Genomic DNA, 71849 nt, shown 5'->3' with positions numbered 1-71849 from the left:
TAAATTGGAATTTATGCAACCCGGCCCGAGTGGTTGTCAATTTGTCGCGTTTACCTATAACAACCCTTTCAAAACTAGGCATTAAACTTATTGTATATTTCACTTATATATTATTGATATTAAAACTACATCTGCAAGWTCTAGTCTAAACCCAATCTAGTTAACAAAAATATATCTTCCTGGCTTTTTCTGAGCTTCTCCTCAATCAACCTCCAAACCTCCTGGCAACATCTCCATTTCTGTCTTCTAAAGTGTGGTAAAAGCTCATAGCTGTGAAAGACAGACAGGCCTAGTGCTGCGGCAGGAGTGTTTGCAGATACTTGGCTCCGTGCTCCGTTCTCTGGTATATCCTGACCGAAGATGAGGGAGTAAAGTGTATGGTCAGAAGACTTGGTCCAGCATTTCTGTTCTGAGGCTTGTCCACTTCGTATGATCCCTTTCCTTCTCTGTGTCCTAAGAGCTGAGTTGAAATATCCCATTAAAATCAACACTTTCTACTGTGCTTCCTCCCCATGCTGTTCCTTGTTAATGGCTGAGAAAGTCGTGGAGAGTGATGGGAGCAGGAGAGTGAGTAATCTGAAGAAAACTCATTTTGTTCCAGGAATTTTCTCCCTACCTTTCCAAATAAYGGAGTGGTAGAGTTTGCATTTCTAAGGAACTTCTGCCAGGAGAAAGCTCTTTTCTTTCGGTGTTGCCCTGGAAGGCGAAGTCTGGCACTTCAGGGCCAATCTAGGGAGCTCCTTGACCAGGGGTCACCACAACCGGGGCTGTTGTGGAGAGGCCATGGGGAGAGATGGGGAGCTCCCTTCCTGTGACAGCTCCATCCCCTGCGGGCACTGCTGGAGCACCTGAGTGGCCTCGGGGTCAGGGCCCCAGGGGAACATCACTGCCTGAAAACCCCGGGGCTCTGGGTGTCCTGACACTGCCCTGTCTCTGGTCAGGATTCCTCTTGGTGTTGGCCTCAGTCCCATTTTCTGTGGTTTCTTCCTGGGCAAAGCACCAGCTACCCCAAAGTCACATTTCAGCTGCTGACCACCCCAGTACAGTTGTCTGTTGTGTAATAAAGATCTTTGAAGCCAGGACAAAACTTATCTAAGCAGGGAACAAAGCAGTTAGAGGAAAGCAGTTTGTTTAGAAGAACTCAGTTAGAAAATAAACTTTGGAGAAGAATAATTCAAATCCGTCTATAAGAGGAAATGCTGCCAAAAATTCAATCTTTGATGAAACATCTATTTCTGCAAAACTGACATTGAAAAATTAATATTTCCTCTTACTCCTCCTACTTTTACACTCTGCTTGAAACAAGATGAAATCTGCTTAGACTTTATTCTTGCTAATTCATTTCACTGGGAAGGCATTCAAAGCCTATGGTGGATGGTGGCATTATAATTTCCAGCATAGCACAGTAATGAATCTGGTAGTGCCTCTCTGGAAGGGGAAATTTAAATTTGTACCTTTTGAGCTAAACTTCTTCTTTAGATTTCTTAGTTGTTATGAAAATTATCATTCTACTAATACATGAATGGTTTTGTTTTTAACCTTGGGAAACTTAGAATATGAAAATTCTTCAAAATGCAGGAGTGAGGAACTTTTAGAATTATGATTTTGATTTGGGAAATACAGATTTGGCCTTCAGGGGTGTGAATGTGTGTGTGTGTTTGTGTATGAAATGTGTTATCTTCAGGACTAAGGGACTGCATTCTAGGAAGTAGAATGACTCCAGATTTATATACTTGCTGTCCATAGTGAGATTAATTCAGCACATCAGGAGAACAGGCTGAAAAAATGATAGCGGATATTAGTGAGGGGACCTTTTGAAACTTTTCATTTGATCTTTAGACAAACCACAGCAATAACAATGTAGCTTCTTTTTTCAATTTGTGAAATACATAGTGCACTACTTCTGTGTGTTTTTGAGGAGCATTTAGCACAGTGGATTTCAAGTTTTTTTTCTATTGTTATATGAGTATAAGCAGAAATTGTCAGGTAGAAAAATGAAATCTGAAGCAGTATTTTTCTTAGCTTTGCCTGTGTTGTCTTCAAGGAAAATTTTTGCCCTACACAGCATACATTTGGGGAATTCTGAGCCTTTCCTCATCATGAAGTAACCAGACAGGGACACTCACATTGGCAGTCCATCATTTTGCCAAGGATAAAAATTTCACTTAGGTCTTTGCATACTGTTTCATATGTTAGATCTTACTAAGTCATTGACATTGTATGGAATAAAGCAACTTCAATGATGATTTCCCTGTTACATGCATCACTGAGCAAAAGTAGCTTCAGTGCTATACTGGTTGACTCATGTTTATTTAAGATATCCAATTTTGCCAGTCAGAACTGCCAACTCCTCCACACAGGTATGAGTTCAGGGGGGCGTTTGTGCTATGCTTTGTTGAGTTTGGTGTAGCAGCATTTTTTTTTTTTAATGTCTTTACAGTTGCAACACTTAACAGGCTAACAGCCCTACTCACTTCAGAGATTTGATTATAAAGAAAAGGAAAAAAATGTCACCAGTTACTATTTCTTCAAGTTTTAAAAGATTCAGGTTTGGACGATGCACTTTGGATTGTTTCACATTGTCTTCATGTAAGGTCTTCATCTTATGGCAGATGCTTTCATCTCCTGAGGGTCTTCTTAACCACTGCTGGATTTTCCAAAAATATGTACTACAATTTGAACAGAAATTATAGAATGGTAAATCAGATTCTGCAGTCTGTCTCATGTAAGGATTCAAACTAGCTGATTGTTATGGCTTGTGCCTCATGGTCTTAAAAAGACACAAATCAGTGAGTAGACACAGATTTTCTTTCTGGGAATCTGCCCTCCTGTGCAAAAGAAAGCCTGTAGTTTTTATTGTTGTCAGAGTATCAAAAATTTAAATTGTGGCATTAGACAGCAAGAAGCAAAGAAGCAAATCTGCTCAATTAGATTAAAAAAACAAAACAAAACAAAAAAGCCCAGATCTCTCTAGACAGGTTACAGGGGAATGACTTCTCATTGCAATATTGAACAGAATAACTGAACTGAGCTGCTGCAAAATGAAGTGTTGCACCATGCAGGTAAGTTCTAAAACTGACTTACTACCTCTGACGCGTCCAGAAGACTTTGCTGTTCTCATGTTAAATCCAAAGTGTTTTTCACCTGTGCAATTGTAGAGAGAAATGTTCACAATATTACTGAATGAGATGCAGTCTGAATGAATAAGGAGCTAAAGAGGAAGGAGAAATGATCTGGGACTAGGCCATACTGCAACTCCTTCAAACCATTTCTCTTCTGAATGGTGCTTTGTCTTGTCATTTCCTTTAAATTGATATTTTAAGCAATAAAGATATAAACATGTCTTCCACTTCAGAAGTGCAGAAGACCTTAAATACAGAACTCTCACAGTTCTTTAACTTGTGGGAGAGTGGGAGGAAATGGGGCCATCCAAGGTGTCTTCCAACCACTATGTTCCCTCTTTCCACAGCAGAGAAGATGCACTAGTGGTACACTGGGGGATGAGCATGGCAGTGGTAAGAAACTTGCTGTTGTACCTCTCCCTTATGCAGGCTAGAGGGAACACAAGGAAATCCTGCAACAACCAAAGGCCAGTGGCTGTACTAGGAGTAGGAGACTGTCTGTGCAATTACTGCAATCTAGTCTGCACTAGATTTCTGGGCTAGCATTTCATCCCTAGATCCCTCTTTATTAATCCCAAAGCCCTTTAATTAGGTCTTGCATGGAAAGTAGCAGAAACTGGATAGAGAAGTCATTTATCTTGCTTTTCATCCAAGCCACTCTTAGGAGAATAATTTTCATCTTAAGCAGGAAGCTCTTTGAACCAGGCTATTATTTTACCACAGCTGTCTATAAGCCTACTATATGTACACCACCTTCTCCACATTATTCAATACATTTCTCACGGACAACTCTGCTGCCCTATTTTATCCAAAACCCACTGAAATCAGCAGCCACCTTCCCAGGGGGCTTTGTATCTTCACCTTAAATAGACAGATGGATAGATTATTTCAATGTCACAAGTTCCTATAGACCTAATTACAACTTTCCAGATCACCTGTTCCTGATATGTTAATGTTAATGTTATTGTGAAGTTTATTAGCTCACTGGAATATATATTTAGCATCCTCTGAAGTTTCCTAGTAGAGCTTAATGGGACCATTAGATTTCAGAAGGACTGAAGAAGGTTATTTCTCAGTAGGCTACCTATCTCCTGGGTAAATGTTACTAGGAAAGAGAAAAGAAAACATTCTATTATGAATTCCTAGCACTTTGTTTTGTAAAATACAGAATAATAGTTTCCTATTATGGACTAATACAATTTTATTTTCTGTGTGTTTTGCGATGCAAGTCTAAATGTCCCAGGTTACTGATGTTATGAAATGTCACGATACCAACAGCTGAGTATAGGAATAGCTCCCTTGCTTTCAAGGGAGGTAATCAGTTTACACCAGCTGAGGGTTTGGCCCATTATTTGTAAATTTTACATCTGGAAGTCAAGACCGGTTCCAGATATAACTTGTACAATTCACTGATCATACAGAGATGAATGTGCAGGATGTGTTCCTTCAAGTAAGGCGTAAAATGCACACGGTGATTTTGTTGCCTTTAACAGATCTGCCAGATACCAACTGGAGAAGCAAGAATCAACATGTTCACAACTCATCTCACAACTCATGCATTCAAGGATAAACAAAGGCCTTCTCTCCATCCTCCACCAAAAATACACAACTGAAGAAAATTCACCCTGTGGAGGCAGGCCCATTTCTAGTGAAATCTTCAGTGAATATTGATTCTAAGCTGCTCTCTTCTTTAAAATGCAGATGTTCTGGCTGTGAAACTGCTCTAAATAACTCAGGGAAGGTGTGTACCTTTAYGCACATTAATCACTCAGATGCATTATAACTACTTGGATCATGGAAGAAAATGACTCATCTGATGATGACACTGGATAAAAGAAAGAGGSAGAAAAATCCCCAATTCTCACACCTCCTCCCTCTGTACATAACAGAGAAACACTTAAGGGAATAATACAAACACAGACCTGGAAGGGAAGCTGTGTGTCAGAGTCCAGCTCTGCTATGGTGGGCAGTCATATCATGTAATCCCTTCCAGAAACTGCTCAAGCTCTGAGTTAGTTTTCCACATTGATCTATTTACAGGTGCAGTCCTTTCCCCATACAGACTTTCTTTTGCTAGGCAACAGAGTCCCTGATAATTCTAAAAAATGCTCATATGCTCAGTTGGAAACTTACTGATTGACTTTTATGCTGCCAATAACTCCCTAGTCAAGGTGTTCCCCAGATCATCAGACCAGTAAATTATGGATATGTGGAGAAAACATTCTCAAATAATAACCATATTCCAGTGGTAAAATGGTCTCAATAAGGTGACTACAGTCACCTAAGCAATACTGGAGAGAAGCACTTTGGTCCATTAAAGCTGCCAAAACTTCAAGATAAACAAAGATCTGAAAGTTTACTAAATGGAAAAAAATGACTGAGGAAACATGACAAACCTGAGTTTGCTTCCATTTTTTCTGGGTCAAGCGGAAGGTTGTTTTGAGTTGCAGTTACAGCCTGATGAAAGGAGGCTGGTGCAGTAACTGCCAGCACCAGTAACAAAGGAAAAAGCATATTATCAGTATCATGAGATGGCACACTGAACCATCTGTGTCCACAGGGGTCAGTTCAAACTTTCTTCTTCCTGGMAGGAGTAGGTCACAGATGCTTCGGTCAGAAGTAATTAATTCAAAGCATTGTCTCTCTGCTTTTGTTTCATAGAAGTTGATCTTAGTCATTTGTACAGTGGAGAAAAAGATAAACTTTCAGATTAATGTGTCAAGGTTTTTTGTATTTTTAACATATATGGATTTTCCTTAATGTTTTGATTTYCTAGTTATATTAGGAGGCTATTTCCACAGGTTCTTCCAAATAGTCTGTCATGTCTATGTCCTTTCTTAAGCTGATTTATTTGTATTTCACCAAGCATTAGGGAAAATGGTCAGATCATAAATGAGCTGATTCCAGCACATGGCATCATTCACTTCCTTCTTGCCACATTAAAGGCTTTGCTCTGATTGAAAGTTGTCAGCTGTTTGGCTGTCTGTTTCAGTTTTTTTCTGATGAAACGTATGCCCCAATCCAAAACAGCCTTACTAGGAAAACCAAACGATGATGTTAGCAAATGAAAGTATGAAAAAATAATTTCCTATCTGTTGTTAGAAGTAATTACTGGTGAGCAATACTTCTACGTCAGTAGACACATTAGAAAACTGAATTGCTACCATACATTTTGCATTGGTGTGTTGCTGTCTGACACCATCCTTTATGCATATCAATGCAAATGCTGTGGGAAGAAAGGGAAAAAAGAGAGGGCTAGATTGTTACTGTTCAGTTTGTGTCTCTTTCAATGGAACCATAGAATAACACTTTCCTATTGTAGGTGTTATTTTAATTGCAAATTAAATTTTGTGGTTTATAACTGTCAGTCTGATCTTTATTAGTGTTAATAAAATGGAAAATATTTTTGACTGTGTTTATTCCTATTGCTAAATAGTAACTTAGACCCATGTTACATGAGGAATACAAGAAGTTCTGTTGTGTATACATATTTAAAGACATTGCAATTTTACTCTCTGAGTTTTTCTAGTTTTGTTAAAAATGAAGGTTGTTAAATCAAACTAAAGGCATAAAAAATGACCTCCTATTATTGACTTCCTTGCAAGATCCAGAGCTTACTATGAAAGCTCCAACTAGATTTAAAGATGCTGTACCTCTCAGGAGTGGATGGGATAAAAAATATGCACCAGTTTATTCTATTCAGTCCACTTTGTAGGTGATTTCCAATGATGTGCTCTCCAGAGCATGATAGCATTAATTGCAATCAGACATGCCCTGAGCATCAATGAATTAAAAATAAAAAAAAGACTGCAGTAGATGCTTTGAGTCTCTAAAATAGTTCAGGATGCTCTATTAAGCTGCAAGAGTATTCCTTCCCCCCCCCCTCCCCCCCAAATTGAGCTTGTTCAAAGAGTGGAGAGAAGTCTGCTTTCTTTCAGGTATGTGTAGGAACAAAGTTCCTGGGCAGTGTTCAGAGGGAGTGGCAGGGAGAGCCAGGGGATCTAGGGCAGAAAGCTGGCTGAGTAACAGGAAAGTCATCTGGCTGGTCACATCTCTTCCACAATGAAGCGTGTCCAACTTGTTGATTCACAGATGAAGACACATATATTTTATATGTAACTGCTGGATCCTAGTGTCCAGTAAGGCATTAGTTTGTATTTTTCATTGGGCTATTGAAGACTAGAAAATGTTTGTGACCTGGAAAAGGGGACAAAAGCTCAGCTATTGCTTTGTCAATAAACCGTAACTTGTCTGTATTATGAGGCTTCAGTTTTTAATAACCAAACTATTCCACATCACACACCCACTGTTTCTACCTTTTTATTCTCTAACTTGTCTTTTGAGATAATGTCAGAAAGGAGATCTCCAAGTCACAGGAGAGTTAAAATAGTTTTGACTTTATGATGAGGAAAAATCCCATTATTGAAGCTATTCATTTTTAACTTAGTGACAGAACTACTGGTCATAATAGGTGTGCATTGAAAATACTTTGAGGTTAAACTGAACAAGACCACCTTAGTGAAAGGTAAATACAGGAGATGGGGAAGTTGATGCAGCTAAGTGTCATTCAGTCAGAGTGAGAAAGAGCATTCTAGGATGGGAAAGCAAGCTTTCCTTCTTGTCTCCTGCAGACTTCAAGTACCTCAAGTTAAGCATCTTCTGCTTTTCAAGGTAAGATGTTTTGCTTTTGCACTTTTTCCTGGTTGGCCCATATATAAGACCTGGTTAGTTCAGCATTCCCATAAATATTAATACGAAGATATGGGAAAGTCGCTTATTTTAACTCTAGCCTTCATAGCAAATTAACCCAAAATATTAATTTTAAGGGGAGTAGAACTGCCCTTTGAGCCACTCTGTTGTCAGTACCAATGTGCACCCCTTCATTTGAAGGCATCACAATTCCAGTAGTGATTATTAGTTTCATGGCACCACCACCAGAAATAATAAATTTCTCAGTAGCAACTATGTCAGGCTAAGGATTCTGTACAGTTGCACAGTGTCAGATCTCGCTAATCATGGAGAAATAATCTAGTGGAGGGTAAATGATGTTTACATACTTTGGCAAAAGAGAGTTCTTTCACTGTTTCACTGCCCAGACTGTAAACCAAACTGGTGTACCTATACACCTGTATTTCCCACCTATCACTGTCAGGGGAATGAATTTGTTGATTTGTGCTGTCTCTGTAAAGGGAATCTAGCAGTTGCCCACTGTACTTCTTATCTAGAAAGCTCCCAAGTCACTTCACAGTGGGCCATATTTGGTGGCCCTGAGTCTGAAGGAAAGCTTGCCCCTGCAGGGACAGCAATGTTTGGCTTTAGATTACCTACAGACAGCTGAGAAGACTGGTAGCTAACATTATTGTGGATTTTCATCAGAATTTCTGCTCCTGAAGACACAATAAGATACATAATGATGGCCTTCCTGCCCAGATCACACAGTTTACCAAGCTGGCCTGTATCTTCTTCTAATTGCTTAAAAATATCCACACCCTGTGTTTGTTATGAATTCACTTATGCCAAAGCATAAAGCTTTTAATTTCACTGTCTGGTAAATGATTGAAAGGAAGCCCATCTGTATAACAGCAGGGAATAAAATATGATTTTCTTTGGGCAATAAGTGCTTAGGAGCCTTTTGGAAGGAAGCATTTGTAGGATCTAATGAGGAAGCCATGTTGTGGACTGATTTATATTCAACACAAAAAAAGAGTGTGCCATTCCAGAAGGAGGTAACAGCTCTGCAATTCCCACTACCACCACGGAGGCACTGTGTCATTGGGAAGGCACTCTTTGGTTTGCTAGCCCTTTCCTTTAGGTAGCTGGGCATGCCAGCGCTGCAAACCTGAAAGCAAACTGTTATCTTGTATTTACCTTTTCTGCAGTACTCTAGTAGTCTTAGGGTACACAGGGCCGTCTGGTGTGAACCTGAGCTGTGTCTGTGGTGTAGCACACCATTTCCTCATGTGGATTAACCATGTACAGTAGCCATGGCCTCTCAGGAGGTAGTTGCTGATCCCTGCTGCAGGCATCTAGACTTGCTGACAAGAGAAATGGCATGGCGCAGAGGYTGGCTTTTCCTTGGCTTTTACTTGCCATGAACTGAGTACATCTTTCAAATAAAAATAGGCCCGGCAGGCTGCATCTTCACATCTTTCTCTCCTTTTCTTCTTCCCTCCTCCCCTAACATTCATCTGTAGGAATGCAGACAGTAGGACATGAAGCCATGGCTTGTCCTGGCCTGTGGGATCCCATGTTCCCCACTCTGGAGGTTAAAGAGAGGACCAAAGTTTTTTGTTCCCTTCACACTTCTGGGGACAGCTAGCAGAGGGCCAGAAAACTGAGTGGGGAAGTCTGCTCCCGTGTAGAAGAGCCTGGCTTCCTGGTGGAGGAAGCTCTCTCTTTAGACGAACAAGAAGGGCAGATACTTTTCCTTGAGCATTAGCTCCAGTCTGGCCTTGKGCTCTTAAGGCAACCAAATGTGCACATACACCCCTTACAAAGACAAAGTGAGACACTGCCTTAATGCATACACAGATGCAAAGTGCCCAGCCATGAACTCCCACACGTTTTGATTTTCTTCCTGGGCATCTTTTTCACAATTACGATTTTCTACAAATAGCAGCGATTCCAATGTAACCTGGAGCACTGGTTTTGCTCAGAAGATCTTTTAATTGCTCATTCACTCCTATACTCTCTCTTCGGGAGTCTTCATTCTTTTTTGTCTGGTGCCTTTTGTGCTGCACTTGCTGAAGGCAACATACAAAGGCTGCTATTTCTTGCTGGAGCATGTTGTTGTGTTCAGCAGCTGGGCTTGCAAGGACAACTCTGGTGTGAATCATTTTGCTCCTCCAAAGTAGGAGCTGCTGTGAAGAATGAGTAAGCCAAAAAAAAAAAAAAAAGAGAGAGAGTGAGAGAAAGTGTATGTGCACAAATTAAGACTGGGAAAGTGGGAGTGGTGTCAATGAGCAGGCAAGCTAACAGATTCTTCTGCTCGGCAAAGTTTCACCACAAGTAGCTAGTTCTTCGTGCTGTGCCGATTTCATTGATTCGTTTGCAAGGATTATAGCCTTCAAAGTAAGTACAGCTTTTTTTCCCCCCCCCCGATACTTTAATTATTACCTAATGAGTAGTTAACAAATCTCCATCATGAAACATAGTTGTGTAAAGGGAGTGGGATAAAGAAACTTGTACAAAAAGATGCATTTTTTATGCCCTATCTACATATGAGAGGGCATACCAAAGCTCTCCCAAATGGTTTTATAGAACATTTTGGTTTCATCCCAGAATTGCTGCATTTATCATGCTACATTCCTTCCCCCCAAAAGGTTATTTGCAAATGTTGAATAGATTTTGGCAGTTGAGATTGCAAATACATTAGGAATTATTAAAATCTTTACAGTTCCTGTTGTCTATTTCAAATTGCTTGGCCTGTATGACAAAAAGCAGGATGTGTATGATGTTGTGAACATGCTCCATGTGTCTAAGCAGGATTTAGGCTGTTTTAGAAGTCTTTGTTGCAGAGGAATATTCCTTTCATTTTCTGTAGGGGTGTGTATGCTCTGCTCTGCTTGCTTTGACTTATTAATCAAGTGACTAAACCTCACCTGCTTAAAGTGAAGGGCAGAAACTTAGGTCTACTAATGATCAATTTATTTTCATTGTGACCATTTACTTGAAGAATTCATTGGCTATTCAGGTACAACAAAGCATATTCTGGCAGTTAGTTTCTCTCTTTTCTTTCTGGAGTGACTTTCCCTGCTATATTGCTGACAGGGCTTTTTCCACAACCATATAAGATTCACTGAGCCCATGGCAGTAAAACATCAGTCTGGTGTTTTGTGTTTCTTAAAGAAATGTCTGTTCAGAGGAGATTGTGTCCTTGTTAGGTAGATAGTCTGTCTGTCAGAGAGCTGCCATTTGTTTAGAAGTAGAAGAAAAGGCCCACAAAAATCTTCCATTTTCTTTATATTTTGTGTCTTTTATATTTTCCTTCTTTTTTATTCCCTATTTATATTTTTATTTATTTTATATATTTTATTTATTTTCCTATTACTATTTATATTTTCCTATATTTTCATATTTCCTTTATATGTTGTATCCTTTTTATTTTCCTTTATATTTCCAGTAAGAGCTGAACTGGGGGCATGTTAAGCGCATGATCTTGAAGTAGTTTCAAACATTAATGCCTCATTTGTCAAACAGGCAAGTGGGTTGTTTCATATCATTTATCCTCTCAGAGGAAAGTTTGTTTAAACTGAAGTGACTACAGTGCTTTCACTCACAGCTCCTGAGCTGTAAAACCAATGCACACCCCAGATATCAGCTGGCCAACACTTTCCACACTTTGCCTCCAACAGATGTGTTCTCCCAGAAGGACTGCTTAACCTAGACAAGAATATAATACTTGTTCTGCATCATCAGATTATCCCTACCATAAAGCTAACCTGATTTGTCAGGTTTCCACACAGATATTGCTATTTTCCTGATTATTGTTTTAAAGGATAAGCTATATTTAGCTCTTCTCTTAGTAAACAAATACACAAACAAAGCCGCCTGTTTTTTTTTGTTGCTTTCAAGAATGACTAAGCAAAAAATGGTGTCTTATACCAAAAAACAAGCGTAAATCAAGTTTTCCTAAACCGGTTCTATAGCTTCTATGGTATCTGAAGGTGTTCCTATAACACCTTGGCCTAGTCACAGGTTTAAGCAAAGCTGGGTGGATCACAAGCTACCTGTGTTTAGACGATGCCACAGTGCCGCAGGCCTCTGTCAAAATGCTGACATACTTCTTTCCTGGGAAAGGAGGGACTCGGCAAGAATCCATTAGGCAGGCCTTCTTCAAATTTCTTTTTCAACTTTCTGACTCCTCCCTGCCTGAGAGATCCCTGTGATTACTGACTCAGGAGCCCTGTCTGGTTTCTAGGGCTGCTAATGGGCAGCTAATGGGCTTTCTCCTGATGGGAGTCTCAATCCCTCTCACTTAATGGCAGTTTGCTTTAATGGTCTCTCAAGGCTTGGAACTCTCAATGCTTTAAAGAGGTTCAAGATTTCGTAATATTTAATACAGCAAATTCTTTTCTAGAATATGAATATCATGAGCCTCTGAATATCATACATCATTAATAAATGGAGCCTAAAAACTCTGACTGACCAGGTGCAGTTGAAAAAGATGGTGGAATAGAGATTATTCTTTGCTATCCAGCCCAGCATCCAAGAATAAAGGATGAAGCTGAGCTTTTTTCTCCAACAAAATGCCCTGAATCTGCATTATTTCAATTGTAGCACTAAAAGAAAGAAATTATAAGGATGGAGAGCTTTACCACTACCAGAACCAGTTTCACTCAGCACAGAAGAAGCTACAACAATATCAGCAGTTACTGGATGAACAAACAGTAAATGAAAGGTTCATCACAAGATACCTCGGGTTTTCAGCTAAAGTAAAGGATACTCCTTTCTGAAGAAGAACATTAAAACCTAGGAGAATATAATACAAGATAAACAATATTAGAGTTACCAGTGAGGACAGAAGAGAAGAGTTTCTAAGTCATGTTACAGCTTTTCCCTGATGTAAGGAAGAAGAGTTTTGTTTGATTTTGCAAAATTTCCTATTTGATTTCCTTCCTCTTAATTTCTTGCAACCCAAGAGAGCAAAACACAGTTAGCACATACACATTTTTAAATCACAGTAGATCCATTTGCCCGTACAACTGAAAATATTACTGGTAGAATGGCAGCATAGTATTTGTAGTTCAAAGTCAGAGTGGAAGAATAAGTGTTTTCAAAAGATTATGATTACATATTGATTCTTAGCCTGTAAGGATAGGCTAGAAGCCTATATGGAATAATATTAGGCCAGGCAGCACTAGAGTATGATATTATACTCCACTAGTAAGTTCTTCTGTCATTCTGCGTTGTGGGATTATGCGTATTTCAGTCTTTGTGAAGATTGTGTATAATGACAAATTCTTCTTTGTCCCTTGATCTTTTTCCAACACCTTCTTAGTAAGAAATGCCTGGGAAGTTGGTGCTTGCCCCAAATCTATACATTTAAATTATAGCTGAGGTGAGAAGAGAGAGAGAGAGAGGAGACAGAGAAAGTATGCACATGTATTGTGTGTTCATGTGTGAATGACTCTTCAGAGGTCAAGTTAATGGGGAAAAATAAGATAGCCTATGCAAGGTAGTTCATAACAGTATTTAACTCACACACAGGCACAAAGGTGCATGTCTGTGATGAGCAGGGGCAGAGAGGCATTTTAAAGGAAGATTTTACATTTACTCCTTTGTTCCTGTTGTTCCAACTTACTCCCTAAGCAACAGTCTCAGGCCTTCACATTGGTTTTAACTGTTTTTTTGCCACTGTTCTGCCCAAAACTCTCCTTCTTTAAGTGCTGAGCCCAAAGTTTCTAGCAAGTTTCCCTTTTCTAGCAATTAATTGCTCTTGCGCACAAGAAAGTGTGACTGTGGGAATGAGATAGATAGTTGCAGTGTTTCGGTGGCATTTAGTTCTCTGCTTTATACTCCACAAGATATCTGGAGTTTCCTGAATCTCAGTCTGACACCAGCTTGATGCATACTGATACTGGAAAATGGAATCTCATGTGGATAATCTCTCTTTCCGAAGCAGCTGCTGTCAGATTACTAGAACATGTACATGTCCTGCCATTATGACTTAAAAAAAACACATACAAGCATTTTTGCAAAACTTCCAGATGTTGTAAAGCATCCTCTTTTTAAGTGGGAATAACTTTTTTTGGTGATACATATTTTATGTTTTCCCTCCTCAAAATGAATTACTTTTTCGCAATGGAAGGGGATTTATTAGCAAATAGTTTGTTGCTAATACTAACAAAGAGAGTGCTTTGCAAGAATGCAGTGCCAGTTAGGTGTTCTTTTCAAACACGGATCTGAAAAGCCTTGATTTTATGCCAGTACAGTTTTTACTTAATTAAATTGTGCAGTGCATTTCAGTAACCTTTTATACAGCATCTTTTAGACCAAAATAAACCAAATGTTTATCCAAGAATAAATAGAGAAGTGAATTACAATAAAACTAAGGACATCTATTTTGTAAAAAGCCCTCTCTAATCAAACAAGCCCTACCAGTAAATGAAAGAGTTCTTTCAACTGTGTTGCAGGCAAAATATGCACCCATTCTGTTACTCCCATAAAAATATATAAATACCACAGATTATTTTGGAAGTCACTACTGTCAAGTACCACAGCTTCAAAGGGACTGTTCCACAGCTTCTCTGTACATTCATACTGGATGTTTAGCTAAGCTGGGCAGTAGGGCACATGCACTCAAATGGGAGAATTTTCCCATTAAAAATGACTTTCCAAAAAGGGTTGAGAGTGAATGGTCAAGAAAGATATCCTGCTGGAAACAGTTCGCTGTCCATATATTCTTTTTTCCCCTCTTCTGTCTTCTATATTTTGCATCACCCACCCAGAGAGATCTTTTCTGGCTGGTATGCAAATGATATGAACCAGGTAAGTAAATTGTTGCAGCTGCAGTGTTAAGTAGTCAGTTGTTTGAGAGACCCTCTATTCTTAAGGTGTTTTTCAAAGGCTAAGTAAATCTCTTACCAGTGCAATGCTTTAGAGAAATAGCTGACTTTCCGTTTCATAGTAGAAAGGTAAATAGAACCCCTAGATCTTCAGTACCAGAGCCTGAAATGTAAGTGTAAATAGGCATGTGTTGGGATAAAACCACACATCTTTATATCACCCCCTCCACACTATATTTATTCCAATATATTGCCAATTTTCCTGGAGAGAGCAAATGCTAAAGACACCATTAAGGGTTTGTGTAAAATCTTGGCTCTTTTGAAGTTTCTCCCAGTATTCATCTTTTCCATTTCATTTCTGGCTCTGTCAATAGCTTTGAAGAACCTGTTTAACCCAAATTTTAACACATTGCCTTCTTTTCAGAACACATGATATTGGGTGGCAGGTTAGTGGTAAATTCACTATACCAAAAAGATCACCTTCTGTGTGCTTGCTGGTCTAATGTCAGATTTATGCTATTGACTTAAATCCTATTGTTCACTCATTAGCTTGAATCTACGCAAATGTGCTTACACCAGAGTGCAATCTGACCCATATGAAAGTGGTATGGAAGATGAAAATATTCCCTAGCTTTCCCAGAACATGGACTGCAACAACTGTCCCTTGAGCACCACCCTTTCCATTCCTGACTTCACAGATCATCTTACTACCCTGCGGCAATTGCAGTTATTAGGAACTGCTAGGAAAATATTTGCAGTTAAAACCTTAGAAACAATGAGTGGGTACACAACAGTATTTACTTAGGAGACTTTAAGTTTCTACAACAATCTCAACCAACAGGACCAGACAGCTTTCTGCAGAATTCTAGCAAGACTAGAGAGAATAGGGAATCCTGCCTTAGAGGAAGGACATGTACCAAAGCTAAAGCTTTTACAGACAATTAGTCATGAAGCAGGAGACAGGAAAGATTATGAGACCATTAAAGGGATGTTTGAGTGTCAGGGGAGCCCAGAGCATAGGCAAAGTACCTTATAGGTTGGCATGTTTTAAGAGAATCAATTCAAAACAGATTAGATTCCAATTTGATCCAGTTTGACTCAATATGCATGGGTCACTCTGACCTGCCCAGATTTCCTCAAGTTCTTCTGGTAATACTGTCTCCATGTAACACGTGGCATTGCCAGCTGTCACTGAAGACGATGAGTCTTACTGAATCACCCTCATTTACCTTGCTCAGACATGGACGAGACCTTCTCTGCTCCTCAGAAGCTGCTGGTGTGCTCTGAAGCTGAGCAGGCTCAGTCAGGCTCTTGCCTTCTCTCCTTGTAGGTTCTAGCTGCCCTGTTCTCATACTGGCATCCAGCCTCTTTCTTTACTAAATAAATCAGTGCTCTGCCCAGAGACCACTGCAACAGGAGCTAGAATTATGCTGTTGGTCATATCCCTCTTTCCTTTTCTGTTTCAGGATGACGATGGACGCTCTGCAACTAGCAAACACTGCCTTTGCAGTTGATATGTTCAAAAAACTCTGTGAGAAGGACAAAACAGCCAATATCATTTTTGCTCCACTGTGTACCTCAACTTCTCTGGCTCTGGCATATAAAGCAACAAAAGGTGACACTGCAAACCAAATGAAACAGGTGGGCTGTCAGCATCCTCTGTGTGCGTGCAAAATTATGTGCCTGTTGCAGGTGTCTTTCTTATTTATTCTTTTTAGTACCCTGCTGGCTGCAATAGCATTATAACAGTGGTTTGCTTATATGCCAGACTGCAAACTGTCCATCTGAAGTTCTTAAGAGGCTAGACTTCAGGGCCCCACATATCAAAAGAGGTTGAAAATCACTGGCATAAAGAAAAAGCTTTCTAAAACATGTATAAGGTGGTAGGTGTCATGGGGTAGGCCGAGTTCTCAACAGTTGCATAAAAACCTTTTCTCCTTTGAGCAACCAGGGTTGATTGTGGTTCCAAGTTGCAATCCAGATCACTGCATTTTCTGGATAACAGTTTTTCACTGTTCAAGAAGGCCTAAACTTTATAGAATTAGAAATAACTTAGCCATTATCTGTCAGCAGTAAGTGTTCTTGGTGGCCCTACTGTTAAAGTTTCCCCTTTCTCCTGGGATACAATGAAGAGAAGACCAATGCAGTAGAAGAGGGCCCAGCTTGAACCACGTCCCTCCCTACAAGCAGCTCGTGGTGTTAGAGGGGTTTACAACACCATGGTGCATCACCACACCATCATGATGTGATCAGTATACCAACTCTATGCTGTGGGGCAGAGAGGCTGCCTCACAGCCTCTTTTGCTGCCTCTGGATGAACGAAGATTTACATAGTTTTTTTTTATCTCACTGAGGGTGCCCTCATTTTCTGCAGTTATCTAATGGTGAATGAGAAGCAAATTCAGTACACATGTATATGTTAATTATCACTTCACTCTGAGGGACATTCTGCATATTCAAATTCATTTTCCCTTCTTTAGGAGTTCCTCCCTGTGCATCCTCATTCACTGAAGGTATGCCAGAGCACATCCTTCTACACTCATGCCACAGATTACACTGATTCTTGTGCTATTGACAGTGCTATACAGAAACACATCCAAGAAGATCTTCTAGGCATCACAGAATTTTCCAAACAAGATTGTTTTTTCAAAAAAAATTAAAAATTAAATCTAAACTTTTTCTTAATTTAAATGACATGCTTCACATTCCTCACTCTCTGAAAATTCAAGCATTGGCCTTCCAGTGGGAGAGTTCAAAATATTAATCTGGGCTTAATTTCATTTTCACTTGTGTCTGCAATTTGCTTTGAACCTTCCCATAATAAGTTAACACACATTCACAAATAGAGTTCTGTTACACAAATGCATTTATGGTCCACATTTTTCAAATGGTATACAAATGTGCTGACCACAGATACTAAGGAGGAACTTGATATGTTTTCAAAAGTAGTATCTCCTATTTTCCGTGTGTATTCTAGTTTCTGCCTGTCCCTGAGTTTATGCTTGGTAAGCTTGGGTTTTAAATTCTAGATACAAAGGAAGTGAGACTGGCAATCTTACTGTGGAATATCATTTAACAAAGTTGTGCTAAAAGCTCTCCCAGATAGACAAGTAGAGAAAGTGTAGCTTTCTCCCCAGCTGTAATTTACAGACAGAAGAGCTTTCTGCCCTTAATGTAGTGGAAAATAAAAGAGTTGGAGGAGAAAATGAGTTGAGAAAGTTGTTTCTGAGGAAAAAATGATCATGGAGTTTGGCTGTGACAAGTGTGCTGTTGCTATGTACTTGRGAGGTTATTTCATTCTGATCCCACTGAGCAAGGTGAGGGGAGGACACTGAGAGGAGCTGAGGCAGTACAGGAATTTAATGTGTCTGAAAAGGTATGAAGTGTTCAGGGAGAAAGAGCAGGACTGGGGGATGAAGGCAATGCTAATGCCTGATATGCCTCATGCAGGAATATGAGAAAGGTGAGGAGGRTTGGGTGGGCCGCCTTTAAATAAAACAGCCACCATCAAAAGCCTTGTGACAAGTAGACATAGATGTTTGATTCCTAAAAAAATAACAAGGTTATTTTTGAATAAAAACAGCAGGAACCTTTCCTCTCTGATGCCTAGAAGCAGCAAGTTTTAGGTCATCCCAGAACTCCCTAGAACTAGATTTGTAATTCCCAAGAGCTGTGATGTGGTGTGTGGGGGTCAGCAGCCCTACCCTCAGCTCATACTTTGGCTGTCCGTGCAAACATAGTTATCTGATCAATTTTTGCTGAAATTTCATGTGATGTCATGTATCAATCACAGCAACCAAAAAAACTGATGATCAGTTAAGCATTTTTAAAGCTTCAGCCCAATTATAGAGAGGAGACTAACTGGGACCCTCATTTATTGGGCCTAAAAACTCCGTATTTTTGGTTAGGAATGTGAATTTGCTGAAAACCTTATAACTCCATACTGCAGAGATTTAGTCAACTAAGTTACATTACCAGTACGAACAGCTCTATTGATTTCTGTGGATTCCTTACAGGAAAGAAATACATTTGGTTAAAGTTCTGATGGGATCTGATCTTTAGATTTATGTGAGGCTGTCAAATAAAGAAATGCTTTTTGAGTAAAGAGCAAGAACCAGCTTAAATACAAGAAGTCACAGCTCTGGTCACAAACAAGCAGTATTTATTATTAAGTTATTAGGGATGTTTAAATAAAAAAATGATGCTAAGTATTTTACTGTGTTCCTTAACAGGTACTCCATTTACAAGATGTCAAAGATGTTTCTTTTGGGTTCCAAACAGTAACTTCAGATGTTTCCAAACTCACCTCTTTCTTTGCACTGAAAATGGTCAAAAGGCTCTTTGTAGAAAAGTCTCTTAATCCTACGACAGTAAGTACTGCAGAAAAGTCTTGTGCTATGAATTGCTTGGCCAGCAAGTTGACARGTTATGGTGTGAGACCTCAACATTATTCCAAAATAAAGCATCTCAGTTTGGCTGTTAGTTGGCAGTTTGGCTGGACTCAGATGATGAAAAAAATAATCTCTGCTACTGTAAATGTTTATAGAAGGATGAGTGTGCTGCCTGTCCCCAGGCTGTACATCTATTACAATGTTTGTAATTCTTTCATTAAAATGCATTAGGTCAGTAGGTTTAGTAGGTTTTGAATGCAATATTACTTCTATGCCACATCAAGGTCTTTGCATTGTAAGTATGAGTGAAAAGGAGTGGAAAAAAAAGAAGGTGCAAATGTGTGTCCAGTTCACACACCCAAGTAATTACTGCACAAGCTGTATTTTTTTTAACATATGTAAGGAGGCACAATCTTGGCCTTATTACTTACAGACCTGGCAAATGACTGAGAAAAAAATATTTGTTTTTMTTCCAAAGGGCCACAAGCAAGGACAATTTCAGCCTAAAAAGTGATGTTTTGGAAAACTTACAGCATGCTTAAATGCTTCTAAAATCAGACTGCCTGCTGTTCAGCCTCTGTTACAGCAAATGTCAATACCCTTCCACAACAATAAACTCCCCAACTGCACTGCTGTAAAGAGCAGGTGGTGAAGACAGACATGATGTGAACTGACTGTTATCTCAGTCCTTTCTCTTACCTGGATTTTGACTGGGGGTTGCTTTATCCCTTCAGACTGTGGTAACATGCTCACTCTTGCAATACCARCAGTACTTTAGTTGATGATGTAAAGCCACTGGACTGAAGATAGTCTTGCAAGCAATCTGTTGAATGCACCTGTGCAGCCTGGTTGTCACCTTCTGTTACTTCATAGCCATCCACAATAACAAACTCTCTAGCTATCCTGTGGTAAAGGATGACTTTGGTTCCTTGTGTCTTTCAGGACTTTGTCAACTCCACAAAGAGGCCTTTTCCATCTGAACTGGAATTAGTGGAGTTCAAAGAAAAAACTGAGGAGACCCGACAGAAGATCAACAAATCTCTTTCAGAGCTAACTGATGGTGAGTACAGTTTAACATAGGAGATGCTATTTAGGTCTTTGAAGAAAGAGATCTTTGTCCTCATCTCTTTAGTAATGCTTTCATAAATAAATACATAGTGAAAGTAATGGGACTACACCTATTATTTAGATTAACGAGGATTAGCAATATTAGCATATTTTGCAAACATTAAATTTACTACTGCAGCTTTTCTGAAGACAGAAATGGGAGACTTGGCATAAACCTTGTGGAAAGTTGTTCACATTTTACTTCAGCAGGCCAGTCTGGGAGAACAACAGCTCCTGGCTGTGGAGCTTCAAACATATCTGACATCAGCACATTGAACCAAGGCCCTATTTCCTTTAAAAGTTTTATTCTAATGGCAAGTATTTGCTAGATTCTGAATTTGGGGCTATTAATTCCTCAGCTGCTTTGCTGATTTTGCCAGCAAGCATGCCACATGTGGACGTGTTTCTTATTTAGAGACACCTTTCTGTGCCAGTTGGGCTGAGAACACTTACCCGAAGCTACCGCTGAGCCACTAACTGCTAGGCTGAGTCACAAGAGATGCACATCAGTGACCACGAGGGTCCCCAGGCACAGCCTGCGCAGTCTGTGGGGGACAGAGGTTCGGCCCCAGCCAGTGTGTGCATGCAGTGCCCAAAAGAGAGCTTGTTTACAGCCTGCTTACATGTAGCTCTGGGGTTGGTTGCTGTCTATTGCCCTCGTGTGGTACAAATATGAAAATATAGGTGTGTGAGTCATGTCTGGTCCTTCCCAAGCTGGTGCAGGTGGCCTTGTGGAAGTACCTTGCATTGCTTATACAGTCTGCGCCACTTCCATGCATGAAGGGAGAACTTTCATCCTCAGTGCTCTTAATTCAGTGTCTTTTATGTCTGTGCTTGAATAGGTCTAAAACAGGGGGAGAGGGGAGAAGAATTCCATACTCTCTTTGAAGGCTATAGCAATATTTGGTTATGAACTATAATCAGAACAACATTTCCTGTTATTCTGGTTATTTTATTCTCATGTATCACTCTAGAAGCGAGCAGGAGCTAATCTGGAACTTCCCTTCAAGTTTTGCTCCCCAAAGGTCAAATGATGTCTTTCCTATTGAATTTCACTGAAAATTCAGTACCTTCTTTAAGGTACTAAACAAAAACAGTAGACATGTTTTGGATTTCATGCTATATAAGCCAAGAAAAAAAAAAGTCATTCAGAAGATCAATCTGGATCCCAAATTCCACTTCAAATATTAAACTACAATTAGGAAAGTAAGTGCTTCTTTTTGGATTTTTCCCTTAGAGTTAAAATCTTCCACCTGTGAAGTGCAGGACACAAATATTTTAATTCAGCATAGTGGTTCCATATTCAGCTGAAGCAATTGATATATTGATAATGTATTGTTGTATTGACAACCAGCTTAAATATCTTCACAGGTAAAATGGAGAATATTTTGAATGAGGAGAGTGTAAATGACCGGACTCAGATCCTCCTAGTTAATGCAGCTTATTTTGTCACAAACTGGATGAAGAACTTCCCAGAGGCAGAGATCAAAGAATGTCCTTTTAAAGTTAACAAGGTAAGTTTTGAAAAAAATAGAGTACTGTTTCTACTTAAATAAATGTTTTCTAACTTTGAACTAAACAAATCCCAACAAGAAAAAATGGGAAATGTTTATTATTACCCTGGCATTCTTGGACTCTCTATTGAAACTGTGACCAGCAATGAATATAGTGACCAGAGAATCAGCCTAAAACCAAGATATACAGCTGGACAATATTTCTGAGATAAAGAGTTTACACTCCAGGAATATATTTTTATATATATACGCATGAGAAAAGTTGGAGTCTCAGGWTGACTGAAAAAAATAGTAAATTACCAAATCAGCAAACAACTTCAGCTAAAAAGGTTTTTAAAATGATAAAGTTAACACTATGATTTTTTTCTGAAGTGATATTTTCCTACTGAATTTGAGCTTTAAAAGGAGTTTCCAGATGAACAGAGCAGTTTGTTGATCTTCCCCATCAAATAAAGAGTTTTTGTTTTGTTTTATTTCATTCATGAAAAACAAAAATATCTGACTTTGGGTAAGCCTGAATTTTTTTCTTGTTCTGTTTCAGCTCCTGAACTAAAATGTCAATTACTCCTATTGAATGGCTCGGCCTTCACTGCTGAGATGTGCTCAGTTCTTGACACTTACTGACATTATGATGCCCTTTAGACAGTATAGATTGTAGCCCTCAGTGAAACAGGTATGAAGGCCACTAATATTAGGTAAATTTCTCTTCTAAGGCACAATATGTTGCAATTGTATCAGGTAGAATTCTGTTCCCCTTTTCTTTAGAAGGCCAAGTCCTTTAAGGAGCCAACAGCTATCACTAGAAGGGTCTCTTAACACTGGTTTCACTATTATTTCACTACATACAAAAGCCAACAGATTTCTTGATGGTAGCACAACATACCACACCCACCCAAGCTTACATACTTTTCTCTCTCACTGTCTTAGCTCTGAATTAAAAGGATACTAGATTGTTTCCTCTGTGTTTGCAGACTGAAACTAAGCCAGTGCAAATGATGAATCTTGAAGCTACTTTTTGCCTGGGCTATGTAAAAGAATTCAAAGTTGCAATCCTTGAGCTTCCATGCCTTAACAAACATATWAGCATGCTCATTCTGCTGCCAAAAGAGATCGAAGATGAGACCACTGGCTTGGAACAGGTGAGAGAAAAAAATAGAGTTGATACAATGCTTCCCCTGGAAACAGCCCACTTAAAATGAGCTGATCTTATGGAAGGTCTTTGTTATTTAAAAGCTATTTAGAAGGAAACAAAAAGTAAGTTTCCTGTGACTTTACTTTCTCATTCTGCTTCTCTCTTCCTGATGCCATATTTGTGATGTCAACGTTTCCACTGTGGTTGATTCTGAAGTCATGAACAAGACATTATTTTAGACAGGGTGTGCACAGAGACAGTTATAAAGTGCAGAAAGTGCCCATGATGTATTTTTAGGAATCTATAAACTTTTGAAAATCTGGCACAAAGATTTAATTGTCACATTAAATTTTTTTTCTTGTAAAAACTTTTTTCTAAAGTAAAATATTTAAAGTCATGTTTACTGGGTTTTCAATAGTGCTGACCTTATTTACTTAGGTGTCCTCATTTTTTTTCAGTTGCCATGTACCAGTGATTTATTTTACTGAGATCTTATACTTCTCTAAGTTTTAATTTTGAGCAGAGGTGCCTACAAAGAGTCRTTTTTTTTCAACTGCACAAAAAAAGATAATGAGCCACTACCTAAAGAACAAATATTTCTTATGTCATTTCACTATGAAAATTATAGATCACATTTTCACGTCTACTCAAAGTTTAAAGATTTAAGAGGCAGACGACCTCACTGACTCTTGTGTAACCTACTGCCACTGGCCCTAAATTTCCAAGGCATGAGGAATCTGTCCTTGCAGTTGTGAGGCACTTTTTTTATGTAGGAGGAAATTACAGAGCATACAGATTTTAAAATGCAAGCCAGGCCTTTCCTTCATACCAGTTTGTCATGGCCCCAAGTCCCATAGCCATGGCCCCAAGTCCCATAGCCCCACTCCCCAGTTTTTAAAAATTGTTCAAACAGCTGCATGATTGATCAAGGTCATGCTCTGGATTTGGAGTCTTCTTCTATTCCAGATACCTGTAGTTGTATTACTCAGTAGGGTCAGGAATCAAGACTTTTGGATCTGCCAATCAGCTATATGTAATCTGGGTCAAGAGTGTCTTTCTCTGATTCCTTCCTGTGGTTGTTGAGGTGATTGCACAACATAAACTTGTAAGGTACTAATAGCCAGAGTGTGCACATTCAGTGGAGTTGCTCCAGGAGGCCATATCCTATAAACTAAATCATTCATACATCAATGTAACGGAGAGCATAATTCAAACTGGAATGCTCCAACTGTGAATTCAAAAAGCAAAGGTTGCCTTTTGGACTTTGTTTTTTGGGTGTTGACAGAAGGAATGGTCTTTTTTTTCCCTCTTTCCTTGAACTGACCATTAATTTCCTTCCTTACTTTATGACTGCAGCTGGAAAAAGCACTTACACCTGAGACATTATTACAGTGGACCAATCCCAGCATGATGGCCAACACCAAAGTGAATGTGTTTCTTCCGAAGTTTAACATAGAAGGCAACTATGACCTGAAGCCACTTCTGGAAAGCCTGGGGATGACAAACATCTTTAATGAGAGTGCATCAGATTTTTCTGAAATGTGTGAGACTAAAGGTGTGGTTTTGTCAAAGATCATCCATAAAGTCTCTCTGGAAGTAAATGAACAAGGTGGTGAGTCCCGAGAGGTACCAGGATATCGGATTCTGCAACACAAAGATGAATTTAAAGCTGACCATCCATTTATCTTCTTATTTAGGCACAACAAAACTCGCAATGTGATTCTTTCAGGCAGATTCTGTTCTCCTTAAGTGGGGCATATTAGTTATGAATTAATTATGAAAGCACAATTACATTTATGGAGATGCATGTTCCTGTAAAGCTTGGCGTCCTGACTATCACCTTTGAAAGGAAATCTGAGATATTCATATATCAGCCGTGTAATACAATGTACTCTACATATGCAGCAGAAATAGTTTGTCTCCTTTTGTTTCACTCCCTAAGCTGAAGGATTCCCACTATGGAGAACACATCGTATTTTACCAGGAGGTATCCCAGTCTCAGCAACAAGTAAATTTGGTTCCTCTGTGACACCTCTTCCCCTAAAGCAGAGTGAACTGAGAGCCCATTTTTGATAGACTGGGAACTTGTAAGGAATCTGGGAGGAAGAGCCATAGGAAGACCAACATCCCTGTTCCATAGCCAAACCACTCCCCCTCGTGACCAACACTCTATGGATTCCTACTGCCTAGAAGGGAAAAATGTGGACATGTGGTGTTATAGCCCTCCCCTTGTACCTGGCTACAATCTGGCAGTCCAGGGTGCTTAATGGACCCCTGTTAATGCACAAGGAAACAGAGCTCAAGTTCTGCAGTGCCGCTAAGCTGTTCAGGGTAGAATCAGAATCTGTATCTGTGAAACAGCGGCTGCATTGAGACATGTGGATGCAAGAGGCAAGAGTAACCACTGTCATAATGTACAGCTATATCACTCTTCTGTGTGAGCTACAACAGTTCATAGGCTGGAGGGTCTGATTCCTCTGTGTGGGATTTTTTCACACATTCCCCTTCAAACGTGGAAGAGGGGACCAATTCGCTGCAGCTAAGAGGAGTCCTGTTGTATCTATCCTGAGAAAAAGAAGGTTATGCAATTCTAGGGTAGAAATCAGTTGGCATAATAATAGAAGTGCAACATTTTTCAGGCACAGGTTGTCTGTCATTTCTAATTTTAGTTTGGGTATTAAGGAGGCTCCATACAATTACTTAATGTCTGAGGTATGAGAAAGAAATAAGGACTTCAGTTTGAGAGGAATTAACATTGTAATTACCAGTCTCCAAATTCCATATGCCATCATGGTAATTAGATTTCATTTCTATCTAAAGACTGCCTGCTGCATATGTTCAGTACTGGTTTACTTAATTACTGTTCAAAATAAAGCACTATAAAACCTGTATCAAATGTCTGCAATATCTCCAGTGTCAGTCTGATATCATTCACTCTTGACCTCCAGTAGATGATAAAGAACTGAACAGATTCACTTAGGCCACAGAGTCAAAACATAAGACTAAATCAAGGTCTGGATTGTCCTTATGGATCACATGACAGTAGTTCACAGTAAGGATTATGCTACTAGCAGGTCAAAATATGCAGTGAATTCAATTAACTATCCTCAAAAAAAGGGGGGGGGGGATTTTATCTGAGAATTCTTCTTAGTGCTTCAGATCTGAAGAAAAACAGTAAAAGATTTCTTAATGGGAACATGCAATTTGTAATATGTATACCTCTCTTCTAACACCAGTATATTTGCTGTGCTGAAGGGAGCACAGCATGGTGATTAGTATGAATTTGGAGACAGGAGTTTTGATTTTATTCTTGGTCTTGCCAAACCATAAGTAGCCTTTAGTCACAATGATGAAGTGGTTTTACCAGTTGCTCCTCTGTGTGGGCCTTTAATGGGCTCTAACACATTTTAATATCAGAGGGTTATCTGGAGGCACTGGCCCATGTCTTTGAAGGTAGTGATAGAACTAACTACCACCAAAACAAGTGGGAGGTGGGTTCCCTACAGACCTCTGGGGATCTGAGCTGATATTCATCAGGTGTTCTGTTACATGGATAGAGGGCATGAGAAGAATTCAAAATACAACAATTATTTTTCAGTCCGTCCTGTCTGACAAGGATTGTCTGTGAAGATTTCTACCAGCTCAATAATTTCAGTGACAGCTGTATAACATCACTTAACACAGTGGGACACAGGTGACCAGATAACTTTTTAAATACCCCTGTCTTTGTCTGATCAGTTTTGGAGACTGGAATCAGAGCTATCTGGAGCCGTCATTACTATGGTTTCTAGTGTGGTTCTCCTGTAGCAGGTGGGTCAGGCTATCATACAAGGGGTTGATGGCTGACTAGCAGCTGCATAGCGACTCCATATGTAGGCAGGGTGGACTAGTTTCTTGTATTCTGTACAGTCTGTTTGTGTTTGAGCTCTGACTCTTAGTCCAGTTGTTCCAGATACACAGCAGGCCATATCAGAGCTATTTCTAATATTGTGTTGGTCTGCTGGACTGCTGGAAATCTCTGACAGATGGCCCCATTCCTCTTTTTCCACCTGGATGAGACTTCCTGAAGGAGAAGTGCCCAGACATCGCTCTTTCCATTTTTTTCTGAGTCTGAAAGTATTCCAGTCCACAAGTGAGTTTTCATTCAATGAAGCTCATACTCTTTTTAAATGCTGAAGTTGCACAGCCACACAACTTCATGTGAGCAAGCAGAGTTCCCTGTCAATACCTTTAGAAGGAAAGATTGTTCCATGAAAGCAGAGTAACATTGCCTCAGGGTGGGGCTCATCTTTCTCACCTCCTGACTAATGCCAAAATATCCTAGCCAATGCAAGACAAGCAGATATTACAGATATGAAACTGTCTTAGTCTACAGAAGGCAAACAAACCTATTTATTGGTCATTTATAAGCACAACAGCTTGCCCATGGAAAGTTCTGGTTCATTTTTCACTTCTGCCTCTTCTCTCTGCCAGTATACTTTGTTAATATTTCTTATTTCCTATTAGGAAGCCCAGACTGGCCTAGACTATCTAACATTTAACCGTGCTTTGTTAAACTGCTAACTATAATGAATTAAAGATATTAATTTCTAATGCTATCTTATACTATCTAATACTCTAAGGCCTAGTAAATTAGTTCAGATAAGATATTAGACTTATGCTATAACTTGGTCTTAAGGAGAAAAGTGTGGAAGGAAACCAGATGAGCTAGGACATAAACTGGGGGYCAAATAGCCTGTGGTGGACCAGAACGTGCAGCTGCAGGTGAAGTTGTAATATAATCCATCTACGTGAAGTCCCTGGAACCAGCTGATCACACTCATGTGTTTTTAGTATATTCATATAGCCAGAAAGGGAGGCTATGCTGTAGTCCTCATTTTGTTCAGAAATTGGTCTCAGGTGTACCAGTTCCATTGTCTTTCTGGTCCTGTGGAAATTTAGAAGTTCTAATATGAAACCCATTAATCTTGCAGTGTGTGACAGAAAAGTATCAGTAAGGTTCCTCCTGGTATGAAAAATGCTGTTATAGTCTAATATTGCAGTCCCACCCATTCTGGCCTCTGGGCCTTGAGCAAGAACTATCATGGGAGGACATGGGAAAACGTGTGTGGGAGCCTGTGTGTAGGAACACTTCCATACTGAAAGATGGTGCCTACAATGGAGAAAGTGAGCATAGCTGAGGACTTGCTCAGGTGGCCAAGCTGCTCCACCTCGCCTTCCACCTGGCCTAATGGAAAAAAAGAAAGCCAYGTCTGTTTTTTGTAGACAATTGCAAACTAGTTTTATGTGTCTAGTGAACTAATCACTTGCTCACTGCACAGTCAATGCTCATTTCCTGCTCCCAACATTTTGTAGAACAGAAGTGATATATCTTAGTGTGTTGTGACAGCAAAAATTGTGTATGGGGAAGAAGCAGGTTGGTTCTGAAGCTTGCAAAATACTGTGTACAGCCAATTGGCACCACTGGAAAAGTAATGCAGTTTTGAACTCTGCACACACCATCCTAAAGGCCTAGGAAAGACAGAATTTGCACATACATTGACATTTCCTGAAGGAAAGCATTTATAAAGATAGTAAGGGAGTTCTGAGGGAATGTATTTACACAGCAAGTAAAAAAAATTAATGGARGAACAGTGTTAATAGAGAGTGACAAAACACGACGATTGTAAGAAGGAGGAAAGTCCTGAAGAGCTACTCAAAAATACTTAGGCTGTCACTGAAAAAAAGGCTAGTACTCATAAAGACACATGGAGGAGGGAGGGAGAAGGCAGTGTGAAGAAAGAAATAAAAGTGCTAGATGAAGAATGGAAGCCGAAGAGATGGGAACATAGAAAGAAAATGCAAACAAAATCAGGAAAAATCCAAGATAAAAAGACAAAGGGAATGAGGAAGAAGACTAAGGAACACAGTGTAAATATACAGGAAGGAAAAATAGAAAGAGAGCACTAGAGAAATGAATGGAAAATGGGAGCAAAAAAGTGAGGAAAGGAAAAGGGGTGACAAGAACGCTCATTTTATTATTTTTTTTTCATTGTTTATGAATCTTTTTTAATGGGCACTGGAGCCTTGGCAATTGGCCTGAGRTGCTGGCAGAGAAGCAGGAAAACAACAAAGCTGGTGAGGGCTTGGCTGAAGGGACAGAGTGGGGCCGGCTTCAGCCCTGCATCCGGAAAGGAAGTGTGGGAAGGGCAAGATGGTAGTGGGAGACCTTTTTTCTTTTTTCTCCTTTCTCCCTTCCTCATGAACAATATCGTAAACATCCCATGAACCCGAAGCCAGTTTTATGCTTAACGGTAAGAAAGAAGAGTATAAGAAAAGAAAGACAGACAGTTTTCAAGGCTGTGAAGCCAAATACAGGCCAAGAGGTCTCTATCTTGACCACTGAGTTCAGCTACAATAATCCATTGTTGCACCTGAGTTCAATAGTGCTGATTAGGGGCGTGAAATAATGTGTTGGTGCATCTTCGTGCTTCCAAACTCTTTCCCTCTATCACACTGCATGCTGGTGGCATAACTTATGTGATCAGCTACTCTTGGTCTCCTTTTATTGTTAATTTCAAAGGTTTAAAAGAATACCCCCTGGCTGGGGATTCCTGTTACAGCTCAAGGAAATATTTTTTCCCTCTCTAATTAAAATCCTTCCATACACATAAAGCTCACTCCTTACCCAAGAGAGAGAAAAGGCTGTAGACAACGTAAAAACTCACATGTTCCCATTCATTTCCTCTACCACTGCAAGCAAGCACAGCTTCAAACAAGGCTTCTCTGAATCCTGGGATCAACCCTGCACACCCCTGTGTCCAGGCCAAACCCCCAAGTGCAAAAGGGACTACACAGCAGTACAGCTATGGATCTTCAGAATTAAAGCCCAGTTTTCCAGATGAGAGTAACTTTGCATTACAAGCAGGAGATGTAGTCAATAGCCTGCCAAACTTGTGGGGCAGCTTTGAGAGAAATGCTATTAGCATATTGCTGGATATAGGTTTCCCCGGTCTTCTGCAGGAAACTACATGTTGATGGCATTTGCATTAAATTACAACATAATGCTATCATCAACAGTTTGTTAGAGGCTGAACCTTCCCACAAAAGAGTGGGAGATTTTTATAATACGGTATTCCCGAGAACGTGCTCCAGAGCTTAACTGTCGTGCTCTTCAGTTAGCCTCTTCAGACGAGAAGGTAAACAATTCTTTTTTCAAAAATAACTAGTGATTTTTTTTTTGACAGATCCAAAGGAGTCCGCAGACTGGTAAAGGAAACATTATGTTTACAGATGGGTGAGAGAAGGAGATATTTTATGGGTTGCAGGCAGCAAAAACCACTGTTAAAAATTAGATGACTTAAGAGCTAACATGAAGTGCGCTGGTCTGCAGTGGGACTTGGATGGGAATTTAGGAACACATGCCCAAGGCTATGAATCTAAAGATACCTGCCTAAATTTCACAGAGTTTTGAATCTGAAATTTCCCCAGGGCCTCTCTGCCCATTCAGAAAGCTCTATTTGTCACAGCACAGCTCAGTGGGCTTATACCAGAAAGTCAATGCTTTTCTGCCTATGCCTCCAGAAGGACTGAAGGGCAGGCTGTTTCAGAGCATTCCTACCCATTCTGGCAGCAGTGGGCTTCACATGAAGTGATGGCATGATGACACAGGCAAAGTCATCCAAAAAGTGGGAGATACAGGTTAATTTGCCTTTAACAGGTTTTCACAGTGCAGGAAAAAAAAATAAAAACTTGAAATGTTCACTAGACCAGAGAGAGGGCTTGCGAGTCTTTGACTGGATACTTGGGCTTTTCCTGTGTRTCCTGATCCCTGCTGCCAGGATTGTTTATGTTCATAAACAATGACTTTATGAAATAGGGAGGGTGGAGTATACTTCAGAATTTGTTTTGTTAATGGGGAAGCTAGTCTTCACTATCAGCATGTCAGCTCTTGGATTTGGCAGCAATGTTTAAAGCTTGCTAAGAAACCTATACAACTACACAGAGGTATAACAAATAACTTGCTGGTATACAGCCCATAACAGGCCAACGTACATCCCTGGTTATTTATGCAGGAATAACTATCCTAGAAAGAAATAGAAAAGATGCATCCTGAAGGTATTGATGCAAAATAGTAAAAGCTGTCAGAAAAGCCCTTTACATCGTAAAAGTGACCTCCTGAGAGGCTAAGTTTTTTGGAAAACAAACTTGAAAACATTTCTCTTGAAAAATTATTTTGTACCAAAATGTATCATTTTTTAATTTAAAACATTTTACTTTGGAAACATTTTGCATCACATGGGAATTATTAGAATTTCTGTATTGTGGGAAATTATGTTTTGCTTTTGTGCTATTTTCCCTTTTCATTCTAAATCAGCACAGACACATTTGAAAATGTCTTTTTGTATGAATGGCCATGAAAAATAAAAAAGTCACTTCATCCATAATGAAGCCATATGTCATTGCCAATTCCCTCTTCCTTTGTTTATGAGAAATAAAGGTGTGTTAAAGCACCTTAATGGGAGGCAGACTGAATAAATAAAACTTATTCAATGTGAATTATCATGAGGCATCAGAGAAGACAGGTTCCTTCTTGTTTTACTTTTTATTAAATATAAAATTACATTCAAAAACAAGGCTACAGCTCTCCTAGGATTTGCGCATTATTTACTCCATCTTCCTATTGACTGCATAATATAATCTATTACTCCTATTGTTTATGATAGCTTTGAGCACAGCTTTCTATTTTTTGAGAGTTTTTGCCTCAATTTCGTCTACCTCGAGCCTAAAACAAACTGCAAAGATACAACTGAACATGAATAGTTATAGAAAAGGAAAATTCTCTGTTTCACTGAGCCATGGAATAAATTTGTCCCCTTTAAAAGGTTTCTGCTATGTGGTTTCTTCTGAAGGAAGCTCTTTTCCTGGATATCTTCTTCCTCTTCTCACATATACCAGCACCGGCAACTTCCATTCACCAGACTTTGTTAAAGCTACTGAACCATGATGAATCTCACTTCAACAGCTAAAAATCTGTAGCCATCCTTGCTATCTCAGCACTATGGCTAATGGTCTATGCAAATATTTTGGCTAGTGCAAAATGGCCCCTATGACCCTTCATAAACACTTATTTTGATCTTATTTGCTGTTGTTTCCACTCCAAGATCTTTTAAAAGTAATATTTCAATTTGTTCTCTAGCATCTAGGTATTCTCCAAACTCCACTGCCCTCACAGTAACAGTAAGATTCTCCCTGGTGAATGCTTATACAGATTATGCACACAGCTTTATGATACAGCATTATTTATAAATTTCTGGCCCCCAAAGTTAGATTGAGAAAGTTTGCTAAATCCTTTCTCTCTCCAGTAAGAAAGTTCCTCCTCCAACCCACATGTCCCTTCCTTCCACTGTAGCTTTGGATTTCTAAGACAGCCCTCTAACTAGTTCAAACTCACAAGGCCGTAGAGTCGGCCACAAGGTTTGCACCTGGATGTCACTCAGAGGAAAGTCTGCTTCTTTTCTAAAGGAATGACACCTCCGTGCTCCAGACACTCCCTTTTAAAACTTTTTTCAGGTCCTAGGCACTCCCTCAATGCTTGGCAGTCAGTTCTATCCCTGCAGGGTGAGGTGGAGATACCTCCTTCTTGCTGAGGAAGTTTCTTAACTCTTTTTTTCTCCTTGACTCGTTCTGAGATCTGGACACACCTACAGTATGCCTCATGACCTACACTCACAGTAAATGAGCTTCATAGATCCATTTTATATCTTTCACAAGCTGTGAAAGTGGAGCAATACAAATGTCAGCACTAAAGTGGTGCTAAGTTTCGTTTTCAGAAGGTTTATGGAAAACTGTAAATCTTAATGAAGGTGGAAGCTGTGGGGTAATGGTCTGTGATTATCTGTGATTCTCCCTGCCGTGGGGTAAACAGTGGATACAAAGGGTGATTTGCGGTCTGATGCCTATGCTGGTGAGGGGTGAGACAACGCCCAGGGCAAGGTGGAGGTCTCACCACTTGACATTGCTCTACCCAAAACGACACCTGGGGTGAGGAGGGAGTCTTGCAGCCTGGTGTTGTTGATAGGGGCAAAAGAAAATAAAGGCCAGCAGCCATTGACACCCTCTACTGAGCTCGACAAGGACCAAATATCCCACAGTGACTCAGCCCCACCTCGCCAAGAGTAGAAGTTCAGTGCATAAATGATCCTCCATTTCGAGGACGAGAAAACCAACTTACGGACGGGTCGACAGGCCTGGACCTCTCTCCTCTCCAAAACAGGGACACCTTTTTGGTAAGGTTTGCGCCTCCAACAATGTCGGATGTTACCCCGGGAAAAATACCATTGTTGAAAGCGCTTAATTATCAGTTTGAGCTCAGAAAAAGTAGAATTTGTTGCAGTAAGTGCATTTATCACCGGCAATCCTGAACCTGTTGATCTGTCGCTTTAATAAATTGTCTATTTTGATCAACTTTGCAAACCTGATCCAGTGAAAGCCCTTTTGAGGAGGGCTCTGGCAGGCAAAGTTGACTCAACTTTGTGAACCTGACTCAGTGAAAGCCCTTTTGAGGAGGGCTCTGGCAGGCAAACGTTGATTACCCCTTTTCCTCCCTTCACGTGACAGTAACAGAAGCAAAGAAAAATGATTATTTAGTGCAATGTCTTCTTCTTGTGGTAAGGTGATTGCGTTAATAAAAGGAAAATGAAAATAGCATTTCATACAGAGACAAGAACAACAGATCTATTATTATAGAACAGCTGTTTTCAGACTTAATGATATAACTCATCTTTAATTTGTTTTTTCAAATTACCTTTTGAGTATATCTATCTCCTTTGTTTTGTTCATTTATGTTAGGTCTTCATATGAAGTATTTCTGGACTTCAGAGTAAAACAAATGCCTCAGTATGAAACAAATACGAACTTTTGATTTCAACATCACAGGTTCTTTCCACAGACAGATCATCAGCTAGAAAGATGATCAAGCAGCGATTATTGCTGTGCCCTTCAAGCCAGTCAAATGACAAGAAACATCTGCATTTACCACATGTGGCACTTTCATATATTCAGCAACTTGACTTTTCAGCTCTTCCAAGACAGTGGGGTAATCTGACTTAGCCCAAGTCTATTTTCTTGTATGCTGAGTTCATTTCCATTAATTATCAAGCACTTGCTGCAGGCTAAGATGGTTTGCACAGCTGATTGCTGTATCTCAGCTGAGCCACAGTAACTGGTAACTTCTTCTGGTGCCTGTGCCCCAGTTGCAAATGCAAAGTTCATGTTTGGCTCATGGCTGAGCGAGAGGCAGCATGTGCTCTGCATCTTTGAGGAAAACAAAAATCTGTGAAGGGCAGACTCACTGTGAGGGGAGGGCTCCATGACTAGGGTAGACATSCAGGGCCTCAGCAGGAGAGTGGGGGCAGCAGAAAGCATTGGCTGGGAGAGGATGGGAGTCCACGATGCCAGGCAGCCTCCTTCCCAAGAAAGCCTCCAGCTCCTCAGTGGCTCTAGATGCCTCTCAAAAGGATTGCTGGACACCAACCAGCCATACAAGGGCTCTGCTGATGTAAAGTCCTGGAGTTAGGCTTTGATCTACTGTATCCCCCCAGCCTCTCCACTCCCGTAGCCTTCTGATGACACAGACTCCTCACATAACGCTGCCCCGTGGGCTGTAGCTACAGGGCTGCATGGGGCTGAGAAAGGGTGCCTGTTGTGTCATAGCTTTCTGTGGGCAGTGTGAACAGGGACCTGGTCATGCACTCACTCATCTTTTCAGTTGAGATTACTCCTAAATAAATTATCATTCCAGCACACAGGCCAGAGCTCTTTGTTTCAATGTCTACAAGCAGGCAAAACTGTGTGCTTTGCTTTTTTGGCATTTTTCTGGTGTGCTGTCCAAGATACCATTTTTTTGACACAGAAAGTGATTTTTTTTTTCTGGTATAACATTTCCAAAAAGCTCATGCGCTCCCAGTGGCATCTATATAACAGCTTTGTAATCCCTCCCCTAAAGGACAGGTAAGGACTTTCTAAAAACTTTTCTTGAGATGGCTTCCTACTTGCAAGGACTGAACTGGAACTTGGTTTCAAACTGGTCTTTAACAGAGTGGATTTAACATAAATGACCCATGGAAAAGGTATCAGACTGTGATATGTCTAGCATGGCAAAAAAACAGTCACACAGATCTTGCTGTCATATCACCAAACAGGAACCTACAGCCTTTTTTTCAGGGCTGTTGAGATACTGCTTTGCTTGGAAACACAGTTGTTATCCTCCCTCAATCTGTAGCTCCTGGAAGACACAAGAGGAGAGAAGAAGAATATTGCAAACTGTTCATGTTTCCACTTGTAGTACAGTCTCCACAGCTGTTAATGAACCTTTTTCATATACAAAAACATTTAATTGATAGTGATTTTATTTTTTATAAATCTATCATTTGAATCCCTCAGACCAGAGCTCTGGTTACCAGACATGGTTATATGCCCGTGTAGTTTGTTACCCTGTGACTAATCATACTTTGTTATAAGAGGAGAGACTTGGTATAATTGTAAATGTCAAACTACTATGTCCTAATACAATCTGGAGAAGGAAAATGTTAATCCATATTTGTCTGATTTCAATACTGCGACCTCTCTCATACAGAAGAACTAAGACACACTATGGGGTAAGACAGAAAAATAGACCTTTCTGAGGAATTCAACATATGGTGTGAGTGTGGATCCCTTTTCCACACCCTGCTGTGTCCTTGCTCCCTCCATGGAACATGGAATGACAGATGCGTGCACAAGGTTGGCTGCCTTAAACTCTCAGAATTTATCAAATTTATGTAATTTAGCAACCAATTGTGGGACAATCTCAGTGTGACCTTGCTAGGCAATGAGCTGCATGACATTTCTTGTTTTTTCTTTTCTGTTCCCAGTTAACTGCTGTCTTTACAATGGCCTCCATTTCTAGACCGATTACTGAGTTTTGCCTTGACCTTTATAAAGAGTGCAACAAAAATGCAGAGGGCACGAATATTGTCTTCTCTCCAATGAGCATCTCTATCGCCCTGGCCCTGGTCGAGTTGGGTGCAAAACACAACAGTGCTGCTCAGATAGAAAAAGTAAGTATTAATGAAACGTGGAGATGCCTCCACATAGCTTGCTGTTTCCTTAAAGCAAGTGTTGAGCATCATAGCACAACATGTGTGCAACATGTGTAGGAAACAGGCCTGAATACAAAAACAAGTGCTGCCTTTACAGCTTGTCTTGCTGCATTATCCTTTCCATCTGCTTGCGTGAGTTGCCTCATGCCCCCATTCAGACTCAAGAATGTAGAGCAAGAGCTGAGTGACGGTAGGTGATACGCAGGGCACTCTGGCATTCCCCCAGCCTACTGCCAGAATATCAGACTTTGTTTCAAAACGAAAGTCAGTTTTTTCTTCTTATGGTTGCAATGGGAATCCTGAAAGTGTGGGTAGGCAGTGGGGAGAGATGCAGAAAGCTGAAAGGATTGCATCTGGATGGCAGGAAGTGTTAGCTCGTTTATCATCTTATGACATTCAAATGTCAAAATGTCTCACAGGCAGAGCTCCTGGAGACCCAGGGGGAAGGGTGGTGTGCATAAAGCCAGCTCTCTGAACACCAGGCCTGTGTTGCACATTAGTGCAAGTTCTTCTTTCTATGACTTTTTTTTATATTCCCATGAACAGTGAATGACCAAGGATCTTAAGGTATAGGTTCTTGTCAGTAGCTGGGAAACCTTCACTGTCATTGCAGATTGAGAGTGTTCACACATGAAGATTCACTCATAGTGGCTCTGGCTAAGTGCTGGTAACTCTTCATTCGTGATATCCTAACATTGCCACATGCACAGTCTGACTGCTAGGTTACCCTCAGCCATGACTTCCTTATRAGGTTCTCAGTGACCTTTGTGTAGTTTAGGAAAGTGATGGGAATCCAGTCTTGCCAATGAAAAGATTAACACTTTGTATGCTTCAAAATTATTGTTATGGAGAAGCTGCTGGAAATTATTCAGCACAGTGTTTGCTTGTTAGAAACAAGGACTGATTTCCATTAAAAGCACTGTAGTTTTGATCTGTCTCCTGAGCTGAGACAAAGACTAGGAATTATTGCCAAAGGCCAATTTTCATGTTTTCAAAACAAAATATTTATTTCTCTTTGCCTGAGGCAACTTTTCATTTTGAAATTTAAGTTAACTGTAGCAATAAAAATACAAATCAAATATAAGCATTTTGAGTTAGTGAAGACTAGTGTTTTGGGGGATTAAACCTAAGTTCTTCTTGTTTCCGTAATGTATAAATATAAATTTGAACATGAATATATGAATATTTTCAAATTTGACTTTTCAGCCTRACTGAAATTGAAAAAATGTCTTTTAAAGATCTTGGTCATTTTTCCAGGACAGTATATCAAATCTTTTAAATAAGGAAAAGTCTTTTATCCCACTTAAAATTGCCATAATCTGACATCTTCAACTGCAGGTGCTTCACTTGAGGAAAGCTACAGGAAGAACGAGCCTTTTATCCAGTCCTGAGACCACAGTCCCAGAAACCGAGCTGGAACAAAGCCAGGAAAGACAGCCTTACTTCTCACCGGTATGTCCTTGTAATGGGTAGTACAGGAGCCTTTTCTCCCCAGCAAGGCAAGGGTAACATTGGTGTCTTGATATAGAGCTAGGAATTGCTAGTCCTAGAGATCTTATATGCCACTGCTAGTGATGGTAGCTTTCAAAGAAAAAACAGTGTCAACTCCTTATTTTTATGTAGTGGTACAGAAGCCAGGTTTTCTACTTGTTACTTCAGTCTTAAACCATTGTTGAGTCTACTGACAAAATATATCTGCAGACTTCTATCAGTATAGGTGAGATCTGTCTCCTGTTCATTTTACTAAGTACATGTTGCTAAGTTTAGCATTATGATGATTCTTGTTGTATGCTCCCAAGGTGTTGTATGCTCCCAAGGGTTATACAGCACTGGAGACATGGAGCTGCTGGAAGGAGTCATGCTCACACACACAGTCCATCATAATCCATTAGGAAATGCCTGGTATAAAGCATGAGAAGCTTTGGTATTAACTTTGGGGGAGATTTGGCCCTTGTCTGAAGGAGGATCAGGCTACAAAGCTTAGACTAGCTGGATTTAAAAATCAGTAAATGTAATTTAACTAAGATGCAAACTAACAACCAAAGCTATATTGAAGGATCTTTATAATTTTTCTGCTTGTAATATTCATAGTGTAGCACGGATGGAGAAACTCACCATGAAGAGTTCCATGCACTGCTTCTACAACTACAAAACCTTGACAAAAGATATATTTTGAGTCTGGCCAACAATCTGTTTGTGCAACAGGAATTTGAACTCCGGCAGGTAAGTTAGTTGTATCTGGAAACTGCTGTGGCCGTGACCTCAAGCTCCCCTGTGATTGCAAGCCTCACTGTTGCCCCCTCATGCATGTTTTGGAGCACTTGATATCCTTCTTGTAGCCCTCTCTCCTGGGGCTGGTGGGAACAAGACAAGGGTATCAGCTTTCAATTCATTCATTTAAAAATAAACCATTGTGGAGAGCTATGGTTATAGAGCAAAGACAGAGCAAGAGACTTTTCCCTTTTGGCATATGCCTACACTCAGCAAGAGGTGTGACTGCATCCAAATCTGGCCTACTCAAGCTGCCTATGAACTACTTACGGGCTTGCAAGTGGCATGGCTGGGGCAGTGGGAACCCTAGAGKGGGTTTAGCATGCGAGTTATTACATAGCTTCCTGCATAGGACTTCTGGGCTGAACTTCTTATTCCTGCCTTATCAAATGTAAAAGCTGTCTCTAAACTCTAATAGCACGGATATCTTGCCAGTCATACCTTCACTTTGCTGTCAGTAATTTCTGTTGAATGATTTGGATACTTAACAACACTTGCATCTTCTCTATTTTTTTATTTTTATCTGGACCTCAGGTATGCAATTCTCCATGGAAAGACTCTTTCTTGTAGCTTTCTTTTTATTTACCTTTTCTGGCTTATGCAATAGAGTAATTAGCTCTTCTTCAAAGACTCTGAATAAACTGATAGTTGATGTTTCCGATGCCAGATTCTACCTTAAGCAGCCAATAAGACCCTCATCATTTCCAAAATAGTTCTGAATGACTAATTTATTTGAAAGGGAATAATTGTTTTGCAGAATAGACTAATTTCATAATTTTTATTTTACTTTACAGCAATATTTAATGTGCGCTAAGGAACTGTATGGAGCAATACTGCAAACAGTTGACTTTCAAGATGCTCTTGAAGCAGCCAGAGAAAAAATTAACTCTTGGGTTGAAAGTGAGACACAAGGTAAAACAAAACAAAAGAAAACCATAGCCAGACTATCATTGCCTTCTCCCACTGCTTCAACAAAACAAATTCCAGGGTATGAAAAGCAAAGATTTGTTCTCTTTTCTGAGCATTCAATCTTGTATCCTTTAAAGACAGTTTATTTTCCCATCCATAATTGAAATATTAGAGTAAGTTATCAGCTAAACTATTTCTGAATTAAAGATATATTTGTTGTCAAGTACTTTGATATTCCTACCTTTATGTCTGGCATGATACCCACAATAATACCTGTAAGGCCTGAACAGAGTCTCACATGCCCTCATTTGCTTCTGCAAATACCCACTGCTTCCACAAATACCTGGAATGGGACACCAGAGGATGGAAGCTGTGAGCACCACTGTGAGACTGGGAAAAGCCTGTGAGGGAGGGAAGATGACCGAGAGCCTGGTTATATGTAGAGCAATACCCACAAAGATGAGGGACGCGGCAGCTAGTAAGATGCACTATCACAAGTAACAGACAACCAGCTCCTCCCCTTAACAAGCTGGTAGGGGCCATAGGCTCTTGCTGATTAGAGTAAACATGATATAAGCCACTTTCCTCTGGTTTTGCCAAAGCTGAAGCATCAGGTGGATGATTATTTTCTAAACCTTCTGTCTGAACATAAAACGGAACTTACTGGGGGACAGGTAAAGAGATTTTCAGCCTTCTGTAATTTATAAGTTGTCCATTGCCTGAACAAATCTATGCTCATACTGACAGAGCAGCCTGTGACTGGTGTGGAAAAGAGCTGCTAAACCCGGCTGGCTCCTGGTAAGAGGGCCCAGGCTTCAGGAGCCACCTCGCACAGTGCTAGGAGCAATCGTTGCTCTGAGCAGCTGCACAAGGCCTGTGGACCAGCTAACTCCTATTTCAGACTCCGTGATGAAAGTCAAAACCTCCACAGTCTATTAACTGCTGCGCACAGTGTAAGCTGAAAGATGCCCTCACATAAACATAAGGATGTGATTAATGGTTCTGGCTCCTTCCCCAGTGGTGAATGTCATATGTATCATCACTGATGGCCAGTTCAGCAATGCCACCTTCCCCTCTAAAACAGGCTAGTAGCAGTGTAGAGGAATTTACCATTTGGTTGCCTATATTGTCCCTGTCCTTTGAATAAACAAAGAATTGGATTTCTAAGTTTCCCCCAACTAAGTTCAAGGACAGGTAATTGCGATTCAGTCCTGAATCTTAAGAATAGCTGACATATACTTGTGCTTTCTGAAATTTTCCTTTAGGTAAAATCAAGGAACTCTTTGCTCCTGGTGTGATCGATTCACGTGCAGTGCTGGTGCTGGTGAATGTAATCTACTTCAAAGCATCTTGGGAACACAAGTTTGAGGAAAAAAATACAGTAGAGAGAGATTTTAGACTGAATCCGGTACGTCTGCATTCTATAAATCTTAACATTATTTATTCTACATACTGTGAGCATTGCAGCAAGCATAACACAGAGGCACAACGTCCAGGGATTTCACCCATCCTGTGAACAAGGTGTGGGTGCACTGGGAAGCTAACCTATCTCTCCTACTGGATAAAGATTGAAGGTTTTCACAGAAACTCATAATATTTACTGAAAAAATGCACAAGACTTAAAATTTGCAACAATTCAGAGTTTTGCTTTGATGACTGAAAACACATTGGTGTTGGAGTATAGCCTCAGGGTATTTTGGTTTATTTATAGCATTTGAAAGATTGAAAGTTTTTTTAAAATATATTTAATTTTAGCCCTGTTTTTCTGCCATAAGGATATCACCTTCATTGTTTCACTAAGGTGTTATCAATGTGGTTGCAAAGTTAAATCTTTGACAAGCACATTCATCCAAGTATTCTGTGTGTCACTTAAGTCTACCAGATGTTACCAAAAGACAGTCAAGAACATTTGCTTTCATTTAATTTAGTTTTGTCTTCTTTTTATRTGTTGTGCCAATATTCTATTAGTTCTCATCCACAGCAAAAGAAAAAAACAATACAAATTTAGATCTGATCTTAAGTTGCAGAGCCTTGTATGGGAAAAAGTTTCTTTTAAGTGTTCTTCATTTATCAAAGGAAGAAAAAGGCCACAAAAATATATATTTCTAGCTATTGTGTTGCATTGCATTATTAAGAGACTGGTAAGAAACGGTCACATTTGTTAATTATATTTGTGGCTTTGAATACATCTTTGTGTGGAAATTGAAAATGGTCTGTAGTTGAGAACATTCAATGCATTGCTGCAGTAGGAGAAACTACGAGATAGAAGCTGCATATATTTTTCTTCAGGTGCTAATCAGTACTAGGAGGAATTTCTCTGAAAAAATGTCATCTACAAAAATTCTTCTTTCACTGCTTTAGAAGTTAGTTAACTCTAAAATGAAACTTGAGCCTTTAAACAGCCTTTAAACAATCTCATCACAAAAAAGACAAGATAACAAGACCAAGAAGAGCATGTCTAAAAAAACCTGACTATGATTATAYTCTTTATCTGTGTATTGCTTCCTGTCATAACAGTCTGTTTGATAAATGATAGCAAGAAGAAAAACTGAAAGGGAATTCTTCACACACTTTCCTGAAACTACAGTAAGATGATGTGTTGAAATGCCATCTATTGAGTAACTATTGTTATAGGCTGGGATCTTGTAAGAAGGGACACTCACCAATGGCAACAATACTTTATCTTCTGTGAAGAAAGAGGAAGATTAAAGAGAAACATATAACAGCTGACTTTTAAAACATGCTGAAGTATTACCAAACATAGGAGGCTGAGGAGCTCATGACCTAATCTGAAGATAGGCCATGGACTCAGTAAAGGGTGTGAGAAAACAGGAAAGCAGCTTTTGAAATTTTTTTTCAGAAGCCAGCAGCTCTGTCTCCAAATGAGCTATTGCCGAACATCTGTGACAGCTCTCCGTAAAACTGATGAAACTGAAAAAGAAATAGCCCTGCTTCTTCTTTTACAAAAAGTTTGCATTCTCCTGAATAGCATGAACATTTTGCTTCATCCTTAATATAGGCTGGCCTATGGAACATCCCAGCATCATCTCCTTTTCAGTGGTAGTGTTCATATCCAGTAGCTTCAGTGACAGAGATCCCTTGAAAACAAAAGGCAGCATGAGCTAGACCAAATGGCTTATTTAATTTTCTTGTTATTATGTTTAGTTTGAACACTTCATACTGGTTTTGTATTACAGTAAATCCTGGTGATCTCTTACACCATTTTAAATTGGTTTTCTGCTTATTACTGCTTATACTTTGCAAGTCAATGGTGAATTTTTTGGCTAGAGTAGAGGAGGTGGAGAGGAGAGGCTAAGAGGCCATAATCTTCATCCATTGCTTGATTTGGGGTGTTGCATACTTCAGTTTGTGTGCCTGGGAGAACAGCTGTGTGGCTGCATAGCAGCTCTACCATTTATACTGCCATTCCCTTCAAATGAGGAAAGAATCAAGTTTGTTCGATTTCAGGAGTCTCCCTTGCATAGTATTAGAACTGGCTCACACCTGTAATCCCTTGTTCAGATGTTAGAAAACACTGTAGTCTCACAGAAAGCAAAGGAGATTTTCAAGTCTGAACRTCTATATTATTACTGAAAAGTATGACTTAATGTTCTTTAAGTAGCTATATGCTTTTCAACACTTTTGTAGGCTACCACTGCCAAGTGGGCTGTTTGACTTTGGTGAAATCCAAATCCTCTTCTTCAGTACAGCATTATAAAAGTGGAGTCATAGCCTAGAAAGCCATAGAGTTATGTGGGGTTCTGTAAGAGGGAAGAAGTACAGAGTTTGGTCCTACACTGAGACTCAGCAGCCTGATTCTTGCAGTGCCATCTCTTCTTTTATACCAGTCCAAACTAGCCTGCTGGCACCTGCACAGGGGCTTTCAAACCTAGCAAGTAACAGCCTGTTTGGAAGTGCAACACTATTAAGCCACTTCACTAGATATTTAGTTACAGGGAAATTGGATTTTATCAGAGTATTATCCTCTTCATTTATGCATTGTAAAGCCGATGTTTTGTATGTCACTGTAGATAACAAAATAAACAAAAACCAACAAAATAAAAAAGTTTAGCCTAACAATAATTACTACTGCAAACCCTGACTACTGATATTATATATGAAGTTTAAATATAAGATCTGTATTGCTTAGCTGAATATATCATTTTCTTTTAAATAGAATGAGAGCAAACCTGTACAAATGATGTATCAGAAAGGCAAGTTTAAATTAGGCCACATTGAGGAGATTGGCACCCAGATCCTTGAACTCCCTTACRTTCAGAAGTCACTGAGTATGATTATCCTGCTGCCAGATGACATGGCTGATGGATCTACCAATGGGTTGGAACAGGTAAGGCAGTATATCATGGCCTATGGTTGAACTGGTATAAAAGTTGATTAGACAATCAGTCAATTAAAGATGGATAAAGATCATAACTTTTCAAAGTTCTCCACCTAATCTAAGCTCTTTTTTCATCTTCTAGATTGAAAGGGCAATGACCTATGAAAAGTTAGTGCTGTGGACCTCTTCTGAATGCATGTCTGAGGGAACAGTGGAGGTGTATCTCCCACGATTCAAGCTTGAAGGCAGCTTTGACCTCAACTTGTTCTTACAAGCGATGGGGATGACTGATGTCTTCCTTGAATCAAAAGCTGATCTCTCCACAATGTCATTTTCAAAAACTCTGTTTCTGTCAAAGGTTGTCCACAAGACCTATGTGGAAGTCAATGAGGAAGGCACCATAGCAGCAGGTGCTACAGGAGCTGTCATTGTAAGGAGATCTCTTCCCCTCACTGAGGTGTTCATGGTCGACCACCCTTTCTTATTCTTTATTAGGCACAATCCCACCAATACTGTTCTTTTCTTTGGCAAGTTCTCCTCACCTTAAAATCAGGGCTATTTTCTAGCAYTGTAAGAAACACTTGGATGAAAATCCGTAATAGTCCCCAATGCATTCTTAATCCTTTGACAGCCAGCTTGTATTTCAAAGTAATTCACTGCAGACAGTTTAGCTTAGGACCATGAGTTGGACACTCCTTGAATGGCAAATTTTGATCTGGATTGACACTATGAGTAAATTTTGCCTGAATCTTGCTGAATTTGAAGAACATCCTGTTTCTTCAAGTCCCACATATGCTCCTGTATCTCTTCTCCAGCCCAGCCATGAAGTGTAGAACAGCACCTGACTGGCCTTGCAAAGGTGGAGCTGGTACCCTGCTGTCTGAGGAGGATTGTAACAGTTTTCAGTAACTGCCAGTAAAAGCAGAGTAACCCAGCCCCGTATTTTTGATTCCTAGCCATCTGGGTCCTGGTCAACAGAAAGGTGCTTTAAAGACACTTTTTGCTTATCCACATTCTGTAGCTGTAGCAAATCCTTTGCACAGGGGAGATCTGCCTTTGATAATTCCCTTTTCTACAGCAACGGTTGCAGTCAAGCAGGAGATACTCATTTACTGCAAATATACATATGAACTGAAAACTGTACCACTTTCTCTCCAGTGATGTGTACTGGATCTTCCTTTGTGTTATTCTGTGCTACATAAAAGCTTTATGCTAGAAGAAACTTGGGCTTTATTTATTTATTTAGATTTAAACCTAGGTAAGTGTCATCTTACAAACTGGAAATATGATGGAATGTGACTTGTACTCCTTTTGTGAGTCCTGTTTTTTTTTTTTTTTAAGGTGAGTCTTTATTAGTAGCATTGTTCTATATGATAATAGAATAGAAGTAGAAATATTCTCTAAGGGAAAGGCCATATTGTACAAGATGCCTTAGATACACAATACAATAACTGCTGCAGAGAATAACTCCTTGAAGGTAAACAAGATGGAAGAAAGAATTGTCATTATTTTTATCTCTTGGAGGGCCCAAGAAGAGAGAAAGTAATATGCAGGAACACATATAGGAAGCTTATGGTAATGAAGAAGATTAACCTGAATTCTAATCGCACAAGTTAGAAGTTGATCCTGGGATCTAAATTCATGCATCAGAGACAGGAGATCAAAAGTCTAGAAAGGAGGCTGCAGGAAGAGAGAAAAACGAGTGAACATGGACAATTTTTTTATTCAAACAATCAAGGTCTCAGCAGCACCATGTTCTTCCACTCTGCAATAAGATTTCTCCCTGTGCTCCTAAGTGTCACCCAGTTCACCACTATCAGTATAAAGTTCGAGGAGAAGAGGATATTCTCTCACTGATGATGTCACCAGAGACAGTGATTCTTATGAGAGAATATTTCCCCAAGGCAATATTTCTAAGCTGTTCACTGAAATGATCATGTTGAGAATTTTCTTTTACTTAGAATTTTCCCTGAAACAAACTGGTAGCATGATTTTGAAAGACGACTAGTACCGGTGACTGTGGAAGACTCATTCTTCTGTAGCTCAGGATGATCAGTGTTGCAGATCTCAGACCATTGATCACTTCACCTACAGGACAGGATTCTGCCCTCACAGACACCCCTAGAAAGGAAGTTGATTACAACACTAATTACATATGCAGGAGGGCAGGATTTGGGTCCTCTTTTTACAGGAGTTTTTCTGCATTTTTTTTTTTAACCCAACCTCTGCCAACCTCACCATGTTCTCAAATGATTCCAAAGACAATTTTGTATGCACCATGACTGGGGAAACAGTACAGAAAAACACACGTTCCTAAAGAGACTTATTTATTTACATAGTAAATAAGACCACCTTTTATATGGAAATAAATTAACTGATTTCATTCTCAAGAAGTAGTAACCTGATTACTGACGTAGAAGACTATAGCCCTGAACTTCTTCCTTGTATGCAGCTGTCTGCAAGAATTTTAATGAGGTGAGATGCATTAATAAAGACAGGCCTTTCTGCAGGCTCTGGAGAATGAAGAGGGGTTTTATAAAGGGCAGTGTAGATCATGGTAGCCACAGTTAAAACGTAACCTGGGAAGACTTTTAGTTTGTGGGACAACTAAAGAAACATAAAACTTGCTGCTGACTGACAAGGAAACACAACTGTTAATTTGCTGGTTTAACATAAGTAACATCTTCCTCAGTGGCATTCTGTGTGAGGTTTAACTAATTAACATTTGCAAAGTGCTTTAGGACCCATAAAAAGGAAAATGTGTGTTAGCTATTAATCATATAATTGAGTGTAATGCAATCTAATGTCCTGCATTCATGATTACCATAGTTTGTGCCTCATAAAGTACCTGGAAGCCTTTGTGCAAGAAAGTCTAGGAAATAAGGGTGAGTGACGACTGAGCAAGAACAGACAGGAGTAGGACAGTAAAGGAGTCAGATAAACTATGCTTACTGACTAAAGGTGCAGTAAGACTTAAGCAGTCTGTGTCCATGTTTCCATTCTGGAGGCTGACAGCACAGATTCCCTATTAAACTATGCTTTTATTACCTAAAGCTGCAGTCATGCAGTATTTACATTCCCTGGTGAAATTCTTAGCACTGCACTCAAATGTCAACAATGTTTCTGAAAAGTCAGGGGAGGGGATTTCTGTGATGAAGTGGCAAATACCACAGGGAGAAAAATTTCCCTTCATATCAGTCATTTTTCAGAAATGAGAACAGTTCCAATCCCCCCGCATATTGTTTTTCAGCACTTTTGATTTTCAGGGGTTAAAAGTTTCTGAAGACTTCATAAATTAGGAAAGGGAATGGATCTGCACTTACTATGCAGCAAACTAGTTCCAAAAGTGAAAGAGATGAGGAACTTTTGTCACAAAAGGCTGTGTCTAGCACAGACTAGGCTGGACTATTTCTGTGCCATCAGAGCACAGGGGTCTTAAAGCTGTGTAGTGAGCCCTACGCAGCGCAAGGGCCATAGCTGGGCCATAGCTGGTACATGCAATAGCAGTGGTTTAACTTCAGCCACCATCTCCTGAAATATGAAAAGACGACTAATTCTGTGAAGGGGGGGGGGGAAAGGTCAATAGAACATAGATTTTTGATGTTTTAAAAACATTTGTTTGGGATGAGAAAGTCCCCCTGAAATATCCACAGCAGAATCTAACCCTTCTGCATGCCTGGCCTGGCCAACACAAGGAGATCCAGGTCCTGACACAGCAGATAAGACTGTGTATCTGACTGTAGAAAAGGGCTCAGGCCTGGGTGCATAACAGCTGAAAACTGCATCAGAGCTGTATTTCAGCCATGACTTTGGCTTTAGCTGGACAAATTCAAAATCAGATCTGATTTTTTTATTCTTGGCACAAACTCTACAGAAGGGAGCAACTCTCTTTGCCAACCCCCATCTGCACAAACAAGGTCCCATACCTTTGCAAGCCTATTCTGTCTCCATAGCAAGGAACTAACCAGAGGAACGGGTGTCCTATTTGCAAACAGCAAGGCTCAGATACATGCGTAGACTTGCCCCCAAAACACCAAACCCCACATGGCAGTCCTGCCTTTCTCCCCCACAGGCTTCAGCCTTGCACCTGAAGTCAAAATATGCATTTACATGCATATACATTCATTTACATTCATTCATTTAAAACTTCAGCTAACCAAAATCACATGGGAGAGGCTGAGGTGGTCAAAACCAGCAGTTCAATTAAAAGGGTGTTACTAGACAGTGAGACCTTCTGTTACTTGTTTTTGCTGCTTGGCCAAACCAGCATCACCAAAGTAAGGCCTCACTGGCCAAATAACAATTGAGAAAGGCTTAATGACACAGTCACAGCTGTGCCTCCTCCTCCAGCTAGTTTCTTCTGAGAAAAGGAGTGAACTCATGCACATGCACCCTGCCCCTGACCGGCCACATCGTACTCCCTCCCCAACCCCCACTCTGATCCTGACCCATGGGCAACCATCCAGCCTGGCCTTGGCCCATGCCCGTGGTGGTGCCCGATGCCCAGAGCTGGGGCTGCCCCGGCTGTCCTGCTCCCTCACAGGGTGGTGGGACAGGCTCTGGCATCAAAGACCTGTCCTGCCACTGCCAGGAGCCCCTGCTGACATCGGCCCTGGGGAACCCCCAGCCCGCACGGTGTCTGACAGGGAGAATCCAACTGCTTCCCACTCAAGGCCCCCTCTCTGCCCCTGGTCAGGACCACACTCAAAGTGCAGAGGTGTGGGATTCCCCAAACAGATGGCCTCCACATGGGCCTATGCAACCATCCACCCAGCTAGTTTGGAGACACTAACGGTGGTATGATGAGGAAGGTCAGAGGGACTGCAAGAGCAGAGGCTGCAAGAGTAAGAGGAGAATTCAGCTACCCCGTGGACTGAGCAACGTCACAGAAGGATGTGATGTGGAGACTGAAGTGCTTAAAAATCAAGAGTGACTATTTCAAGGTTAAGGAGCCCATGGGAAGAGGTGCAAATCCTGATTTGGTCCTGAGTAGAATAGGAGATACTTTAAAACCTTATAGATGAAAAGTTCTCTGTGATTCTGGCATGGACACATGCTCAGATCTGACATCCTGGTCAGAGAAACAGAAGCTAAAACACCCCACATGCCTGTGCTCATTTCTAACAAGAGAAATCACATAAAAAGAAGGGAGGCAGTGAAAAAGTGCTAAAGAAACTAAACGAGGAGATTAATGAGGCTTCAAGGACAGAGAACACCACAGTAGTAAGAGGGTTAAATTAGTCCCATATAGACTGTGTAAATGTCATGCTAGAAGGGTGATGCCAAAGCTAAATTTTAAGACTCTGTTCACATGCGACTTGCAGAAGTGGTAGTTGGATGTAAAGATTATGCAGTTTTAGAAGCTGRACACTGCCGCGGGGGGCCTTCACAGCTTTCCAAGCTCTGAGAATAGACCTTCCTTGGTCAAATGCCCCATGCTGCATCATGGAGCAGCTAGTCAGGACACCTACCAGAGGAGACACACATTCATAATGTTATTGCTGAAGAGTTACCCCATAACTGTGACCATAAATTTAGATTCCACAGGAGTTCAACAGTTTATGGGAACAAAAGATCTACTACAGTTGTAGCTTCCTATTTCAAAATTAGGCCTGTAACAATGAAGAAGCTTGGTAAGAAGTGTATAAAAGAGGCTGTTAAATATTTACAGTTGCCATGGAGTTTCTTTAAAGAGACTATATTAGACATTAGGAGCAAATGTACACTAACTTTCAAAAAAGACTTGAGAAAGTCTAAAAGGAAGTTTACATGACTGAATAGAGAGATAAGGAATATTACTGGAAATGAAGAGACATCCTTCAGAAAACACTTAAGCATATGTCCCAATTAGGAAAACAGGATGAATTTGAATATCAAGCAAAATATAAAATGCAGTATGGCAGGTCAGAAATACATAGACAATAACTAAATCCTTTTTTCAATCACAAAAGGAACAGGGAGCCCCCAAAAGATCAATAGATCAAGGCAGAAGGAGCATTTAAAAGCAGAAAATGAGCTTTATTGTATTTTGCATCTATTCCTTGTGGAAGAGCTGAGGGAAGTTTCTGCTTGTGGGGCAGTCAAGAGAGGAGCTGAGTTATTAAACTGAATTATCATGAAAAGAGTTCATGGAACAAATAGACAAATTAAAAATACAAAGGCTCTAGGAAGAGACTGTATGTGTCCATGCATTGCAAAGGAACTGAAAGGCAAAGTGGCTGAACCGTCAGCTATCTTGAAACTGCCTCAGCACCAGAGAACTGACAGGGGAAGCCTAATTTAGGAGAGGCATAAGGTATGACTCTGGGGAAATAAAGATAAGTAAGCCTGACAGCTGTACCAGGAATATTACTGGAAACTGTTCTAGAATAAAGAATTAATGTATAAATGGATGAAATATAGAAAAATCAAGGTGGCTTTTGTAAACAGATGTCCTGACTCACAAAAACTGCTGGCTAGAGGTGATCCAATTRTCATATGCCTAAAACAACAGCGTTACATTGTTTCTGCTACAGATCTAAATCTGGCCCAAAGCCACTTATAAAGCTTTATCAGTGTGCCAGAGACAAGGAGATAGGACTGGCAAATCAAAATTCCCAGAAATTTATATCTTTGTTCTGGACTACAGGTAGTTGAGATCATTCTACTTGCCTTCAGCAACCTAGAAAAATATGCATATACATTTTTAGGATGGTTGGCACACTCAGAAAACTAAAAGTGAATGCAGCCTTCTGAACCATTAGACACCAAAAAGGACAGGCAGCACCTCTTAGCTCTTGTGATCATAAAACTGGTGGTGGCTATAGGAAATTTCTGTAGCACCCTACTTGCTCAGCAGTTTTTCAAATGCATCTCCACTAACTTGATTAAAAATATACAACATGCAATCATACTTTGAACAAGACATTGGACTTGATGACCTCCAGGTGTCCCTACCACCCTGAATTATCCTATGTTCCTAATTGGAGACATGCTAAAAAATCTAGATGTAGTTCTAAGCCCTGTTTCTGTCAACCTAGATAAACCATCAATAACATGATTTTCAACACCCTCCCTCCTCTACAAATTAACCAATTTAAATGCTTTTCCGAGCAAAGAGAAGAAAATTCTATATATGTCTTCAGGAAAGTCCTGAGCTTTATTAACAAAAAGCTGCTCTCCAGAAAAGGCTRTCTTTCCACAAGGTAGTTGCTTACTCCCAAACCAGCACAAGTATTTCCTTCTTCCTTTTATCTCTGATTAGGGTAGGGGGGGAGGAAGAGGGCAACCCATGAAGAGCTAACAAGGACCAGCTCCAGCTGAGTTTAACCTTGATGATAATGACTTTATGCAGAGCTTCCCAAGCTAGACTGATTTTCCTAAACTTCAGAGGTCAAGCTCTTGTGTAAAGAATATTTGTCCATACATTAGAAGGAAAAAAATTAATTGGAAAGAACGAGAATATCCCATAAAAAACTGATTATATGAATGATTACATTCATCCAAGGGACTTGTTTAGCAAATAGCACAGAATAATGGAGCAAAGAAAAGGCTCTAGGTTCTTTTAGGGCAGGGGGAGAAAAAGTAGGGCAAGAGACTGTGTCCCTTTGGACTGTACGCAGCACAGGGTCTAAATTAAGCTCAAAGAAAGATATGTAATTCCTGACAAGCATTCAAACCTGTGAMACACATGTAGCATATTGTTAAAATGCAATTGTGACAGTTACAATTTGATTATCTGTGTGGTTGTTTTCCAGCCACTGTGAGAATATCCTGATCAGGAAAAATGTGACTTTTTACATTTCATGTAGTGTTTTTCTATCATTCATTTGGGTTTTCAGAAATTTTTAAAACAATCATTTTAAAAATTGAATTACAATTAGGCATTCATCTTCAAAGAGCAACCAGGGAAAATAAGTAGCTTCTATGAACTATGAGAAGTCATAACACTTCGTCTTTTCTTTGCTGAAGAGCAGAAGTGCTTTTCTTCTAAAAATGTAAGGAGAAGAACTGTAATGCCTGTGGGCAGCTCTTAGTAGAACTGGAGAATCCTGTCAAATCACCATGCATATTTTGCCCTTAGTAATACATGGAAAGTGACAGAAAAATGACAAAACCAATGTCTCTACTTGCCTAGAAGAGGTAACATTTCTTCCTCTGCCCACCTCACCACCGTTCCCTTCACACGAGCAGCAGTGCCAGCCGTATCGAGCTCTTCTAAGGAGGGCTGGTAATACCCTTCACTTCACTCCTGTTCCCCCTCTCCCCCACAATGTCAATACAAAAAGCACATTTCCTAAAATTCTCATCATCTTGGAGCCTCCTGGTGCTTGGTTCTGTTCCTAAAGCTGCAATCCAGACTGACTTTTCCCTCTGGACCTGATCCTGTAACCACCTAATTAGGCTTGAAACCTCCTGACTCAGGGTGCAGGGGGATTCTCAAAACCCTGGGGAGGATGTGCTGCTCGAGGCAGCCCAGGGCTGCCTGTGGTCCCAGGCTTTTGCTGACACAGAAAGAAAAACATGCTGAGAGTCTCTGAGGCAGATAAACTGCCTGTGCTGAAGCAACCCCAACTAAAGAGAGCCATCAGGTAGAAAAGATGCTGGGGCAGAYGAGATGGGATTGTTGCACCTCTCCAGGATGAGCTGGGTTAAAGAAGAAAAAACATGTTGTGTTTATAGGCTCAGCTCTGTAATCTGCAGCAGGAATATCAGGACTTCTCATGAAAAAGAATTTTCCCAGAAATTCCCAGGCAGCACTTCTTCTTCAGAAAAAACTGAGTCAGCCTATGAAGCAATCACCCTGTATTTAAGTGCAAGATGCCACCCTTCATCAGTGAAGAAGCTGTCAGAGTCAACTCCACAGAGTAGAAGGTAACTATTCAGAGCTTTAATTTTCTTCACTGTAGTGTTAGGACTGGCAACAGACATTTTATGAGAGTAAAGTTTGTATTAACTATGTATGCACTAGATGAGACTGAGTGGGAAAAGATGCTGTAATATTTTAGGGTAAGATGTTCATGTGCTCTTAGAGAATTGAAAAGTTCATGATCAGAGTTCTGCTTAAAATAGATGTGTAACATATTTTGAAGAATTAATATGAAAGACCAGTGGGAACTGGAGGATTATGGGGAAAATTGCAAGATGTATATTTCATACTGAGGAGATGTGTATTCCATATCATGCTGAAATCAAAGTTCCACCGATTTCAGAATGGTCATAAGGAATCCATTAAAAAAAAAAAAATAGTGAGCCATTTAATCAGAGGAATGACACTGAAAGTTTGCTCAAGGGACATCATTCTCCTATGTAGGAACAAACATGGAACTCCAGCTGATTGTAATGTGTACACAAAGGCAGGCTGTGGTGTTTATTATTTAAAGGCTAACTTTCACATTTCTTGAATGTGAAAATCCCCAGGTGTAGGAATCATCTAGCCAAATTCTCTGCTTGACTTAACTAGCTACTTCAACACTAGTAGGGAATTTGGTAAGTCCTTTACCTTAGAAAGCAAGTGTAGGTAAATGACAAGATGGCTATCTTAGAATTGCTGGCAACTATATGAAATTTCAGCCTCTAATTCAGAACATAYAGGAAGACCTTTTTACCTCATTATTTGACTACGGCTTTAAAATCCAGCTCTCTGGTCTCTCTGTGTCAGCATTAATTAGCCCAGGGAACTTTTCAGAAATCCAGGCTTTGACTAGAGGTCTGCGAAATGGATGTGTGTGTGTGTAAAAACCAAGGAGATGGTCTGCCAAATGATAACAGCAGTGATCAGAAAAAAATATATACCTCAGGCAGCTTAAGGAAAGAAAAAGTCATTGGCACTTGCTGTTCATTGACAATCTGATTGTGCCCTGAAACTGACTGGTTATACTTCTTTTTTATTTATGAAATGCTAATTTTTATACAGTGCATTCTTTAGAGGAATACAGTGTCAGAAGGCTTACTAATGTTTGTAATAAATCTTGTATGAAAAATACAATGTTGACTGCATAATCATATTTACATAGTACACAGCCTTTAGAAAAAAATTGAGGACAAGAAAGTGGGTGTGGAGCTACCTACAAACAGAAGGAATTAGAAGTCTGTGTGCAGTTACAGGGCTATGATCTCATTGAGATGATGGAAATGTGGTGGGGTAACTCACACAACTGAAATGCTGTGATGGATGGATACAGGCTCTTTAGGAAGGGAAGGTGAGAAGGGGAGTTGCCCATTACGTGAGAGAGCAGTGGAAATGCCTGGAGCTCTGCCTGGCAATGTCTGAGGGGCCAGCTGAGTGTTTATGGGTCAGGATTAGTGGGCAGCCCAACATGGGAAATGTTGTGGTGGGTGTCTGCTATATACTGTGTGATCAGGAAGAACAAATAGAAGAGATCTTCTTCAAACAATTGGAGGAAGCCGCATGTCCACAGTCCCTGGTCCTCGTGGGGGACTTTAATCACCCTGATATCTGCTGGAGGGACAGCACAGCCAGGCACAGGCTGTCCAGAAAGTTTATGGAGTGCACTGATGATAACTTCCTAACACAGGTGATTGAAGAGCTGACAAGGAGAGGTGATCTGCTGGACCTTATACTTACAAACAAGGGAGGAACTTGCTGGAGATGTGAAAGTTGGGGCAGCATTGGCTGCAGCAACCCTGACCAAGATCTTAAGAGGAGGGAGCCAGGCAAACAGTAGGATCACTATCCTTGACCTCAGGAGAGCAGACTTTGGCCTCTTAAGGGACCTGCTTGAAAGAATCCCGCAGGATTGGGGTCCTGGAGGGAAGAGGGGTCCAAGAGAGCTGGTTGATATTTAAGGATCACCTCCTCCAGTCTCAAGAATGGTCTGTCCCAGCAAAAAGGAAATCAAGCAAAGGTGGCAGGAAGCCTGCATGGATCCTGGCTAAACTCAAACATACAAAGGAACAATACAAGAGTTGGAAGCAGGGACGCGTGACACAGTTCCTGAAAACTGAATGAAAAGAAAGCTCTTCAAGGCACAGAATACTTGGGTACCCTGGGAATTGATTGCTTGCCTCCTGTTTGTGCCCTGAAAATCTCTCCTAAAGAGTCACAGTGCATATGTAGCACTATAAAAAYGAAACAAGTATCCAAACACAGAGTTATGACCTAAAAGTTGGTTTCCAGCATTTGGCCCCATATTTTTCCCTTTGGTAGATTATCTCTAATTTCCCTTCTTGAATAGGTAGGCACCAGCAGTACAGTTATGGGCAGAGAAAGGAAGAGTTGAGTGCTACAGAAGGCACTTTCAAAATATACTTCTCTATGGATGGTCTCTATAGAATGTGAGTATCCTCCTCTTTAATTCCTGACTTGCACTTAATCCACTCTCCTGTTGTCCTACAAGAAACTGTAAGAAGACAGCCTGATTACTGTAGTGGTACCCATTTGTCTTCTCTCCGCAAGGGACCTGTACTATGCAGAGCTGGAAGCAGCTGGCTTCAGTAATGCTGCTGAAGAGTCCAGCGGAAAGATTGATTCTTGGATGGAAAAGCAAACCAAAGGTAAAGACAAAGCCTGTGCTTGGCTGCCTGGGGGACTGTGTATCAGAACTTATGAAAATTCAGTAGCTGGTGTCCAAATTTCTTCCCCTTCCTAATTCCAGCAACATTGAAGGTGTTATGGGGTGATTTATTTTGCTTGTTGATATTATTAAATCAGTTTGGGGTACAAGATATACTGAGTTCCTGGGATCTTTGATTCTGCAAAAGTTTAGTATGAATTCTTGCTGTGAACAGCAGATTCTTCAAAGCAAAGAAATAATGGAATTACTGCATTATCTGCAATGAATGGCCAGAACAAAACCATAATTCACCTTTGCTCATTATTTTAAAGGAAAAAATAAAGGATCTGTTTCCTCCTGGCTCTATCGATGGCAAGATGGTGCTAGTCCTGAACAATGCTAAATACTTCAAGGGAAATGGGCTATAAAATTTGAGGAGGAAAAAAAACAAGGAAATGCCTTTTAGGCTGAACAACATACGGTTTGAACAAGGGTTGGAGGGAACAGGGGAGTTCGTGACAGCCTGACAGCAGGGGAAGTCACTGCACAGCTCTGGCCAGGTTGGGGGCCCAGTTTATTCAAGTCAAATTCCTTCACTCTGTGACAGAGTTGGAATGCAGCATCCTCTTTCCATGCAACAGAGGGCATGTTAATGCAAGTTTTGGTGCAATCTTTTTTATAAACTTCTTCCTTGTAGGGTCAAAGACTGAAGTGGAAATTCACATCAGATATATATTTTTTTATGTCTCTGAAACACAAAGCAGGCATTCTGCCACCATGTTGTTTCTCTTCTTAAATAAAATGCTTTCCTGGCCATGCAGGCCAAGCTCGTATCTTTTAATGTTATGTCTTTTTTTACTTTCCATGGGCTAAACATTGTTGCCTGTGTAAAGATTAGATTCACGGCGATATAAATTGCTTCTCCACACAGCTGTTGGGCATTGAGATTTGTCTCTATGTTTGCCCCTCATTCTTCACCTAAGCTATCCTTTCCAGCTCTTACCTCTCGGAAGGACCTTTGGAGTGACAACAGACCTTCCATTGTGGCAGAGAAACAAAAGGTATCCCCATGCAGAAGTCACTGGTCCTCCCATTTGGCACAGGGGAGAGAAATCCTGCTCCTTTCAGCAGGGCCTGAGGGGTTACAGTCCTTGCCTGACTGTGGATGCCTGGGTGTGATTCAGCAGCGTGTGTTCACAGCGCAATTCAACAGCTCCTTAGGGAGCATGGRCACATCGCTAGAGTGCTGTAAGGAGTCCCTAAGGGCACGAGAGCAGTCCAATGTCCCTGTGCAAGTCCTAGCCGTGAATAGAAGCCAGCTGTCTCTCTGGCAAAGACAGCATAGGTTTCAGGAGGAACCCCCAAAACCATGTAGCAATCAGTCCTCTGACCAAAAAAATTCTGTTACATCTCTGTTGTCCTCAGCTGTGCCATGCCTTTATCTCTTCTTATGGGGAAAGGAGTGGAAATTGAAGATTATTTTCTTCCCTTTTTACTCTTCTGTTTCAAGTGTCATATGTAAATGTGTCATATTGCATGGCATGAGCATGTGTGGTTTTTCAAAGCTTGATCTATTTATGACAATAAACTGGAGCTGAGAAGTCATATTAATTATAGTAGTCATATGAGGCTGTAGTAGTTTCTTGGACCGTATAGACCAGGGGGATATTTGTGCCATCTTGAAGCTGTAGCAAGAAAGTTTTGAAAGAATTTCATTGAACTAGCTTCTTGATTCCTAATTTGAAACGTCTTAGGCACTCATGATCCAAAAGTGTGTCAGACCTTTTGAACATCTTGTCATATGTCTTGTATCCTGTTTTTCTATCCTGTTGTATTTCATCCATGAACTAAAAGCACGGCGAGGTGTAATTCACCACCACCAGGGACTTACATGTCCTCCACATTTATTTATCTGATTTGCCATTCTAATAATAATAATAATGGTTACAAAAGGTTTTCTTTTCCGGGCATTGCTGGGAAACATTTCAAGGAAAACTTACTCCTATTGCTCTGTTGTTGGGCATGTGCCCAAAAAACCACATCACTTCAAGACCATAAGATTCTTGACTTTGGAGGAAAGTTCTAAATCTGTAATCTCTCATCCTGTGTTTTCTATACCCCTCTGCCTGCTGAGTGCAAAATTACCTTACTCAGTGACAGAGAGACAATCATTGAGGGGGGAGGCTTTTTCATAATGGAATCTCTCCACAAAGAACTCTATTTCTTGAATAATATTTTCAGAATATATTAATGCAATCATCATCTGATATATGTATGAGGGATTAGCTGCAATTTGACAAATGTGCAAATTTAAAAGGAAGTATTTTAAAATAGCAAGTGCACGGCAATCTTTTGGAATTGATTTTCTTGCTTTGTATTTGTACTTTGTAATGTCCATTTTAAGTACAGCCTAAACAGTGAGTTGAGTATTTTTCATGTCAAAATCCACTTCAGGAATGGCCTTTAATCATTAAATCTGCCTTTACTGATTTTCAGTGATTAGAATTGTTATCTAGGTAGATTTGTGCAGTTTGCTTAGTTTGCTTTTGCATGCAGAAGCTCATTTTCTATCTGTAGAGAAGTGAATGAGGTATTTAATACACATAACTTTTAGTGAATATTACTAACTCCAGAGTTTTGAAACTTGTAATCTTGACTCTTGAGTGTCACAGTCAGGATAGAGAGAATGGAGCTGTACTGCAAAATTAAATTCCTTGGGTCTAATTCTGATCTCTCTTCTGCCTACACACTTTTCCTCACTTAAAAGCTGTGCATTTATAAGCTATGCTAATATCAGTGAACTGATAGCAGGGGAGTTGCAACAGATTTACATCAATGTCAGCCCAGAGTCTACAGCTGAGTTGCTCAGACACCTGTGCATATCAAGAAGAAAAAAGGGACATCATGAAGTTCCAATTTAGAGGTGAACTCACATTGTTATGCCTCTTGATGTGGGAAAAAGGTAGAAAAAGAGAAAGTGTTTATAAGCACATCCTGTAACTGGATTCTAAACAAAGAAAAAAAAACAAAACAGTTTCTTAAAAATATAGGAAACTGCAGCTCTGCAAAGGAAGATACATAATTGTAGGCCTTCATCTTTCTCAAATGAAAGTGCATACTGGCAGGAACAGAGCCTCTGGGGAGTTTTGAAGTCACCCCATAAGCATTTAACGACATTCCAACTCCTGTCTACCTACTGTGGCTTAGCGATAAAGTTTACTTTGTACATAAGGGTCAAATGGCACTTTCCTACCTTCCACCAACACCAGCAGTGGCTGCATGTGCTGCTGTGCCATGGGAACATTGTTCCACTGTCCCACAACCAGAGACAGATTGCTGGCACATGGTACTGGTCATATGTTCCGTATTAGATTATCCTCAGATGTTAGCAACCACATGGGATACAAGTATTTGGTATTCACAAATGGCTGTGGCTCACAGGCCAGAAATGAAAAGGCTCCCAAATTTTATCCAGGATCATATGAAAGCAACAACTTTATCAATTGCAAAGATCAGTTCAACTCAGAAACCAGAAATGGGAAGAGAAGTAAAAACTAGATTTTCAAGGCAGGTCAGTAGTTCTTGGTTACCCCAGGAGTAGGCAGGGAATTTGAATCACAAAGTGATTAAATGATATATTACACACATTCCATGGTAGCATAAGGAAAACATATCGTTTGGACACCCACACCATTCTGTGGCCTGAAGAAGAGCCTCCTTTCACTAAAACAAATTCTCATTTCACATCTCCTGTGGAGCTGCATCCATTTACATCAGCTGAAAATTTGACTACGTGTTTTCAAATTATACACCTGTCAGTTCCTCACAGGGTTGGGCAGCTTGAAAAGGCTGTTTTCGAATTTTATTTTGGTGTCAGCAATTTGGTCGCTAACAATAGCAGCTCAACATTGACTAGCACTCACCTTTCATTTTGGACCACAATACATCTGGTTTTGCTAGCTGTAAGGATTGGCAAGAGTATTCCCACACTAATTATTATGCAAAGAATATATTGACCACCAAGCAAGTGCATAATTTGGCAGCTATGGAAATCATGCTTTGAAGATGGTCAAGGGAATGAGGAAGAACAATTAGTTTCAACAGCCAGGACTGAGACAACTATACAATGCTCTACAGGGCTGGGCAGCCCTGATGGATGTTTCAAGTTTCCAAGTCCATAATTTGTTGAAGTAGCTAACAATACCCACACTGAGAAGAGTAGTGTGATTAGTGTAGTGAAATTTCTTGGTTGTGAGKGCATCTACAGTAATTACATTTTACAATTGGTGAGACACTCCCAAAACTCACATCCTGTGTGAGGAATAAATTGCCTAATAAATATCTGCATGACTTGGCCAGCAGCATATCTCAAAATTTAAAGATGGCTGGGTGTAACTGTTCTAATTTGCAGACAGGATGATTTAGGATAGGGATGAGTTAAAAGTCTGGGAATAATAAAGTGCTGAAATATAACAGAGATTTGGAAACTCCTTGACTAGAAGCTTCTAAAAACAGGTTGAACAAACATCCATTAACTATAATCTAGGCCTCATTGATCCTGCCTTAGGGCAGCAGATGCCCTAGACAATCTCAAGGTCCTTTCCAGACACGTATTTCTGTGATTTCCAAAACTAAGTAATGGCTACATGGAGTTGCAAAAGAACAACAGGGTTTTGCTCACTGTATCTGTTCAGAGTTATTACAAGATTTGTTGATGGGAATAGATTTTTCATCTCTTTACCATCCATGTTACTCTTGGAATCTTCATTTACCAAATGGACAACTGATTTTGCTATCAGCTCCTTCTGTTCTGAAACCATTTCCCATTCATTGTAATTTCCATGATTGGGTACCAGAGCCATGGAACAAGGAGACTGCACAGCATGTAGAATGTATCTGATGACTGAATGTAAAATTTGCCATAAGTCTCTCCCACTTCTTCAGATACAAAATGTTTCCAAGCAGGCCTTTGTCCTTTACAATTCAAACCCAAGAACAATGTGAAAATGAGCATAAATCTGTATCAAATGTGTTGTGTTCTGCAGAATGTTAGGAAAATCATGAAACAATTTCATTTTAACTAGCGTTGTATAAATTTTTGTGGTATTCCCAAATTCTTTGAAGATATACTTTGCTCTATGGCATTACTTATGCCTCTGTTAGTGATGAAACAGTAAGTGCTTGTGATGGAAGTCCATTGTTCTCCAACATCCTTGGTAAAATGTAAAAAAGCTTGAGGATTCTAAGGATAAATGTTTAAGTGATAAGAAATTGCAAGTGAATAAACATGTATAATTTCCATTTCTGTCACTTGAAGTACCCCAAAGTACACTCAGAATTATGATACCTGTTTCACTCGAAACTTTTACTCTGGGTTTTCATCATTTTCTGGGTTGCAGAGTCACTAGTTTGAAGGATTATCATGGCTTCAGCAAAGAAAGTAACAAGAGTTGATGTGCTAAGAGACCACTGAAAGATCAACTATTGACTGTTGTCTGTTTTGGAATGCCAAAATCTTGTCACTGCTCTAGAAAAGCAGTGGTTGGGTACCACGGTCTATTCTCTTGACATCTGAAGTGCTAGTATAGGCATCACCCAAAGCAGAAAGTCAGACCTGATATTTTATCTCAGCAGCATTTCCATTCAGGCATAAATTTCATTATAAAAAAAAATGTAACCAGTCACTACATTTGTAGAAATAAATTTCAAAATGAAAATCAATGTCTTTTGCATTTTCAAAGACCTTTAACAACAGCTCCATTGAACAAAAAACTCTATTCTCTTTTTTGGTGGCTAACCAATATGAAAAGCCAGCCCTCTTTTTAAAAATGCAAAGTCTTTTACTATTATCTTTAACACTGCACTCTCAAAATGTTGTCTGACGTGAAAAGCTATCCATTGAGATGAATAGAAATTTAAACACATGAGCTACAGCTAGGATATGAATAGTTGTCATTGTCTCTATCTCATGTAGTTTTCAAATATGTTGAATTTGTTGTTGAGGTAGAAAGACCTGGCCTAGAAAATGATGTAAATTGCCACAGAGGAATGGATATCCTGTGACACTGTAAATGAGATCAGTCGCTAAGTTCGGATCAGCTGGCAGTATACAGTTGGCATCACCGTCCAGAGATGATCTGTGTCTGGCCATAATCCCTTTCCCTGTTGATGCCAATTAAGAAGGCACATGCAGGCACCCTTCCTCACAAATGAAATTTCCTGTGCTAGAGCTTTTTTCAGTTGTCAGTAAAGATGAGTGAATCAAAGCTAAAAAATTTCTGGCTCCTGCTTTGTGCAGAGTCTAACTTTCCCTGGAGAGTAAAGGGTTCCACTGAAAGCATGGAAAAAATTCTGGTGCAGGAAGAACTTCAGGTGGAGGAAAGAAATGCTGAGCTCACCGCTCCCTTGGCAAGTTAAATTATCAACACGAGGCAGCCACTGAATATAGGAAACTCTGCAACTTTGCAAAGTTGACAGCCATCAATTCTTACACTGCATTGCCAGTAAGTTCAGCATTGGAAAGTCAGCAGACATTATTGCAATTCAGAAAGTGTTATCTGCTGTTCACTAGGTTCTTGGCTCATACGACCTGCAAGTCCCAGGAGGTAATAGCAGACTTTGCAGTGTTCATACAAGCCACTTCTTCATCAACTGCAAGAGGTACTTTTCTGTCATACTAGAGCTACTGTGCATCACCACAGATGCTTTATCATTCAAACTTCTCTGACAGGATGCATGAGGTCTGCTATTTTTTATGATGCTTACTTAGCAGATGGCCTACAAATAGGGTAGACCTCTTGGTCTTTGGCTGAGTGAGAATCACTGGAGCCCTTATGATGTTCTGGCTGTTTAGCAACCCTAACTATCCAATAGTGCCTTTGTTCATGGGCATCCTCAGACTCATCAGGTACTTTTTAATTACCAACTGAGCAGTCCCAGAGTGGTAGCAAAATGTGCATTTTGTAAGAGGAAAGGAACGTGACAAGCGTTCTCTGTCAGGCTTGAGATTAACACCTGATTGCACAACAGGATTCTGTTTACCTGTTGCATCCTGCAGACACTGTGAAAGAAAGGGAAGCATATGGCTGGAAACTGAGAAAAAAGCCAAGGGAGAAATGTAGCCGTCTGGGCTTAATGCAATTTGTCCATTTGCAGCAAAGAATAATTGCAAGGGACCTACTGATGGTCTGTTCTGTACAGAATGAGTGATTACTTCTTGCTGTGAGATGTTGTACTTGCTGATTTGCATCACTGAATGCTTCTTGTTCCTCATTCTGGCTTTCTATGTTCATCCCAACCCCGCCATCAAAGCTTCCTGTCCTTTATAGCCCACATACAGGAGTCTTCRTTCCCTTGGCCCTGGCCCCAAAACCATCAGAAACACTAACAGAAATGTCCCTGGTGAGTGAAGGAAACATTTGAGACTCTAAGACAAATTGACCACAAACAGGCAAACAGTGCTGAACAAAACTTGCAGGTGAAGGTACTTGACCTATAATGATGTGAAAGTTCTTACAGTTGTGTACAAATGTGAGAAACTTCGCAATCATAGGGGTAGGAAGAAGCTTGGTGGGTGACTCGCTCCTCAGTGCCTGAAAACAACTTTACCATGACAAGCATTTGACCACCAGAGCTAAAAGGACCGTTGTTGAAAACTGTATGCTCTCAAGAGTATTCTAAGTATCTGAAACAAAATCTGCCACTTCTTTTGTACTTGCAGAGGTTTTTCATCTTCATCTACCTTTCCACACAATTCATCCCAGCAACTAGTTCTTTGTAACCTTTCAAAAAAAGCCTCATGTTATTTATCCTTCACTGTTATGAGACTCATTCTTGGAAAGGAATAAATCGTCTCCCGAGACTGAGACTACTATGATCATCCTCAATCTTCTTCATTTTCCTCTGCCCTGCAATGAGTCTTTGCATTATTTCAAGAGCAAAAAGAAGGGAATCACAGAAAATCAGGGCCGACATAGATACTGCGGTTCCTAGTCCATCACCCTATCCAAAGGCAGCATGACTTATATCTTTGTCTTTCCCAGCAGGCATCTGTGTACTGCACCCTCAAACCCTACAGTGCAGAAGATATTTTAATCTACTTAAACAAAATACTGCAATGCTTCCCAAACCTTCCCATCAGAAGGCTTTGCTTGTGTAAAACAAATTTTACTTAGAGATCTGAACTCTTTATTTCCTGACCTTTACTTAAAGACTGTCTTTGTGCCTCTGCAAGGTTTTCTCATGTCTAAATTCTATCTTCTCATCTTTCTCAAACTTCTTATCTCTAACCTGCATTTTACTAACCTAGAAGAGCAGGAAGTGTCAAAGGAAGAGAGTTGAAGAGCTACAAAAAGTATTCTTTCCTGGGAATTAATGGTAGTCCAACTATTTCATTAATTATAATATAACCACTGACAGAAAATGGTCTGTGTAAAACAAACATCCACTATGGCATCACTGCCAAGTGCTCAGTTGCAGCAGACCTAATGCACACACCTGCCACAGCCATTCTGTGCATGCACCATGCCCGTTGTTCTAGGACATCTGGATGWCACACAAACCAAAGCAAGATACTATTTGTCCAGACTGATGGACATTCAACAAAAGGCTAAATCCCTCTTTTCCTTTAAGCACAAAGTTTCCAGTTGAAAAAGAGAAAATTCTTGTGTGGGGAAAATTCCTGGAAGAGATCTCTGTGAAAGAAGTCTTCAGAAGCACAGAACTGGAGCAGGCAAAGGGAACAGCCACACCTCTGCTCTGGAACCACTGTCTCATGTTGCTATTGGCCAAATAGATACTTTTATGTTTTATATTTTTCTTTACCTTGTTACTGTGCAAGTCCACCTGCAGAGGGAGAATAATTAATTTCAATTAGAAAAACATATGTGCTTGCATTCAGTGATGTTATTTCTAGTAGTGACATTGATCAAGGATTGCAGAATTTCTTTTTAAAGGTAAAAAACACTGAAAACTCCTTCATTTCTAGCAATTTTGGATGACTAATAACTAGATAGAATTTTTTTAGTTCTGGGTATGCATTTAAAATTGTGACTTCTTTCTCAAATGCTGGGGATCAGGAAAAAATCAGGATTCCACAAGACCTCCCCTAATTATACTAACTGCTTGCAACAGACAGGAATGTGAATCATCATGAATGAAAATAACGCTGCCACTGGGAGTGGCAATGGCTTTATATTCCGGAGCTCCCTGAACCCTGACATAAAGCTCAGCAGGTGAGTCGACACCAACAGTCCTGAAGAGAAGGTAAATATCTCCCTGAGCTTTAATTATAATTTTTGTATTACCTTTGATATGATTAGGAAACATTTAAAGATTAATATGTACATTAAAGATGTACTCATCTGCTTAGCACAGATCTACTGTATATAACACATCTTGAGGAAGTGAGGATTTTTTCCAAGATGTTGTACAATGATTTGGATTACATTAAGAYGTTTAGGCTGTGTCCTGAAGCTATGCTTAACCTGTACAGTAGTTTTACCAAGTGTGTTTCTAAAAGAGGTTAAGAACAAACCATTTCCCACTTTTTTTCTGTATGATCTAGATTGGTAATTTATAAGAGCATAATATTTCTATACCATTCAGTGTTTTAAATATTTATATTGATAATTTAACTATTCCTCTGAAATGGGGGAAAATAATGTTCCATATATGTAGAGAAAGACATTCGGACTTGATAGAAGTCAGAAYAAAGGGACTTAGAATATCTAGAAACTACAAAATGCTGAACTAAATTTCTAAGGGATCAGATGCCTCTACATCACCTTACTGCATGAAGGCATTTGAAGAAGAAGAAATGGAACTCAGGCCTAGGTCTAAGAATGTGAAAAGTTTTGCAAAACAGTCAATCATCTGCTAGTAACAATTGTGATCATAATTGACATATATTTGGAAAAAAATGTTAAAGCTACAGATGGCAAAAAAGAAAAATGACTGGAAATGGCCACTAATACACAACATGCCTTTCTTGACAATGTTGCTAAATTAACCTTTCTGTAGTTCAGTTTTCTGTAGAAAAATTTTTAAGCAACCATCCTTAGAAGGACACAATATCTGAGGAAAAGTGATTAACATACATACAGTTTTTAGAGAGAGAGAGATGGAGTGAGGAATGATCTAGGAGTGTAATTAATAAATATTACACATAGAGGACTTGAGGCAAGAAAGCTCAGGCTATAAAGTGGGCTGGGACTGTGCAATAGCAGGCAGGGACAGCACCAGGTTAGGGGCAAGTAACAAAGCTATGACTATTGACTGAGCTGAAGAAATAGCTAAACTCAGAATACTGTTTCTGAAAATTTATTTCTCTTGCCATTCAGGAAGATGGTTTTCAGATGAGTTGTTTCAGTTTGAAGTTCACTATGAAATCTCAGACCTAGTAAGTCAGGAATCTTCAGTGACGCCCTGAGCTCTCCAGATGAGCTACTCAAGGAAACCTTACTAAACTCTGTCAAGGCATCTAAGCTTAGCAGAAGTAACGATTAGAAGACTAAGTCTTTGTTTCCCTTGTTCTAAGCTTTAGCAACATCTTGATGTGCTCTCTCAGTGCAGCAAATACCAGGTTGTGCCTGGACTTTTTCAAAGAGCTGAGCAAAATAAAAAGAAATGAAAATATCTTCTTCTCCCCACTAAGTCTCTCAGCTGCCTTTGGGAAGGTCCTCCTTGGTGCCAGGGGCAACACACTCAAACAGATTGAGAAGGTGGGTTTCCATTGCTCCATAAAGGGAATGGTGTTCTCCTGGCTGATAGTACAGGCTGATAGAACAGATAGTTCCTAGGCATCGAAAGGTCTGATCCACAAGCGTACATGTAACCTTTTCAAAACAAAACAAAACAAAACAAAACAAAACAAAACAAAACAAAACCCTCTCTTGCACTATTCCTAATATCAAACTATTTCAAACTAAACGCTATCACAGTATCTGCTTGTTCAATGAAGAAAGTGTTCTGGATATATCACTCAGCAGTCCAAGGCTCAGAAGTGGTGGTTCCATTTGATGTGATCTTCTGCCTTCCCTGAATACTCAATGTGTTCTTTCCCAAGAAGAAATATTTCAAAGTTTCATGAGCTCAACATCTATGAAAGCTTCATGTCCACTTGAAAGGATCTCAAATTAAAGAAAGAACCAGACTTTCTCTGCTTACTGTGTCTGACTGAGTTTTGGGATAGGGTTGCAATATTTGTTTTAGCTTTGAGATACTGTCGTGCTTACCTGCATTCACCCAACATTTACATTACAGGTATTTCATTTCAATGAAGTTTTGAACAGTACAAGCCAAGGAACCAGACATCCTTCTGAAAAGGTAAGACAGTTGCAGCTTAGATGAAGCAACAGGGCTGGTTTGTCAGCCTTTTTCCCTGCAAACCATCACTTAATCAGAAAGCACAGCAGGGCTGAGCAGCCTCTCTGTTTAGAGTCTCAGACCTGCTTATTATTGTTCTTTCATTATTTTTTTAAGGGGCCTTGTGAAATCACACATTTCAAAGCTAAGCCTTCTCATTACAGGTTTATTACCAAAGCAGTAGCATTGATCTAAAAGGTGATAAGTGTGTAAATCGCCATCTGCAAAGGTGTGTCCTACAGGGCATGCCAAATGCATATTGGAGCTTGCTCCTTCCAGGCACTGAGCTAGCAGACTTTTGCTCAGAGCGCATGCAGAGTGACCACTGTAGGATATAACGTCACTTGGAAGTGGAGTAATGTGGGCCTGAAGAGGAATCTTTATGTCATCTTGTACATCAAGTACAGGGGGGAGTTAGAGATGGTGTTCTGATGCATTTATTCCAATTCTAGTATCAACTGGGTGGAGTTAGACTTCTCATACATGGGGTTGTTGCTATTCGACCTCAGAGCTAGCTTTGCATAGGGAAGAGCAAGCCTACTAAGAAACTTCTGTTTTCCCGTTTGAAGTGTGAAGAAGATGGAGGCGTCCATTCCCAGTTCCAGGCACTGTTAGCAGCAATCAGTGACCTCAGCACAGGTTGTTCTCTCAGCATTGCCAACAGGCTCTTTGGAGAAGTTACTTACCAGTTTCTCCAGGTAAGCAGCCATAGTGTCTATTTTAACAGCTGCTAGGAGTTATGAGCTCAGCAGAATTTCTTTCATCATAAAATATGACGGGAAATGAAACAAAACGGCAAAGTCAGGATGCGCTATCTAAGGACTGCACACCACAGTTCTTGTGGTCAGGGAGCCTTTCTGTTTCAGTTGGCTTGCGATTAGACATTGGAAACGGCAGAACAGGGGGAAGCCAGGACTTAAAAGCTTTTACATAAAGAAACTGATGTATAGCAACAGCTTGCAGTGGGCACTCCAGAAACTATTACAGCATTAACCACCGTCAATATATCCTTGCCATGCCCACTCTATGTCTAACAGAACGGGCACTTGCTGTGTGATTTCTACTTAAGGAACAAAGTGGGGTGGCCCTGTGACTGGCAGAAGCCTTTTTTTTCCCCTAATGRCTTCTTTGTTTCTAAAAAATGATTGAACTCACTCTGCCACCTTTCCATCACAGTCTAGTCTCTCTCTGCTTTCCACCTGCATTTTTGAACAAGGCTTAGATGAAAGTAGCATCTTTGAGACCTTTATCAGTCTAATTTAAGTGTAACTGACCACCTCAAAAATTATTTTGTGGAACACTGACAGTCGTGATAATGTAATCGCAGACAAAGCATTTCCTCAGGAAATCGGACTTAAAGCGTATATAAGTGTACTGTTAGTAATAGTACGGTTTTATCTCTGTAAGACCTTTCTCTTTTCAAGTCAAGATTTTATTTTGCTTCCCAGACTTTTCTTCTAAGGTAAAAAGAGTTTTTCAAAGGCAAAAACAAGTACCCAGCACCCTGGAAAAGTTCTATACTTAATACAAGATACAAGTTTTACACTGTATAAATCTACACTTCTATCTATCTATCTGTCTGTCTGTCTATCAATTTGTCACCATGATGTTATCCATTCTGGGTATTTTTCCCCAAATAAGATAACCTTTATATATATTTTTTTTTTTGGGGGGGGGGAGAGGGGAGTGAGCAGGCAATGTCACAATGATATATAGGCTTAAAGAAATTCACTAGTTTTTGGCCTTAGATATTTTTCCCTGTGATGAGCGTGATGAGACATTTCTACTGCTCAGTATAGCTTGCAAATATAGAAAAATACATTTCCAAATATGATTTGTTCAAATAATCTCTCTCTAAAAACTTGCTTGAGTTAATACAGAAGATTCTTTATATATGCTTTTTTTCACTCATTCCATTCTTTTTGATGTACTATATGGAATTATCTTRAAGCCATGCAATTATCAATCTTATAAAAATTACCCGGTTGTGATAACCTCTGTCTTTTCTCCTTTCCAGCAATACTTGGATTCTGAAAAGAAATTCTATGGAGCAGAATTGGAGGCAGTTGATTTTAAACATACTAAAGAAGAAACCAGAGAGAAGATTAACTTCTGGATGGAAAATGAGACAAAAGGTAAGAAGAATATATGCAGGTCATTTGGTTTGCACCCGAGTCAGTCAATATTATATCTGAATCTTAGTTACCACCTTTTTTTCTTCCAAAGGTTGCAACATTTTCATATATTAAATACTTACTGCATTTTTTTCCTCAACAGGAAGTAAATGCAGTAAGTACAAAAGTGCTTTGAGTTCCTGGTTTTAATAGCGCTACATAAACTTGTAGTTATTTGTCTGAAAGCACTATAGTACTTTTCAGATTTATAGAAATAATTATTAACAGTCAAATGCAGCTAGCTGTCTGAACAAAATAGTAATTCACTTTAATTCATTACTTTTAAAGGTAAAATCAAAGACCTATGTGCTATTGGGTCTGTTAATCCCTCCACTGTGCTTGTGCTGGTCAATGCTATATACTTTAAAGGAAAGTGGGCAGTAGAATTTAAGAAAGAAGACACTAAGGAAATGTATTTCAGACTGAACAAGGTACAGCATGGGCAATAGTTGGGGGAATGGAAATCGGATGTCTGTCTCCTTTTAAAAACAGATGGGAGCTTACCTGCCCTCTGTTTGAGCAAGTCAAAACACTATCCTTTAACTGAAACGTTAGAGTGCAACATCTCTCCAGTTAAATAACCAAATATTTGTTTCTAGTGCTTCACATCAGATGTGGCTCTTGTGTGGCTGAAATCCTGATTGTATCAGAGTCACTGAGTGTATGCACTGATTTTATTAGGGATTTCACAACTAAAAAGCTATTTTGAAAATATTCTGCTTTTGGGACTAAATTTGAGGAATCTATTCTTTTGCTACTATTTGTCACTAGGACAATATTTGTGCTAAAGAAGAATATGGGGTAGAGACAATTTTTCTTTCTCTCCCTTACATCATTCACTAAGTTTGGTTCACATTTAATATATTTAATTAATCTTTTTTTCCAAATGACTTTCTCATAAATATTCATGCATAAGTTTCCTCATCTGAGTTGTCAGAAAAAAGAAAGAAGTAGTGAGGAAATTGTAAGTAAAGTTACTTGACACCAGTAAAAATATGAAAGTAGGTTTTATGCTTCTAAATTGGATAGCTTCTTTGGAACTACAACTAACAGAGAGGAAGGCCTGAGAGCTACAAGTACATTAAACCCATGGCTAGAATAAATAATGGTTTCTGGACCGAAATCTAATCCCAATATTGAAACCAATTGCAACAAGTGTGATCATTTCTATATTTTCTTTTTAATATGTTTCATGTGTTGCAGAATGAGAGAAAGACAGTGCAAATGATGTTTCAAGAAAGTTATTTTATATTGGCTGTCATAGAGGAACCGCAAATGAAAGTGCTAGAGCTCCTATACATTAATAATGAACTGAGCATGTTCATTCTTCTTCCTGAAGTTGTCTAAGAGGACTTTACTGGCCTAGAACAGGTAATACCCTTTCTTTTCTCTAATTGCATACATATGGGGCTGCAAACAGAGCGATATTTTAGCATTGTTCCAGCATGGTCAGAAAACAACTGGGAAAAACTGTACCTTTTATCTTTTCTTTCTCTTTATTATGGTATCATTTATTAGGTCTAAGTATTTTCACAGAGTAGTTACATATATGTTTCTTTCTGTTTGTTTCTGGAATTAAAAAAAAAACAAACAAAACAAAGATACATACACAAACTATAAGAACAACTTCCAAAAGATTCTTCTTATGGTGGACTCCACTTTGGGTGCCTTATGTCATTGCAGTCTTTGCCGAAGCAAAAGTACAGCAATGGACTATGTACAAAAAGAAACCAGTGTATTAAAAAATGCAGCTTGTTAATCATTGCCCGATAGGACTCAATGATTTTGTCACTTATCAGTCTAAATACAGAATTATGAGGGAAAACTCTTTTGTCTACCTTTAAAGAGTTTAGCTGATTTGAAGCTATCAAAATTGTATTGTTTTTTGATAAAATACCCCTTCTGAAAAAGTGACATAAAATATAATTTGTGAGCATTCCCCATCTTGTGTTTTTCAAGCTGCTCTGAATCAAACGGAGCTCAAGACACATGAATTTAAAAAAGTCATTAATCCAGTGAGTTTTATTTTTATCAAAATGGGAATGACTCTTACAGATAACTGCTGTAACTGTGTTCCAGTATAAACGAAAACCAGGCTGCACTATCCCTGTAAACTTCAGAGCTGGACCTTTTTGATCTTTTTGTCTTTTTCTGATTGACCTGTTCCCCCCCCSCCCCCCCCCGATACCCCTTTACAGCTTGAAAGCACCCTCACGTATGAAAAACTAGCAGAATGGACCAGCTCAGCTAAGATGCGACAACAAAGAGTGAAGGTGTATGTGCCTCGGTTCAAGATGGAGGAAAGTTACATTCTCAACAAAACTCTCCAGGAGATGGGAGTGATTAACGTTTTTGACTGGGGAAAAGCTGATTTATCAGGAATCTCTAGAAAGGATGCCGTGGTTGTGTCCAAGGACATCCACAAATCATTTGTGGAAGTTAATGAAGAGGGCACTGAAGCAGAAGGTGCCGTAGCGGTTGTAGCAATGCCTCTGTGTCACCCGATTTCTTATGAGTTCAAAGCTGACCACCCATTCCTCTTCTTCATCAGATGCAATTCAACCAAAAATATTCTCTTCTTTGGTAGATATTCCTCCCCCTAATTGGAGGTTATTTTGGAAATTAGATCTTTCTCTCTGCTGACATCCCCAGTGGCACAGTAATCAGAGGAGCATATTCGAAAGAAGAGCACATTTTTGCTAGACTTTATCCTTACGTGTTAATTTCAGGTAAGGAAAGACAATGAGGGCCATGTTGGAGACCAAACCTAAACAGCTGTAACTATTTCCTTTCTAACATAAACTTCAGGGTGGTTTACTCTGATGAAGGACTCAATAAATCAGAAGGCCAGGCTAAAATGCTTCTACCTTAAAAGGCACTATGCTATCTTTGTCAAAGAGTTGTGGGTCCCTGGAGACATTTGCACAGAAATCTTGTGCTGGGCCTTCCTCTTTTCCAATGTAGTAGCTCTCCAACCAAACTATGTTTTCAGTGCCCTAAAGGGGGTGAGTCTCACATATGGAGGACACAGAACAATAGGGATCTGCATTAAAAGGATATCTATAAGAAGTTAGGTACTCAGTCTCTTTTAGCTTTGTCTATCCAGCTTTGGTATAGGACTCAAGGAATGCCACTTTGTATAAGAGTAGCAATATCTCACTGTGGGACCCCTCCTCTAGCCATTGATTGGGGATTATGGTTGGAGTTCGAATGAGGCTCTCAAGAACCTTTGTTCTCAGAGACTGGAGAAAGCAGAAGACTTTTCAGGTGCAATTTGCTTTTTCTCAAGCAGAGCAGATCATCATTTAATTTGTGTGTGTGTGTGTGTGTGTGTGTGTGAGAGAGAGTGACAGAGACAGAGACAGAGAGAGAGACAGAGAGAGAGAGAGAGAGAAAGTGTATG

General features: G+C 39.9%; 3 protein-coding genes across 3 annotated transcripts; all 3 read left to right on the top strand.

The window, feature by feature from the left end:
• Positions 1-16096: 16096 nt before the first annotated feature.
• SERPINB5 (serpin family B member 5) lies at positions 16097-24522 on the top strand. The gene is made up of 6 exons (XM_026076720.1): positions 16097-16270; positions 18862-18999; positions 19963-20080; positions 21499-21641; positions 22613-22780; positions 24130-24522. Exons 1-6 carry the CDS (start codon positions 16097-16099, stop codon positions 24520-24522), a joined length of 1134 nt encoding a protein of 377 aa, XP_025932505.1.
• Positions 24523-29897: 5375 nt separating this feature from the next.
• Positions 29898-43960, top strand: LOC112971357 (serpin B12-like). Its single transcript, XM_026076717.1, has 8 exons — positions 29898-29951; positions 35667-35852; positions 37233-37346; positions 37986-38117; positions 38960-39077; positions 40340-40482; positions 43252-43422; positions 43556-43960. The coding sequence occupies exons 2-8, from the start codon at positions 35685-35687 to the stop codon at positions 43958-43960; spliced, it is 1251 nt and encodes a 416-aa protein (XP_025932502.1). The 5' UTR covers positions 29898-29951; positions 35667-35684.
• A 21501-nt stretch (positions 43961-65461) lies between these two features.
• Positions 65462-71228, top strand: LOC112971358 (serpin B4-like). Its single transcript, XM_026076718.1, is given in 7 exon segments — positions 65462-65629; positions 66171-66233; positions 66842-66970; positions 68290-68407; positions 68735-68877; positions 69650-69817; positions 70645-71228. Coding segments are annotated over 7 exon segments (1194 nt in total). The 3' UTR covers positions 71050-71228.
• Positions 71229-71849: the final 621 nt, after the last annotated feature.

This window comes from Apteryx rowi, unplaced genomic scaffold, assembly GCF_003343035.1.
Source record: "Apteryx rowi isolate R43461 unplaced genomic scaffold, aptRow1 scaffold_437, whole genome shotgun sequence".
Lineage (NCBI taxonomy): Eukaryota > Metazoa > Chordata > Aves > Apterygiformes > Apterygidae > Apteryx > Apteryx rowi.
Note: the sequence above shows the minus strand (reverse complement) of the source record. Positions and strands in the feature narration are given on the sequence as shown.